The sequence below is a fragment of the Sus scrofa genome, chromosome 1, assembly GCF_054392235.1.
Source record: "Sus scrofa isolate SSC_HxYL_T2T_F1_AM1 chromosome 1, Sscrofa_HxYL_maternal_Yorkshire_Landrace_v2.0, whole genome shotgun sequence".
In the NCBI taxonomy this organism is placed as follows: domain Eukaryota; kingdom Metazoa; phylum Chordata; class Mammalia; order Artiodactyla; family Suidae; genus Sus; species Sus scrofa.
Genome location: NC_139383.1, coordinates 129970099 through 130042187, shown reverse-complemented (window position 1 = coordinate 130042187; position 72089 = coordinate 129970099). Strand labels below are relative to the sequence as shown.

Below are 72089 nucleotides of genomic sequence, written 5' to 3'. Positions count from 1 at the left end.
CTGATGCACCAAGTTCAAGGAGCCTGGGTTGAAGGCTGCTCCCTGGGGGTGTTAATTTCCAGAACTTCTGGGGCTTCCTTGCATGTGAGCGAGGGTCTTTCCACAGTTCTAGAAAAAAGGCCCAGGCATAGGTAGATACAGACTGGCAGTTCGAAGTTAGCTGGAATGAACTAATAGATCTGAGGTGTGTCTGGGGCTCTGACATTGTCTGCTCCCATCCCACACATGGCTTAAGGTCAGCAACTCCTTCAGAGTCAGTTATAGAGCCACATCTGAAAGTTTTTCTTCCCTTCATTGTATTTTTTGTTTATCACCAGCGAGTCACCTCACATCAGAATTACTCTCCTTTTGAAGTTCTCTTGTGGTGCAGTGGGCTAAGGATCTGGCATTGTCACTGCAGCAGCTCCAGTTGCTGCTGTGACTCAGGTTCAGTCCTTAGCCCAGGAACTTCCACATGCTGCAGGTGTGACAAAAAAAAAAAAAAAAAAAAAAAAAAAAAAGGAAAACAAACAAAGCAAATAAAAAGGACTATTCCCCTTTTCCAAAGAAGGTTGTACCTTCTTGATAACAGCAAAGAATGAATTCCTTACCTGTCTGGATGAAGGTGTCAAGCATTGTGGCTCGAAGGCTCCTGGCAGAAACGACCACACTTTCCTGGGTCCTAGCTGCTTTGAGAGAAGCAGCTGTTTGCTGATAGCAGGACCTCAGTTGTCAGTGGTGGTAACTTAAACCCTTGCTTCCTCCCCAGGATTATGCAGCCCACCAGAGAAGTGGCAGATTGAGGGCCTGTATCTGTTACACTGCCTTTAGCAGCACTAACATGAAACTCTAGTTCATATTGCTTCAAACAAACAGAAAATTTGTTTTATTTCACTGAACAGGAAGTTTGAGGTAGAGTGTGCCAAGTTAAATTCATCGGTTCCTGTTCTTTCTATTTCCCTGCTCTGCCATCTTCAGTGTGCTGATCTTGTTTTGGGGTATTTCCCCTTCTTATAAGTTGGCTGCTGCAGGTCTAGTTACTATGCACAAACATACATGCCATTGTAACCTGGCACCAAGATGTTCAAGTCGAAACCATGCCACACAGACACACGGCAGGGAGAGGCCCTGTATAGATGTTTTGGACAGCAGCCAGCTGAAGTACCAGCCATCAACCAGCACCATCAGTCAGAGTGTGAGTGAAGACATCCCTAGGTGAGTCCAGGCCCCCTTGTCGTTGAGTTTTGCCACCTGAGGTCCTAGACACAATGGGGCAGAAAGAGGCCATCTCCATGTTATCCTGTCTGAATTATTGACCCACAGAATCCAAGAGCGTAATACTGTTTTATGTCACTATGTTTTGTGGCGGTTTTCAGTGCAGCATAGGAACTGGAACTTCATTCCTGGTGGCATTGGCATCAATCACAAGAGACATCTGAGGGGAATTAAAGGGGCTTGTGCTGCTCATAATCTGTTGCCCTCCAAATCTCAGAGAAGGGCCAAGGATCCACAGGGGAGGGGAAAAGTTGGCACAGTGTCCTGGCATTTGGCAATATCCTGGAAAGTTTCTTTCCGGGAGACACTAAGAGAGGGTTTTCCAAGAAAGTTTTGTGGAATTGAAGCTCATTAGAAGATCCTTAAAAGATGAACTCAGAGGTTTCTGAAGACTTGCAGATCCCGCTGGCTTTACCCTCAAAATGTATCCAGAGTCTGACCACCTTTCACCATGTCCAGTGACCACTCTATTCCTGTCATTTCTTGTCTGAACTACTGCAGTTGGCTCCTAAAGGACTTCTCTGCTCCTCACCTGTCTCACTCTATTTCATTATCAATGAAGTGGCCAGAGTGGTTCTTTTCAAATATGTCATGCAGCTGGTCTGCTCAGAACCTCCCCCATCTCCTTTAGCATAAAAGGCTCTATTTATTTATTGTTATTTTAAAAAATCCATTTAATTACAGTATGGTTGATTTACAATGTTGTGCCAATTTCTGCTGTACAGAAAATGACTCAGTTACACATACAGACGTGTGTTAATGTATTCTTTTTAAAAATTATTCTTTTTCATTATGGTTTATCCCAAGAGGGAGATTGGATATAGTTCCCTCTGCTGTACAGCAGGACCTCATTGCTTATCGATTCTAAATGTAATAGTTTGCATTTACTAATGCACAAACTTCCAGTCCATCCTTCTCCCTTCCGCTTGCCCCTGGGCAACCATGAGTCTGTTCTCTATGTCTGTGAGTCTGTTTCTGTTTTGTAGAGAGGTTCACTCGTGCCATATTTTAGATTCCATATGTAAATATCATATAGTATTTGTCTTTCTTTTTCACTTCACTTAGTTTGGTAATATCTAGTTGCATCCTGGTTGCTGCAAATGGCCTTATTTCATTCTTTTTTAATGGCTGAGGTCTGAGGCAGTTATGCATCCTGCTTCACCCACCCCTGTCAAGATTGCTTTGACAGTTGCTCCTGACAAGTCTGTGTCTTTTATGGTGTTGCTTAATTTTTTTGAATTATTTCTTCCAGTTCTGTAAAAAATGTCATAGGATAGCATTAAATCTGTAGATTACTTTGGGTAGTATGGCCATTTTTACCATATTAATTATTCCAATCCAAGAGCATGGAATATCTTTCTATTTCTTTGAATCATCTTCCATTTCCTTTATTAACATCTTATAGTTCTCATCATATAAGTCTTCACCTCCTTGGGCAGATTTATTTCTAGGTTTTTTGGAGGCATCTTTGATGCAATTTTAAAAGGTTTTAGTTTTTAGGTTTTTTTTTTTTTTTAACATTCCTTTTCTGATATTTCATTGTTTGTATGCAGAAATGCAATCGATTTCTGAATGTTAATCTTGTATCCTGCTACTTTGCTGGACTGTTTATGAGATCTAACAATTTTTTTTTTAAAGACTCTATTTAATTGCACCTCCTGTCACTCTCCAGCTTTGCCTTTGGCATGCTTGTCCCTGTGACATGCAGCCGCGGGGGCCTCTTGTTGTTCCTCAAATATGTCAAGTACCCTCTTACCACAGGGCCTTTGCATCCCTCTTCCCTTCATTCAAAATGTTCCTTCCCCAGATAGCTCACATAACTTCAGGTTTTATACAGATGCCCTCTGCTGAGGCCTTCCCTGACCACACTAAGTATACTTGTATCGCCCCCTGCCCTAGTTCCCCAAATCCTTTTTCTCATCTTTGACTTACTCTGTAAAACTTATTTCAGTCTAACATTACTATGTATTACACACACACACACACACATTTGGCCATGCCTGCCACCCATGGCATGTGGAAGTTCCTGTGCCAGGGATCAAACCTGTGCGCAGCAGTGACCCAAGCTTCTGCAGTGACAAAGCTGGATTCTTAACCTGTAGGAGAAAATGTCCCGATAAAAATGTAGAAAGGAGAGACCCTGGCCATAATAACTAAGCAAAGTCCAGCCAACTGCCCCAACCATCCCTCCCCCACACATCTGCTTCCGTAAACTCCCCCCCCCCCACATCTACTACCTTGCCTGACCTCACTCTGGTCTGACCAGCCAAGCATGGACCCGGAAGAACTAGCCCATAAAAGCCTTATTTCTAGCCCACAAAAGCCTTGTGAAACCCCTCTTCGGGGCTCAGACTCTGGAGAGCAATCTCCTCTGAGCCAGCCGGTGTAATAAACCTGAGTTCTCCAATTCTCCGAGTGCACACTTGGTTTCTCGCCAGGTAAAAGAGCTGATACACTGCAGCCACAGAGCTGCTGGAGCTGGTACATTATAGCCACAGGGCTGTTGCCAGAGCTGATACACTGCGGCGCAGGGCTGCTGGGCAGCTGCCGCAACAAACCTAGTGTACCGCAAGAGAACTCCTATTTCACTTGTATTTAGTATCTAACTGCCCCTATTGAAATTTTAGCTGTATGAGAATAGACATTTTTGCCTGTTTTATTTAGCCTGAAACAGCACCTGACTCATAATAAATCCACACTAAATATTTGTTGAATGGATAAATTATCTGACCTCTCAGCATCAGTCCTACATTTTCAACTGATGGCTGTACAGCACCACCTGGAGGTCCCGCTAGCATCTCAGACCCACCATTCTACATGCACATTTCTCGAAGCCTAGGTCTAAGATCAGGCCCTCCCAGGGTGCTCTGTGTACGTACGGTAGGGGTGATTATTGTAGCACAGGTTTAAATCTCAACTTCAATTCCCAACAGAAAGGGAAGATAACCCTTGCTAACCTATGAGATTTTTTTGTGAAGGGGAAAATGCTAAGTCCTAGGGCTTATGTCTGGCAGAGAGCAAATGCTCAATAAATGCCAGCCATTATTATTTCCACTCTGAAATACTTTTTTCCTCTTAAAATAATACCTTTGTGCATGTGGTTAAGAATTTTAAAATATTTACTTTTGCTTTGATAAATTATCAAAAACACGACTTATTTTTAGATTGGGTTATAATTCACCTGGTGCAGGTTATAATGTCTCTTATGTCAAGGGAAAGCAATAGTGGGAGTTTCCTTGTGGTGCAGTGGGTGAACAATCCTGAGTTGTCACTGCAGCAGTTTGGGTTCAGTCCCTGCTCAAAAATATCCAGTCCAGCTCAGCAGGTGAGGGCTAAAGAACAGGTGCTGTGAAAGTTAAGAAAAAGTTAACATAAAACAAGACACAGAAACATTTATCTTAATTAAAGGTGGGAACCAGGGGACTCAAGGTCTCAGGGACCAAGAGCACCACCTCAAGAAACCACACTGCTTTTATTGTGCTCTTTAGGATTAAGTCAAGTGAGAAGGGGGTTGTAGGTGCGGGATATAGTTTTTTATTATTTTAAAAGTCACATAGCTGGTAGCTGGTTAAGCTTTTATTCTGACCTTTAGGCATTTAACAGTCATTAGCATTGAGGAAGCCTGGCGTTAGCTGTCTATGCACAGGACCTAGAGAATCATCATTGCGCTTCCACAGACTGCGTGCCAATCTGTGGCAACTCAACGAGCCTAGGTTTGCACCTTCTTTTCCTTGCTGATGCTAACGACCACTCATAAACCACTTGGGGCCATGAGGCTTATCTTCCTCTTATTCTTAAGAGGACATATCATGCTATGAGAACGATGTGCCTATCTGCACAGCTTAGGCATGCCTAGACCAACGCATTGTGTCCTCATTCAGCTGACCACATGAATAACTTAGGCCTTTTGGTCTTTGTTCTTAAGCTTAAGTTATTTACCAGCACTGCGACTGTTTTTCAAGCAGGAATATGGGGTAAAGTAAAGCAGGACAAGATGGAGTTTTCAGCATAGAAAATAGAAACAGGCTAAGAAAAGATTGTAGAAACAGGTCTCCTGACCAAAAACTTTTGTATTTCATGGGTATGACCAAAGGGAAAAAAAAAAAAAGGAAAACAGTAGTAATAAGAAGTGCTCTGTTGATTAAAAATCCCGAGTCACAAGTATTTTCTCACTGCATCCTCCACTGGGAGCTGCAGGGTGTCTAACAGTAACAATGAAATAGCTGCCATTTGTCACATGCTAAGGGCCAAGATGATGCTAAGAGTTGAACATATATCACCTTGCTAAATTTTCACATCCATTTCCCAACCAGAAAGGTTCTGTGATATTATCCACATTTTATTTTATTTTATTTTTTGGGTCTTTTTAGTTTAGGGCCTCACCTGTTGCATGTGGATGTTCCCAGGCTAGGGGTTGAATAGAGCTGTAGACCCTGGCCTATGCCACAGCTACAACAACACCAGATTCGAGCTGCATCTGCGACCTACACCACAGCTCAAGGCAATGCGGGATCCTTAAACCACTGAGCAAGGCCAGTGATCAAACCTGCATCCTCATGGATACCAGTCAGATTCATTTCCGCTGAGCCATAACAGGAACTCCTTATCCACATTTTAAAGAGGAAGAAATGAAACTTGGGGAATTAAAACTCATCAGAAGAAATTGGCAGAGAAAGAATTTTAACTCCAATTCCTAGTGTTAATGTCTCTGGCTTAGATTTTTTTTTTCTTTTCCTTTCTTGCTGGCCTCTGAGCCCCTCACTAGGCAGCCTGAGAGGGTGCCTGCAGCCCTGGTATTGCTAGACTCCCTCTCTACTCATTGTTAATTGCTTTCAGGTTGGCCAGGGTTCCTACTGAGGTCCAGCAAGCATTTGCTGTCCTTGCTAAGCCTGCGCAGGAGGCAGAGCACAGGCCAAGCTTGTAGCTCTGGCCTCACTCCTGCAGCATGAGGGGCACCTGATCTCCTGTCAGATTTCAGTAGAGCCAAGACTAGACCTTCCTCTGGAAATCCCATGGCTGCAAATCTGAACCTGTCTTCTTCCCCTGTGTTAGAGGATTAAAACAATAAATAAAAAATCATGACTCCCTTGCAAACATAAAATGAACACCTATCAAAGATTTTAGGCGTTCCCATAGTGGCTCGACGGAAGCAAATCTGACTAGCAACCATGAGGACACAGGTTTGATTCCTGGCCTCCATCAATGTGTTAAGGATCCAGCATTGCCGCCGTGAGCTGTAGTGCAGGTTGCAGATGCAGCTTAGATCTGACGTCACTGTGGCTGTGGCATAGGCCCATGGCTATAGCTCTGATTTGACCTCTAGCCTGGGAAACCTCTATATGCCGTGAGTGCAGCCCTAAAAAGACAAATATCTATATTTCTCTCTATATATATTTTCTCTTTTTTTAAAAAAGATTTTATCCAACTTACTGATTGAATGAGGGCACTGATAGGATGCTGTAGCTGGTTCAAAGGAGAAGTCAAAAGACCACAAGTTTGTATGGGGTAAAGGATTGTTGAAGTATCTTTGCATATTGGTTTGAAACTTGGTTTTTATTCTTTTTATAGAGTTGCAGAATTTATTTGCATGTCTTTAGACAAGAATTGTTTGCATTGCTATCCCTTATTAACAGTTTTCAGAGTTGTAAAATAACTCAACGGCAATGAAAAGCACAGAGACCCCACAGAATCAGATAATTTGAGAAGACTCCAGCATCCCATTGAAAGACTATCCAGTAATCTCCTTTGATTATTTCAAAGTCTTATATTTTTCCTCTCACTTGAATGATTTTTCTTGGGTCATCTTTTCCATTTCCTGGTTTCTAGGAGAGAATTTTCCCTCTCTTTGCCAGGAAGCCTTAGATTGTGGGTTTTGGAACCAGACAAATCTGAGCTTAGGATCTCCATTCTGCTTTTACTAGGTGTGTGGTATCATTGAAATGACTTCTTCCCTGAGTCCACCTCTTATAATGGGTGTGAGGATTAAAGTATAGCCTGGTATAGATAAAACAGAACAACCCTTACTTAACTACTTACTCTGTGCCAGACAGGGATCCAAATTTAATGCAGTTGGTCGTATTACCACTCGTGTTTTACAGATATGGAAACTGAGGCATCGGTGTTTAAGTCACTGACCCAGGGTCATGCTTCTGAGTCCTGCAGTGGAGTTGAAATTCAGACCTGGGGAATCTGGCTCTGCTGCTACACTAAGCCAGCATTCATGAAACGAAGGTATCATGGCACTACTTAGTTTCTTTGCTTAGTTTCTTTGATCCAACCAAGTCATGATACAGGTTAAGTTGGCTGACACTGTTAGAAGCCAGCTATGGAGTTGGTGGACATGCCTCACTCCCCGGTCACTTTCTACCTTGTTTGGCATTGGGGTGGGTGCAGTATGGCCCCCTACTCTCTCTGGGACCCACTGTGTCAAGAACCCTGGATCTGCTTGTGTTATTTTTACTTTTTATTGAAATCCAATATAAATTTTTTGTAGAAAAATGCACAGCTCAAAAAATTTCACAGAGTGAATGTATAGGCATGTATGTAAGCAACAGATTAAGAAACATGGTATGGGAAGTTCCTGTTGTGGCTCAGCGGTAATGAGCCTGACTAGTATCCATGAGAATGTGGGTTCAATCCCTGGCCTCACTCAGTGGGTTAAAGATCCACCATTGCTGTGGGCTATGGTGTTGGTTTCAGACATGGCTCAGATCTGGCATTGCTGTGGCTATGGTGTAGGCTGGCAGCTGCAGCTCCAATTCAACCCTAGCCTGGCAACTTTCATATGCTATAGGTGTGGCCCTAAAAAAAAAGTTACTGCGGTGTAGTTGATTTACAATGTTATGTTAATTTCTGTTACACAGCAAAGTGATTCAGTGATCTATATAATGTTTTTTTTTTTTTTCTTTTTTGCCTGCTCCATGACATATGGAGTTCCCAGGCCAGGGATCAGATCCGAGCCACAGTTGCAACCTATGCTATAGCTGCAGCAGTGCTGGATCCCTAACCCACAGTGTCAGACTGGATATCAAACCTGTATCCCAGTGTTCCAGAGATGCCATCAATCCCATTGTGCCATAGTGGGAACTCCTCCATTATGGTTTATTGTAGGATATTGGGTCTAGTTCCCTGTGTTATACAGTAAGACCTCGCTGATTATCCATTCTATGTATAATAGTTTGCATTTGCCAGCCTCAGTCTTTCACTCCCTCTCTCTCCATCCCTCACCCCTGTGGCCTTGGCAACCATAAGTCTATTCTTTATGTCCCTGAATCTCTTTCTGTTTCATAGATAGGTTCATTTGTGTCATATTTTAGATCCCACATATATTTTGTGGTATTTGTCTTTCTCTTTCTGACTTAACTTCAGTTAGTGTGATAATCTCTAGGTCTATCCACGTTGCTGCAAATGGCATTATTTCATTCTTTATAGGGCTGATTAGTATTCTATTGTGTATGTATATATATATATGTACACCACATTTTCTTTTTTTAAATTTAATTTTATTGGAATATAGTTGGCTTACAGTGTTGTATTAGTTTCAGGTGTACAACAAAGTGAATCAGTTATACATGTAAATATATCCATTCTTCTTTTTCCCATATAGGTTATTACAAGCTATTGAGTAGATTTTCCTGTGCCATACAGTAGGTTCTTGTTAATCACCTCTCAATTCTTCCCTCCCCTGAATAGTTACACCTGTGGTAACCTTAAGATTAGTTTTGAAATCTGTTTTTTTCTGTTTGTTAAATAAGTTCTTTTGTATCATTTTTTGATTCTACATATAAGTGATATCATATGATATTTAACTTTGACTTATTGCACTTAGCATGATAATCTCAGGTCCATTCATGTTGCTGCAAATGGCACTATTTCATTTTTTATGGCTGAATAATATTCTATTGCATACACGCATCACATCTTCTTTATCCATTCCTCCATCAGTGGACATTTTGGTTGCTTCCATGTCCTGGCTATTGTTAAGTAGCTATTGCAGTGAATATCAGGGTGCATGTATCTTTTCAAATTATGGTTTTCTGTGGATATATGCCCAGGAGTGGGATTGGTGGATCATATGGTAGTTCTATATTTAGGGCTTTTTATTTTTGTCTTTTTAAGAGCTGCATCCACAGCATATGGAGGTTCCCAGGCTAGGGATTGAATAGGAGCTATATCTGCTGGCCTACACCACAGCCACAGCAACACCGGATCCTAACCCACTGAGCAAGCCCAGGAATCTAACCTGTATCCTCATCGATACTAGTCAGATTTGTTTCTGCTGAGCCACGATAAGAACTCCCTTTCTCCATACCCTCTCCAGCATTTATTATTTGTAGACTTTTTGATGATGCCCATTCTAACTGGTATGAGGTGATACCTCATTGTAGTTTTGATTTGCATTTCTCTAATAATTAGTGATGTTGAGCATCTTTTCATGTACTTTTTGACCATCTGTCTTGTCTTCTTTGGAGAAATGTCTGTTTAGATCTTCTGCCCATATTTTGATTTTTGTTGTTGTTGTTGTTGATATAAAACTCCATGAGATATTTGTATATTTTGGAGATGAATCCCTTGTCGATTGCCTTTGCAAAGATTTTCTCCCCTTCTCTGGGTTGTCTTTTCATTTTTTTTTTTTTTATGGTTTCCTTTGCTGTGCAAAAGCTTTTAACTTTAATTAAGTCCCATTTGTTTATTTTTGTTTTTATTGTCATTATCTTAGGAGGTGGATCAACAAGATAATCCTGTGATTTATGTCAAAAAGTGTTCTGAGTACCACATCTTATTTATCCATTCTGAAGTGAAATACATAGTAATGTTAGATTGGGATAAGTTTTACAGAGTAAATCAAAGAAGAGAAAAAGGTTTTGGAGAACTAGGAAAGGAGGTGATGCAAGTTACTTTGTGTGGTCAGGGAAGGCCTCAGGCAAAGGACATTTGTGTAAAACCTGAAGTTAGGTGAGCTGTCTGGGGAAAGAACATTCTGAATGAAGGGAAGAGAGGTGCTTGAGAGGGAGCTCTTATCCTGTGGTAAGAGGGTACTTGGCATTTTTGAGGAACAACAGGAGGCCCTCTGGCTGGACCAGAGTGCACAGAGACAAACATGTCAAAGACACAGCTGGAAAGAGTTCCCGTTGTGGAACAGTGGAAACGAATCTGACTGGTATCCATGAAAATGTGAGTTCCATACCAGGCCTTGCTCATTGGACTGGGGATCTGGCGTTGCTGTGAGCTGTGGTGTAGGTCACAGATGTGGCTCAGATCCCACATTGCTATGGGTGTGGTATAGGCTGGCAGCTGTAGCTCTGATTTCACCCTTAGCCTGGGAACATCCATATGCCATGACTGTGGCCCTAAGCAGCAAAAAAAGAAAAGAAGCTGGAGAGGGGCAGAAGGTGCAGATTAAATAGAGCTGTTTACAAAAAAACAAAAACCAGAACCACTAGATCTCATAAACAATCGAGCAAAGTAGCAGCATACAAGATTAACATTCAGAAATTGATTGCATTTCTATATACTAATAATGAAATATCAGAAAGTGAATGTTAAAAATAACAAACAAACTAGGAGTTCCTGTCATGGCACAGTGGTTAACAAATCTGACTAGGAACCATGAGGTTGCAGGTTCAATCCCTGGCCCTGCTCAGTGGGTTAAGGATCTGGCATTGCCATGAGCTGTGGTGTAGGTTGCAGACTTGGCTCAGATCCTGCGTTGCTGTGGCTCTGGCATAGGCCAGTGGCTACAGCTCCGACTAGACTCCTAACCTGGGAACTTCCATATGCTGCAGGAAGTGGCCCCAGAAAAGGAAAAAAAAAAAATAATAATACTTTTTAAATTGACATCAAAGGTCCCTCCAAAAAACCTAAGAAGAAACCTGCCCAAGTAGGTGAAGACTTACATGATGAGAACTATAAAACATTAATAAAAGAAATTGAAGATGACTCAAAGAAATGCAATGATATCCCATGCTCTTGGATTAGAAGAATTGATGTTATTAAAATGGCCGTACTACCCAAAGTAATCTACAGATTTAATGCTATACTGTCAAATTACCTGCGACATTTTTCACAGAATTAGAACAAATAACTCTAAAATTTATATGGACCCATAAAAGACTCAGAATTGCCAAAGCAATTCTGAAGAAAAAAAGTAAAACAGGGGGCATAACTCTCCCAGACTTCAGACAATACCACAAAGCTACAGTAATCAAAATGGTCTGGTATTGTCACAAAAACAGACATATAGGTCAATGAAACAGAGTAGAGAGCACAGAAATAAATGCAGACACCTATGGTCAGTTAATCTCTGACCAAGGAACACTGCTGTACTTTTAGCACATGTAGTGACCATCACCTTTTTCCCCTCCTGGTTCAGGGAGATGTGTGCATATCAGCACTGAGGCCAGCTGACAATCAAAGGGAGACCTGAGACCAGCTGAATGAACAGTGACCCCAAGAACTTCTCCCATCAGTGCTTCGTTAAGTTTCTCCACTCCTGGGCAGTGATATCTGCTCCCTGCTCTTCTTTATTCTTTGAAGGGAAAACTATTGCTAGTTATCTAACCCCTGCACCCTAGAAATAGATAGAAAGCATTTCTCTTCTAACGTGTGCTTTTTAAAGTTCACCTCCACCACCCCCCCTTTTATCTTCTCTGCTCCCACTGGGAGGTGCCCTGGGCAGGGACTTTATTTTTACACACATTTCTTTTTCTCCCATGGAGCACCAATCCTGTCTTTTCTCAGAGCTGTTTTGACTCTTGGTGTTTCTGCTCCCTCCCCCTTCCCCTCAGGCCCCATTAGTCATTTCCTTACCTGTAATTTTTTTTTTCTTTTGGGCTAATGTGCTTCTTTCCCCAAAGTGCTCTAATCTCTGATCTGTGCTTCCTGTCAGTAAGGCAATAGCCCATAGCTGTGGAGGGACACGAGAGGTCAAAGATTTATACAATGACTTATTAAACTATGAGTAGAATATAAAAACCAACCAAAAAGAACAAAAATCTGTCGGCCATAAGGGACAAAAGAGCAACCAATCTGGACCTTCAAATTTGGTGCTGAGCTTCCTCATAACAAGGACAACAACAAAAAAAAATGGAGACTATAAAGTTACTGTTATTAAGATAATAGATAGGGAGTTCCTGTTGCAGCACAGTGGAAACGAATCCGACTAAGAACCATGAGGTTGCAGGTTCAATCCCTGGCCTCCTTCAGTGGGTTAAGGATTTGGTGTTGCCAGGAGCTGTGGTGTAGGTTGCAGACATGGCTTGGACCTGGTGTTACTGTGGGCTATGGCATAGGCTGGCAGCTGTAGCTCCGATTCGACCCCTAGCCTGGGAACTTCCATATGCCATGGGTACAGCCCTAAAAAGCAACATAAATAAATAGATAAATAAAAATAAAAAGTAATAGATAAAATACAAAAGACATAAAAAATAATAATTGTGATATTTATGAAGAACTGTTTGTTCATTATTTTATTTGCCGAGCCCCTGGTTCAGGGCCTTATGCCTAGTAGGTGCTCAATAAATATTTACCAAAGGGCTACATTATTCAAGTAAAATCACTATTAATTGCTGGCTAATACACAGTGAATACGTAACCATGTGACAAGCAAATGATAATCTATGCCCTTCAACAACCCCACAGGGGGCACAGAGGCTCCCTTCACTTTCAGATGTGGAAACCAAATATCCGAATAACTTCCCCAGTGTTACATGTCTTGTACTGCCTGGTGATGATTTAAATTCAAGTGCCCTGTCTGGAGCCAGCCAGCTTCCTCACTAAGGAATCTGAAATGGTAGAGCAAATGAAATCTGTGAGTATTTTCATTTTACTAGACAGTAAAAGCAGTCAGACTGGCTTTTTCCTGCTGGTCCCTGGCTGGAAACCAAGGTGGGCTGCCCTCCCCTCTGCTGGCAGCTGCCAGACTTTATAGCTGATAAACTTCCTCCATGTGTGTCCCCTACTGGCAGAAGTGAGGATAGCAGGGTCTTCTCCCAACTTGTTGCAAGAGCATCTTCAAGGAGCATGGATGAGACCTGGGCTCACTGCTTGGCTCTTCTCCTGATTGAGAGTGTAGTGTATTACCTGAACCTTAGACTGGGACCTGTGCTCTGACAAATAGAAATATCTCAGAGACTGTTTAAATTGGTTGCTGTCCTGGAAAATCTTGACACAGGCTGGAGGCAGTGTAGAGGAGCTAAAGACCAATTTTAAAAAGCATTGAAACAGAAATCAGGAGACCTGGGTTCTAGTCCTAGGAGGGCCACCTACCAGAACAGCAGATACCCTCTGTGGATCTGTTTTACCTTTTGTTTGCAAAATGAGACACTAGATTATATGACTTTAATGGCCCTTCAGTCCTAAACTTCCACCTGGAAGCCCTTTAGAGACTTACCCTCATTAGGTCTCCTTCTCGGACCTCAGGTTCTCAGTCCCTCATCCATAGCCCCAATTCACTCTCTGAGCTTCTGACATGCATCCTCCCGTAGCTGGACGACTTGTTCTGTACCAGGCCTGAACACAGCCTCAAAACTTTTGTATGAGTTCTCCAGGCTTACAAGAACCAAGACTGGGCATCTTGTGGTTCATAAAATAAACTGGGCTGCACTTCTTGGGATTTAGGCCTGCTTGCCTTCAATCCCCTGGGAGACCAAACTCAGGATGTAGAAAGAGGGAAGCAGCAGAAACCAACAGTTTATATGAGGTTTTGTTGGACACTGGAGATGGAGTGTGAGGTAATAACAAATCTTTGCATGATGTGGTAGTTTACCAAATATTCTGTGAGTCATGGAAAAACTCTGCAAGGAAGGCATTTTTCTCACCCACATTTGTTTAAGGGAATTGAGATTGAGAGAGCTACAAAGTCTCCAGTCATACAGCCAACAACAACAACAACAAAAATACTTTGAAGCAAGTGTTTTAAAACCAGTCAGCTGGATGAGGACCCAGGGCCAGGTCATCCACGCCAAGCCAAGCCCAGGGCTTGCCCTATCAAAAATGTGCAAGGTTTGGAGTTCATGTTGTGGCCCAGTGGGCTAAGAACCTGCCATGTTGTCTGTGAGGATGTGGGTTGGATCCCTTGCCTTGCTCAGTGGGTTAAGGATCCAACATTACTGCAAGCTGTGGCATAGGTCATGGATCCAGCTTGGATCTTGTGTTGCTATGACTGAGGTGTAGGCCAGCAGCTGCAGCTCCAATTTGACCCCCAGACAGAAAACTTCCATGTGCCACGTGTGCCATAAAAAGAAAAGAAAAAAATGTGCAAGGCTTGAAGAGTACCACACATTGGTAATTAATCCCGGAGGAAGATGATCTCAGTGAAGATGGGCCTACTCACACCTTTTCATTATATAAACACCTTCTTCTGGAATTATTTCACACCTGAATTTATTATGTATGCCTGGATGTCCCTTACTGAGGCCTCCTGGTGCAGATCCTAGATTCATTTGGGCCTGACCTGTCCTGATGGACTGACTACTCATTACCTGTATGTAACAAATTTTGATTCAGGCTTAGGATGAATATCATCTTCCCTGAACTTCAGTTTACTCATTTATAAGATGGGGATGGTAATACTTATCACACAGGTATAGTGAAGAATAAAAATAAGGTGTGTGGGAAAATCTTTTGACAACACCCTGCCACGTATCAGGACTTTGTAGGGAAGGAGGTAGAGGAACTTGCTTGCCAGCCCCATCTTGTCTCCTGTCTCACCCCTCTACTTCTGGTTTGGTCACTGATCCCCTCCAGCCCCTTCTTGTTTGTGGGAAGCCAGGCTCCAAACCCTAAGCTTGGTGCTTCAGGGAATTCAGAAGCAGTGAGAAGGGCCAGAGCCCTGTGGGTTGGGTTGGGTGGGACCAAGGTGCAGAGCTGTCAAGACTCCAGGATTGTCAGGCATGATGGAGAAGGAGCTAGCAGCAGGCCCTCGACCTCCAGGGAGCTGAGGCAGCCAGAGGTATTAAGAAATGAGGGGATGGCTGGCTGCAAGCACTTTCCATTTGAGCAAATAGTCGAGGTTCCCAGGAAAAGCTGGGGCCAAGGAATCTGATGAAGCACATGAAGGTATGATCCAGTGATGGATCCCTGGGCAGCTGAGAGGTCCCTGAGAGAAATGTGGGGCTGAATTTCCTGTGCCTGCAAGGGTGGGAGTCAGAACTGGCTGGCTATGGCTACTTCTGTGAACATGACCTCATGTTTATGAGGTTATCCGGGGCAACAGGAGTGTCCAACGAATTTTTATTTTTGTTTTACTGAGTACACACACAGCTTCACATTTATTCAGATCCCAGGTAGAGCCTAAAGTAGGGTTTCTGTGCTAAAGGAAAAATTATTTTTCTTGGGAGTTCCCATTGTGACTCAGTGGATTAAGAACATGACATAGTCTCTGTGAGGATGCAGGTTCAATCCCTGGCCTCGCTCAGTGGGTTAAGGATCTGGCGTTGCCGCAAGGTGTGGTGTAGGTTGCAGATGTGGGTTGGATCCAGCATTGCTGTAGCTGTGGGGCAGGCCAGAGCCTATAGCTGCAATTCAACCCCTAGCCGGGGAACTTTCATGTGCTGCAGGTGTGGCCTTAAAAAAATTTTTTTTTCTCTTAATTTTCAACCCCTCATGGACTGATATTTTAAATAATATAATAAAAATAAAATATTAGAAAGTGAAATGAAAAAGTTCAAACCAGTCTCTACTCTCTTCAATGAGACAAGTTTCATCAGCAACCCTGTTTGTAAATTCTTACTTTTAGATTCTCCGGAGATGAAACTAATGTTCATAATTACAATAGAGATTGTACTTTTAAAGGAATTTCCACAAGGAGCAAAACAAGAAATTTCATAGCACTTTATTTGTCAACACCACATTTAGTTTCATTAAAGATGTTTGTGTATGCTGACATCCATGGTGCTCAAAAGGAATTGTACTTAATTTCTCAGCATCACAGAAGTATTATTTTTCTACTTTAAACTCAAATGTATTCTTGATACTACATAATAAAAAGCAGAGGGACTTTGTTATATTTTTGTAAAACTCTACTATTCTTACTGTAAAACTGAATCCATATTGTAGCTGTCTACAAAAATTCAATTAACTATCAAGAAGAAACAAAGCAAATTTTATTTGAGCCAAATTGAGGATTATAACCTGGAAAGTAGATTCTCTGAAAGCTCTGAGAACTGTTCCACCTGTTCGAAGTCGAAGGTACAGTCATATACATTTTTGAGAGAAAAGATTGTACATCAAAATGACATACCGATATTTTATGTAAAGTTCACCAAGGATACACAGGACAGGTAAGCACATACAAAGGAAGCAGGGAGTCATGACCTACTACAAAGCTGGGAAAGAAGAGCGTTCTTTTTTATTTTTTATTTTTGGCTGTGCCTGCAGCATGTGGCAGTTCCTGGGCCAGGGATGGAACTGGTGCCACAGCTGTGACTTGAACCACATCAGTGACAATGCTGGATCCTTAACCTGCTGCACCACCAGGGAACTCCAAGAACACTATTCTTCAAGAAGTTACATTGCTAACACCGGAAGAAAGAAAAATATTGATCTTTACGGTCTAGTAGGCACTCCCATCTTTGAGGAGCTCTGGTTAATGTGTAATGCAGAGGCCCACTACTGCACACGAGGGAGGGAGGAAGCCCAAATAAACACACCAAGAGAATTTCATGATTTATTTTTCTTGTCCTGCCTTAAAATACAAATTTTATTTCATCACAGTAGTGAGAAAAACATGCAGAAATGGTAGAGAATAGGAACTGGCTCTTGGGGGACAGGGCTGGACTTGACAGTGGCCAACTTAGCCCCTATCCTCCTAGTCTTATGGTTCTTTTCAGCTTTGAATCCTATTAACTGAATGTTATCATTTTTGTTTTGGTTTCTGTTACACAGCTAATGACATCTTACTCGATTGAAAAGTAAAAGTTAGGTACATTAGTAATCTGACCTCATAATTATTCTCTTGTTAGGAAAAATCCTGACGACATCAAGGAATAGGTAGTACGAAGTTCCTCCTTCAGGGGAAAAAGGTGTGATTTAAAAGATTGAGACCATTTTTTCAATACACCCAGAATCTCTATAATGAGCTTAGGATTGCATTGTCCTAATGATGCCTTCACTTTTCTAAACATTTTTCAAATTGTATTCAGAGAACAATTTTGAAGAGATCTGAAAATAAATGTGTTGGTCTATGATTGACAAATACCACTGCTATTAGGTTCCATCGGAGCCAATGATCCTCCAAATTTTGTGTTCATGGCACACTTTGAACCACCATTGCTTTCAGTGGCCCATCTAAAATAAAGACTCAAATGCCATTAAAGATTTAAACATGGTTGAAGCCCATGTTAAAATAAAATTACAAGGTACAGTAGTGCCTATTGTCAGAGGTTGCACATTCCTCAGTTTCAGTTTGACCCTCCAGTCAACTGCACTCTGAAAATATTAGATGAATAGTTCCAGAAGCAAATAATTCATAGGTTTAAAATTGTGCATCATTCTAACTGTTTGATGAGACCTTACATTGTCTTGCTCGGCCCTGCCCAGGACGTGAAACACTCCTTTGTCCAGCTGGTTCCAATGGTTAGTCACTTAGTAGCTGCCTCAGGTATCAGATCCACTGTTAAGGTATCCTGGTGCTGTGTTCAAGTCACCCTTATTTGGCTTAATTATGGTCCCAAAGTGCAAGAGTAGTGATGCTGGCTCTTTTTTTTTAATATGTATACATATATTTATTCTTTTTCAGATTCTTTTCCAATATAGGTCATTATATATTACTAAGTAGATTTCCCAGTGCTGTACAATAGGTCCTTGTTACCTATTGATTTTATTTTTTTATTTTTAATTTTATAATGATTTCCATTTTTTTCCATTATAGCTATTTACAGTGTTCTGTCAATTTTCTGCTGCATAGCAAGGTGACCCAGTCACACATACATGTATACATTCTTTTTTCTCACATTATCATGCTCCATCATAAGTGACTAGATATAGTTCCCAGTGCTATGCAGCAGGATTTCATTGCTAATCCACTCCAAAGGCAATAAGTTATATTTATTAACCCCAAATTCCCAGTCCATCCCACTCCCTTCCCCTCCCCCTCCGACTACAAGTCTGTTCTCTGTGTCCATGATTTTCTTTTCCGTGGAAAGGTTCATCTGTGCCATGTATTAGATTCCAGATATAAATGATATCATATATTTCTTTCTCTTTCTGACTTACTTCACTTAGTATGAGAGTCTCTAGTTCCATCCATGTTGCTGCAAATGGCATTATTTTATTCTTTTTACGGCTGAGTAGTATCCCACTGTGTATATACACCACATCTTCCTAATCCATTCATCTGTTGATGGACATTTGGGTTGTTTCCATGTCTTGGATATTCTCAATAGTGCTACAGTGAACATATGGGTGCTGTGTCTTTTTCAAGGAAAGTTTTGTCCGGATATATGCCCATGAGTGGGATTGCTGTGTCATGTGGTAGTTCTATATTTGGTTTTCTTAGGTACCTCCATACTGTTTTCCATAGTGGTTGTACCAATTTACATTCCCACCAACAGTGCAGGAGGGTTCCCTTTTTCCACACCCTCTCCATCATTTGTTATTTGTGGACTTATTAATGATGGCCATTCTGACTAGTGTGAGGTGGTACCTCAATTGTAGTTTTGATTTGCATTTCTCTAATAATCAGTGATGTTGAGCATTTTTTCATGTGCTTGTTGGCCATCTATGTATTTTCTTTGGAGAAATGTCTATTCAGGTCTTTTGCCCATTTTTCACTTGGGTTGTTGGCTTTTTTGCTTTTGAGTTGTATAAATTGTTTGTATATTTTAGAGATTAAGCTCTTGTCAGTTGCAAGAAATTATTTTCTCCCTTTCCAGAGGTTGTCTTTTTTTTTTTTTAATGGTTTCTGTTGCTGCACAAAAGCTAGTCAATTTGATTAGGTCCCATTGGTTTGTTTTTGTTTTTATTTCTGTTGCCTTGCGAGACTGACCTAAGAAAACATTTATAAGGTTGATGTCTGAGAATGTTTTGCCTATATTCCTTTCTAGGAGTTTGATGGTATCTCGTCTTACATTTAAGTCTTTAAGCCATTTTGGGTTTATTTTTGTGTATGGTGTGAGGGTGTGTTCCAGTTTCATTGATTTGCATGTGGCTGTCCAGTTTTCCCAGCACCACTTTCTGAAAAGACTGTCTTCTTCTCATTTTATATTCTTTCCCCCTTTGTCTAAGACTAATTACTGTAGTTGTGTGGGTTTATTTCTGGGTTCTCTGTTCTGTTCCATTGATTGGTATGTCTATTTTTGTACCAGTACCACACTGTCTTGATTACTGTGGCTTTGTATTATTGCCTGAAGTCTGGGAGATTTATGCTTCCTGCTTGGTTTTTGTTTCTCAGGATTGCTTTGGCAATTTTGGGTCTTTTGTGGTTCCATATAAATTTTTGGATTGCGGAGTTCCCGTCTTGGTGCAGTGGAAACTAATCCGACAAGGAACCATGAGGTTGCGGGTTCAATCCCTGGCCTCACTCAGTGGGTTAAGGATCTGGCATTGCTGTGAGCTGTGGTGTAAGTTGTAGACATGGCTTGGATCTGGTGCTGCTGTGGCTCTGGCATAGGCTGGCAGCAACAGCTTCTATTCGACCCCTAGCCTGGGAACCTCCATATGCTGTGAGTGTGGCCCTAAAAAGACAAAAAAATTTTTTGGCTTGTTTGTTCTACTTCTGTGAAAAATGCCATGGGTAATTTGATAGGGATTACATTGAATCTGTAGATTGCTTTGGGAATACACAACCAAAATATAAAATATAAAACTAGTGGTATAAAAACATGGTATTTCATTTCCAGTGCATGACAAATGGTTAACATTGGCTCATTTTTTTAGTTAAAATTTTCTTTAAAGTTGAGGTATAGTTGATTTATAATGTGTTAATTTCTGCTGTATAGTAAATTAACTTAGTTATATATATTCTTTTCCATTATGGTTCGCCATAGGATATTGAATGTAGTTACTTGAGTTATATAGTAGGACTTTGTTGTTTATCTATATATAATTTGCTTCCTGTGGTGAAGCAATGAGATCTTGCTGTATAGCCCAGGGAACTATACATAGTCACTTGTGGTGAAACATGATGGAGAATAATATGAGAAAAAGAATATATAAGTGTATGACTGGGTCATTTTGCTGAACAGTAGAAATTGACAGAACACCATAAATCAACTATAATGGAAAAAATAAAAGTCTTATAAAAAATAATTTGCCTCTGCTAATCCCAAACTCCCAATCCTTCCTCCCTTACCCTTTTCCCCCTTGGCAACCACAAGTGTGTTCTCTATATCTGTGAGTCTGTTTTTGTCTTGTAGATAGGTTCATTTGTGTTGTGTTTTAGATTCCATTTGTAAGCGGTATCATATGGAATTTGTTTTTCTCTCTTTGGCTTACTTAGTATGATAATCTCTAGTTGCAACCATGTTGCTATGAGTAGCATTGTTTCATTCTTTTTAAAATGGCTGAGTTTTCCATTGTATATGTGTACCACATCTTCTTAGTTGGTTCATCTGTCAATGGACATTTAGGTTCTTTCCAAGTTGTGGCTATTGTGAATTGTGCTGCTGTGAACATAGGGGTGCGTGTATCTTTTTGAATTATAGTTTTGTCTGGACATATGCCCAGAAGTGGTATATCTAGATTATATAGTAGTTCTATATTGAATTTTCTGGGGAACCTCCATACTGTTTTCCATATTGGTTGTACCAGTTTATGTTCCCAGCAGCAGAGTAGGCCATTCCAATCTGTGTGAGGTAGTAGTACTTCATTGTAGTTTTGATTTGCATTTCTCTAATACTTTGTGGTATTGAATGTCTTTTCATGTGCCTATTGGCCATCTGTATGTCTTTAGAGAAATGTCTACTTAGGTCTTCTGCCCATTTTTTGATTGGGTTGTTTGTTTTTTGTGTTGTTGAGTTGTATGAGGTATTTTGGCAATTAAACCTTTTTGGTTGCATCATTTGCAAATATTTGCTCTGTATAGGTGGTCTTTTGTTTTGTTTATGGTTCCCTTTGCTGTGGAAAAAGTTGTAAATTTGATTAGGTCCCAGTTATTTATTTTTGTTTTTATTTCTCTTGCCTTGGGGAGACTGACCTGGAAAACATTTGGGAGTTCCCGTTGTGGTGCAGCAGAAACAAATCTGACTAGTAACCATGAGGTTACAGGTTCAATCCCTGGCCTTGCTCCATGGGTTAAGGATCTGGTGTTGCTGTGAGCTGTGGTGTAGGCATAGGTTGCAGATGTGGCTCAGATCCTTTGTTGCTCTGGCTGTGCAACCAATTCAGCCCCTAGCCTGGGAACCTCCTGATGTCACAGGTGCAGCCCTAAAAAGCAAAAGAAAAAAAAAAAGAAAAGAAAAAAGAAAACATTTGTACAATTTATGTCAGAGAATATTTTGCCTATGTTCTCGTCTAGGAGATTTATAGTGTCATGATGTATTAACTCTTTAAGCCACTTTGAGTGTATTTCTGTGTATGATGTGAGAGTGTGTTCTAAATTTATTGATTTACATGTGGCTGTCCAATGTTCCCAACCACTTGCTGAGGAGACTGTCTTTTTCCTATTTTATATTCTTGCCTCTTTTGTTGAAGATTTATTGACTATAGGTGTGTGGGTTTACACTCATTTTGCACTCAGCTGTTGTCCTATTGTCAAATAGTAGGATGAGAAGAATATTCAAGTTGACATAATGGCAAACATTATGGTTTTTTTGTTTGTTTGTTTGTTTTTGTTTTTGTCTTTTCTAGGCTGCATCTGTGGCATATGGAGGTTCCGAGGCTAGAGGTCTAATTGGAGCTGTAGCTGGTGGCCTACACCACAGCCACAGCAATGCAGGGTCCAAGCCGCATCTGTGACCTCTGCCACAGCTCACAGTAATGCCGGATCCTTAACCCACTGAGCGAAGCCAGGGATCGAACCCGAAACCTCATGGTTCCTAGTCAGATTCATTAACCACTGAGCCACAAGAGGAACTTGTACATGTTTTTAATAGAGTTTAATTCTTCAGTTTTTAAGTGGCTTTTAGTAGACACATTCCCAAGGAAAGTAGATTTTGGAATGTTCAGTTGTCTATTTGATTCCCTCTCTAGATCTAATTCCAAGGTATAAATTTTATCCATGGCTACATGTAGTGATCAGATAAACTAGAAAACTATCAAATCTCTCAGGTAAGTGTTAAATCTGCAATAGAATAAAAAAGTGATTGCAGGGGTCCACCCTGGCCATGTTCCCTACTGATCTGTTGTTCTTGAGGTCATGGAAAGTGAAGGGGGAGTGTTGATGGAGAAGGATAATGGCATATGAGGAGCACTCCTTAGAATTTTGAGCTCACTGGGTTGTAGAATTAGATAAAGATTCTGAGATTTCCCTCCTCCAAATCATTGGAGCTGTGGTAAGAGTTCACAGATGCTTTTACCTAAAGTATTCTCTTGGCTAGTGCATTCCTGGAGCAAAGCAACAATTGCAGACATAAGAAAGAATTTTATTTAAATTTGAAACACATTGTGTGAATTTTTTTTCCTACAGCAAATACATGGTCTGGCTGAGGCATAAATTGAGAGACTGGGAAAGGATAGTCTTTCATTTAACTTCTGCTGCAGAGAAATCACATGTGAATAAAGAAGAATTAATTTAATATAATTCAAAGGGAAAATCAGATGCTGAATTTGTAAGCAATTCTTCAAGGGTATGAGTGCTGCATCCCTAAGCCCACTAAACACCAAATCAAAACTCTTTTATTCACACGAGTGGGTTTGTTTAGCTTAGGTACTCAGATGTTGCTATGACCTTTGTAACTGACTTGAGTGCTTCTGCCCCAGACATTAAAAAACTCCCATTAGAGTGGCCTATTGGTTAAGGATCCAGTATTGTCACTGCTGTGGTGTGGGTTTGATTCTCGGCCTGGGAATTTTCATGACATGGCAAAAAACAACAAAAAAACAACAACAACAACAAAAAAAAACACTTAGGGAAGGACAGTATGGAGTTGGGCATGAGATTTGCTGGTGGCTTGTCTTTTCCAAAACATGTTTTATGTAATTGGAACTTTAGGGCTTCAGTTTCCTGCACAAACTTTTGGCCTCTGTATTTTGTCTTGAAGTTTGGTTTCTGGTTTGGATAAGCTCAGATGACCAGTGTCTCCCACCTTGCTGACAACCCTTGGGAGGTAAGCTGATAAAACACCACAGGCCACAGAATGTTCATGTGAGGAGGACTAGCTAGCAAAGATGGGTGGTTTCCATGTGAAATATTGTTGAGAACTGGTCCAGGGCAGGGACTGACCAAACCTCTTTAGTGCTCGAGGCTCTTGTCTGAATTTCTTGGGATGAAAATCATTTCCAGCAGGCCGCTGGTCTCATCCGGGTGCAAGGATAAATCATTTTTCTTCTGCATCTTTTCAACACACCGGTCTTGCGGTGTCTGCACTTGGAAGCGTCTCAGAAGTATGACCAGAGTGACCTTCATCATGACCATGGCGATATACTTTCCCGCACAGGCCCGGGGCCCAAAGCCAAATGGCTGGAAGTACCTGTAAGGAACCTAGGAAAATAGTCAGACAATTAGCCATAGTAGTAAAGGCTGTTTGATTCACCCTGAAAACAGTGTCAGATGGAATGGTTGGTTTCAACAACTTGGCCATATTGCTCCTTCATGAAGAAGCATGGCTGTTAACTCAGGTAAGTCTCTTTCTCCATCCAGTGTGATTCACCCTTTGTGATATAGACAGAACCTCAAAAAGTCCCCAGTTTTGTTTTTCATGTAAAATACTCAGCTGGCTCTGTGTGGGATGGCCATGGCTTTTTCTTCTTCTTCTTCTTCTTCTTTTTTTTTTTTTTATTTTTCGGCTAATTGCCCTCATGGCATGGGTTGCTTATATAGAAACAGAATGAGAGAACTGATTTAATTAAGATCACGTCTCTTCCCCATATGCAACTCAAAAAATGGGCGCAGAAGGGACTATCTAGATACTCAGGTGAAAAAGATCATTGCTTAAAATTTGACATAATGGAGACAATCTCCAGTACAGTTCAGTTAAGAAAAAGAATAAGCTGAGCCTCTTCCAGTAACCGAGTCCTGTTAGACTGAGGCTCAGTGCTTGTGGGGCCACTTGGGGAACCAAAGGCAGACGTCAACAACCAAAGCTTTTTGCCTCATTTGATTTCTGTCTGAAGCAGAAGTGGATTTCCTTGGCCTAGATGATGCTGCAAGTGAATCTGCATGTGACAGACTCCTAAGTTGAAATGGAAAAAGGGGGTTGGTTGGTTGGTTGGTTAAACAAAATTTGCCTCATTTTAGACAAATTAAGGGCCTGGATTTTTCACATTTTGACCTATTGTGTGGTCTCCATGAGGACATTTCCCAGAGCTGGGGATCCAGCCTCCTTGGCTTGAGGACAGCCATGGTGGCCACGTTCCAGTCTAGGGGACCTGTGTTCTCCTGGTGAGGTGGGAAGGGAAGGAGTAAACAGAATGAAATGTGCATGGGGCAGACACAGAAACAGAAAGGATCTAACAGTTGACATTTTCAAGAGTGGCACATGGTTTTAAGGAAGGGCTCTTACATTCTTGGCAAAGTTCTCAAGAGTAAATTCATTGGGCTTGGGGAAAAACTCGAGTCTATGCATTCTTCCAATATTCAGGATAATGTTGGTTCCCTTTTTCACCGGGTAGCCATCGATGACATCATCCTCTAAGGCTTTTCGCATGACGAGGTCCACGACAGGCTGGTACCTCATGCTCTCATAAATAAAGTTTTCCACCACTTTGAGTTTTTGCATGTCATCATTCCTTATGTCTCTTTCACCTGTCAGAGCAGATGAAAAGGGGGGCATGTTATTTTCTATATGTGATGGGCATAAAAGTCCTAGTTTCAGATCAGTATAGGTAAAGGTTAGTTCAGTCTTGGTTTGAAAAAACTTATTTCTGTAATTCTAATGTAAACCAGTACCTGGGCCAAATATGCTATGTTCAGTGCACAGAGTGTCTTATAAATATTCAGATTTGAAGGTAATTATCTTAACATCTGGGGGGATATCCTAAAAATGTTGGGATTTCTAGAAAAATCCAAGAAACCAGGTAACACTGGACCCACACCCCCATGTGGCAACAGTGGGCAGAAGTTGAGTGGCTGATGAGCCCTTTAGAGGGATATCTTCTCTGCAGCAGCAAGTAGACCTACCCAGTCTGCTTCACACTTTGATCTGCCTGGCCTCTGTGCTGCTTGAGTTTTGTCCCCTGCTCTACATTCTAGAAGACATTCATTCCTTCTTTAGTCAGGGTGAGATGGTGAGTTTAACCAAGTTCAAAGAATCCTTCTCTTCTGGTAGCCTGTGTAGTCATCTGTCAGAAAATTTCACTGTTGATCCCTCTTCCCCATCTCATCAAAAACAGCCTGATATGGTGGAATGGCAAGAACCCTTCTTCCCACCACAGCAAAAGGGCCACCTCTGATCAGCTCAGGGTGAGCAGGGGATTGACAGGCATTCCCACTGTCTCAGCTTGGCCTGACCAAAGGCATTCCCTAGGAAGGACTTACCAGGCATGCGAATCTAGATGGAACAGGTACACATGTACCAGTTTTATCTTTGGAGTGGTCTGTTGAAGCGTCAAGGGGACATCATGGGTACAAGCACTTTCGATTTCTCAAGGAAAATGTATTAAAAGCTGTGGTCTCGAGCAATTTCCCCCTTGTTGCCTGTTCTGCAACATCTTATAACTCTCTTTCTCAGTCCAGTGAGCTTGTACGTTGAGTTCTCTTTTCCTCACAAGACTGAAAGCCCTGGCAGTGCAGGGCTGACACTGGCTTGTATGCTGTGGTGTCCTTCTCCTGGCCCAGAACCCTTCTTGTGCAGTCTTGGCCGCTGCTTGAAACCCAGACATACCGTCATAAATGATAGTCATTTCCCTGGATGGACCTGTAGCTATGTCTCCATACCCCTTCCTTCACATATTTAACCCTTAAATGAAATTTCCCCTTATTGTCAACTATTTTAAGCAGCACTCAAATGGTTTCTAAAAGATGGTGCCTTTCTACAGCAAAATAGGTTGTTTCACAGGGATTCTGTATAGTCAAGAAATAAGTCTGTATCGTTACTGATATCTCTTCACAAGTGTCTGAAATGTGACCCTAAAAAGATGACTTATGTGAAGCACATTGCAAATAAGGCATTCTGTTTACTCCCAGGAGGCAGTTCTGACTTTGGAATGTGGCAGTGTGTCCCTGGAAGGGTGGAGATCTCAGAAGCAGAGGGCAGAATGATGCTGAAGCAGAGGCAGAGCAGGGAAGAGGTGGAGCTGGGAAGAGCTGAGCAGGGCCTTGGGGCTCCCCTGCCAAGGAGGGGGAGTGGGGAGCATGAGGCCAGCACCCGTGAACTGGGCAGGGGGAGAGGGAGACGCTGTTCTGCTGTCTTTTCCCTTTTCCCCTCCCTCTGCTGCCAGCTGGAAGTTCACTTAGAACGGGCGGCTTGAAACCCAGAAACCCTGCAGTAAAGGATAAACATTCCCCTGGGTGGACCCTCAAAAACCTTTTGTCACTGATCAAGTAGCAAAGTCTTGTGAAAGATCCCATGTTTTTAAAACACACACAAATAAAACCATATATACATGTTAAAGGTCTTAAATACATGGCAGAGTATTAATGGTGATTCCCCCTGGGGAATGGGATGAGGCTCAGGAGGAGAGTGAAAGGGATCAGGTGATACTATTTTCTGCTTTATACATCTCTGTGTTGTTTGGATTTTTTTACTGAGTATGTATTATTGTACAATTAGGAAAACCCAGAAAGATGGAGTTCCTGTCATTGGCTTAGTGGTTAACGAACTCAACTAGCATCCATGAGGATGCGGTTTCAATCCCTGACCTCACTCAGTGGGTTAAGTTCCTGGCATTGGCGTGAGCTCTGGTGTAGGTTGCAGACGTGGCTCAGATCCTGCCTGGCTGTGGCTGTGGCTGTGGCCGGCAGCTGTAGCTCCAATTCAACCCCTAGCCTGGGAACCTCCATATGCCGCGGGTGAGGACCTAAAAGACAAAAAAGGACATAAATAAATAAGTTTTAAAAAAAAATCCCAGAAAGAATTATCTTTTTAACCTGTCTGGCATAATGAAAGTGTGACACAGTGACTTGTTTTATTGTTCTCTGGGCAGATTATAATGAAGATTTTGACATAAAATTCTTAGGACACAGAAGTTGATATTTAGAAGAAATTGTTTTCTAAGCTCTATTATTTGTTTGATAAATTCTTACCAATAACAGTCTGGATTTCCTTCACTATTGCCTCTTCAACCTGGGGGTGCTTTGCAATGAGAAACAGCATGAAAAACACAGTGACAGACAGGGTGTCTGGTGCTGCAATCAGCATTTCCAATATGCACTGGTTCACATTCTCCTTTGTTAATTCGCCACGTTTCTGAACAATTGAAAGGGGGGAGAAATATTTGAAAAGTGAATGAGAGTTTCAGAATGAGAGATCATGTGGCACTCAAGGATCAACAAGGTCATCAAAATGAAATCATAGAAATTATTTTTCCCTGGGATTAACGATGGACTTATTCATTAACAATCCTTACCTCAAAGCTAAACAATTTAACCAAATATTTGTTTGTTTAGTGTCTTTGGAGTCCACGTTTTCATATTTTGTACTGAGCAGACCCAGAGAAATTTCATTGTTAAAGGTCAGTCCTACCAGGGTGTCTAATAGTGGGCTGTTTCATTGGACCTTGTAGAAATAACAGAGCAGATACTTAAAAGCAGAGACATGCAGCCATTAACAGAATGGAATTGTTAGACACCTATAAACAGTCATACACTATGTTGTGTTGGAATTATGGATACCTCGGCCAAAATCAACTCAGTGGCGAAATCCATGCAGTCTTCCAGTTTCTCTGCTGTGATAATGCTGCATCTTTTTTTCTCTATCAGAATTTCCATGTTCTCTTTCAAATCCTTCCTGCAAAAGGCAGTGATAATATAATCTATCTGTACACAGATACGACATCTAGATAGATGACTACATTTGCCATTTGTTGACATAAAATGACTTGCTTTAGTTGAAGCCACTAGTGTGCGTGAATATCTAAATTTATACTTAATTCTTTGCAAACATTCTTAAATTATGTATATATTACATCATAAGTTAAGGAAACAGTTAGCTAAGTTATCTAGGTACTGATAGCAAAATCGAGGCTGTAACCTCTAGTTAAAGAACTGGTACCAAAAGGCTAAATCTGATCAGGTTTTCTGAAATTTGACTGGGCCAGCAGGATGTTTAAATTAAACATCAAAAACCAGAGCCAGTGAATGCCTTTAGTGGGTGCATGCCCTCTTCAGTGTGCCATCAGCCCTGCTCTTGCCTTTGTCTTATATCCACTCTGCCCACTTTCTACCTTGCCCTGAAGACTATTGACTTTGGGTTCCTCTTCTACACAGGAAATATTCTTCCTGATAGTTACCTCATGCTTTGAAGTTTCTGCCTCATAGTAAACAATAAGTAAATATTTGTTGATGGAATGACTGGCTACATAAATATGCATGTGCATTTTGACAGTGCAGTATAAGGAAAAGCACCTTGGACACAGGGCCAGGATTTGGTCCAGGATGTTCTCATTCCATATAACTACTTTAAGCTTCTGAGCCTTAAGTTTATTTTAACCTAAAGAGATCAGACTAGATGAACAGTAAGGCTACTTTGAGATCTACATGCTGTTATTCTTGTTTTTAAGGTTATGGGTTCACGAGTAAGTATATTTTTCCCCAATCTTGGGGAACACTATCCTTTATTATGTTAAGTGTACAATAAATCTTTCTTTCAAATTCTCGTTAACATGGTTGCCTATGCACGTAAATACTCTATTGTTGCTGGTCACCTAAATAGTTTTTATATTTATTCCAGTTCAGCAGGAAAAGTAAGGGGAGATTCAATTTTTTAAGATTACTCAGATTTCTAAAAAAATGATTTGGTTATCATACAAGATGTTTAAGCATTTTGAGAGATATTTTTCAGGGTAGTATTTTAATTATGTCATTCAAAATTAGGATGCCAACTATCATGTATCTCTGTGAATTTGTCACACACACACACACACACACACACACACACACACACTCACTCCAGATATACAGCAGGAATATATTCACATTGATTTATTCTTTTGCTCATCCATTTGGTCAGCAAATATTTGTTGAGCATCACCTACATACAAGGAACAGATACTCACTCAGTGGTGGGCTACAGTGCTCATAGCATTCCTACCTGAGAACTGGCCCCCAAATTGTCTTGGATGTACTGAGATGCCCTTGGGCTTTGAATTCATAGAGAATTTCTTGATGTAGCTGCAGCTAATTTTGAGTATTTACTTCCTCCCTGGGCCAGAATCAGGGGCCTGTGAATACCCATTGGGATTCTTCTTACTGAGGTTAAAAGTTGCTCCTACTTAAATATATGTATTTCAATTTGTATGCCATTAAAAGCTAGGAGAATAGAGATCAATGATTGTTTCCAGGAAATAGGAAGTCTCTGACTTACAAACATGTATTATAAGAATGCATCTGTGAGCCTGTTGATTGGATTCTGAATGTATTTTGTGTGAAAACACTGGTGACTAGATTAGTAATCCAGGCCACAAGCTCCTATGTAATGTATTTTGAGGCTGAAAATACTTACACTTGACAAAATATAAAGTATATTTAAAATAAATATAAAAATAGTGCTGCTATAATATTGGGAATTCTAAGAGGCAAAAATATACAATTGAATTGGAGATGGAAGTTGATGTCACAGAATCTTTTCCATAAATACATTTTAAAAAGAGTTGGTATAATAAAGACAAATACTGTATGAACTCACTTATATGTGGAATCTTAAAAAAAAAAAACGCAATAGCAGAAACAAATGTAAAAATCCCACACTGTTACAGGGAGCAAATTGATGTTTGCCAAGGGGATGGGGAAAGAGTGAAGTGGAAGTGAGTACATGTGGAAAGAGTGAAGGGGATCAAAAGGTGCAAACTTCCTTTCAGTTATATGACCAGTAAATCATAGGTATGTAATGTATGGCATGGTGGTGAATACAGTTGATAATACTGTATTGCATATTTAAAGTTGCTAAGGGAGTAGCTCTTAAAAGTTCTCATCAAATGGAAAAGTTTATAATTATGTAAATTTATTGTAATAATCATTTCTCAGACTTTTACTGTTGAATTATTATAGTGTTATATGTCAAATACGTATTAATTAAAAAAGTATTGGCAGGAGATGGGATTAAGACAGCAGAGGAGAAGCACTGGAGCTCAACTTCTCTCCTAAAATCAACAAAATTCACAACTAAAGCCTGAGCAATCTTCAACCAAATGGACTTGGAAACCTTCAAAAAGATATCCTACTCCAGAAGACAAAGAGGAGGCCACATCAAGAGGTAGGAGGGGCGATCATGCGATATAAGCAACCCTACACCTCTCAGGTGGGAAGCCCCACAGACTGGAAAGTAACTGGTTCACAGAGATTCACCTACAGGAGTGAGAGTTCTGAGCCCAAGGTCAAACTCCCACATGTGGGGATCTGGCACTGGGAGAAAGAGCCCCTGGAGCATCTGGCATTGAAGGCCAGTGGGGCTTGTGCGCAGGAGCTACATGAGACTGGGGAAAACGGAGACCCCATTCTTAAAAGGCGCACACAGACTTTCATGTGCACTGGGTTCCAGAGCAAAGCAGAGTCTCCAAAGGACTCTGGGTCAAACCTGACTGCAGTTCTTGGAGGAGCTCCTGGGAAAACAGGGGTGAATGTGTCTTGTTGTGAGGGAAGGACATTGGAAGCAAAGCTCTCAGGAATATTCAGCAGTGTGCCTTTCTCTGGAGGTGGCCATTTTGGGAAAATATGACCCCACGCATCAGTGAGTGCTGAGAAGCCCCAGGCCAAACAACAATCCAGGTGGATCACAGCTCTGCCCCTCAGTAAACAGGCTACCTAAAGACCCCTCAGGCACACAGCCACCTCTAATCCCATCCAGAGACTAAGCCCCACCCCCCAGAGGGATAAGAATCAGCTCTACCTACCAGTGGGCAGGCATCAGTCCCTCCCATCAGGAAGCCTACAGCAAGCCACCCATACCAACTTCAGCCACAAGGGGGGCAGACATCAGAAGTAAGAGAGGCTACAACTCTATTACCTGTAAAAAGGTCACCACACCAAAAACCTATAAAAATGAAAAGACAGAGAACTGTAACTCAGATGAGGGAGAAAGGAAAAACCTCAGAAAATCAGTTAAGTGATAAGGAGATTCTCAGCCTCCAGGAAAAAGACTTTAGATTGTTGATGCTGAAGATGATGCAAGACATTGGAAATAAACTGGAGGCAAAGATGGATAACTTACAGGAAACCCTGACCAAAGAGACACAAGATATAAAACTTAAACAAGAAGAGATGCAACATACAATAACTGAAAGAAAAATACTCACTAGAAGCAGCTAACAGCAGGATAGAGGAGGCAGAAGAATGAATTAGTGAGGTGGAGGACAGATTAGTAGAAATTAAGGATGCAGAACAGAAAAGAAAAAAAAGATTGAAAACAAATGAAGAGAGTCTCAGAGAACTCTGGGACAATGTTAAACACACCAACATCCGTATCATAGGGGTGCCAGAAGGAGAACAGAAAGAGAAGGGGACAGAAAAAAATATTCCAAGAGATAACAGCCAAAAACTTCCCTAACCTGGGAGAGGAACCACTTCCTCAAATCCAGGAAGCACAACGAGTACCATATAAAATAAACCCAAGGAGGAATATACTGAGACACATACTAATCAAACTGACCCAAATGAAAGACAAAGAGAAAATCTTGAAAGCAGCTAGGGAAAAGAAACAAATAACATACAAGGGAACCCCGATAAGGTTATTGGAAGATTTTTCAGCAGAAACTCTGCAGGCCAGAAGGGAGTGGCATGATATACTTAACGAGATGAAAGGAAAAAACCTCCAACAAAGATTACATTATCCAGCAAGGCTGTCATTCAGATTGGAAGGAGAAATCAAAAGCTTCACAGATAAGCAAAAGCTGAGAGAATTCAGCAACACTAAACCAGCCTTACAACAAGTACTAAAGGAACTTTTCTGGGCAGAAAAGAAAAGACAGCAACAGGAAACAAAAATACCACAAATGACAAGGCTCACCAGTAAAGGTATATATACAGTAAAGATACGAAATCATCCATGCACGGTTATGCCACCAAAATCAGAAATCATGAGAAGAGGTGGGTACAGATGCAGGACACTGGAGGTGAACTTGCAATTAAGAGAACAACAACTTAATCTCACATACATATAGACTCATATCTAAACTTCCGAATAACTGCAAGCCAAAAACCTACAATTGATACACAAACAAATAAGAAAAACCAACTCAAATACAACACTAAAGAGAGTCATCAAAGCAGGAGAGGCGAGAACAAGAGAAGAGGGGAAGAAAAAAGAGCAACAAAACCAAATCCAAAGCAATTAATAAAATGGCAATAAGAACATACATATCAATAATTACCGTAAATGCTAATGGACGAAACGCCCCAACCAAAAGGCATAGACTGGCTAAATGGATACAAAAACAAGATCCATATATATGCTGTCTTCAAGAGTCCCACTTCACTTCTAGGGACACATACAAATTGAATGTGAGAGGATGGAAGAATATATTTCATGCAAACGGGGATCGAAAGAAAGCTGGAGTAGCAATACTCCTATCAGACAAAGTAGACTTTAAAATGAAGAACATTTTAAGGGACAAGGAAGGTCACTACAGAATGATCAAAGGATCAATCCAAGAAGAAGATTGAACAATTTTAAATATGTGCACACCCAACATAGATTCACCACAATACATAAGGCAACTGCTAACAACCTTAAAAAGACAAATCGACAATAACACAATCATAGTGGGGGACGTTAGCACCCCACTTACAGCAATGGACAGATCATCCAGACAGAAAATCGATAAGGAAACACAGGCCCTGAATGAAGCATTAAACCAGATGGACTTAATAGGTATTTGTAGGACATTCCATCCAAAAGCAACAGAATCCACATTCTTCTCAAGTGCACATGGAACATTCTCTAAGATTGATCACATCCTGGGCTACAAATCCAACCTTGGTAACTTTAAGAAAATTGAATTCATATCAAGCATCTTTTCCGACCACAATGTTATACGACTGGAAATCAACGACAAGAAAAAACTGCCAAAACCACAATCACGTGGAGACTCAACAACATGCTACTAAACAACCAGTGGATCACTGAAGAAATCAAAGAGGAAATTAAAAATTACCTAGAAGCAAACAACAACAAAGATACAACACTCCAAAACCTATGGGATGCAGCAAAAGCCGTTCTAAGAGGAAAGTTTATAGCAATACAAGCCCACCTCAGGAAACAAGAGAAAGCTGAAATAAACAAGCTCACTTTACATCTAAGGCAGCTCGAGAGGGAAGAACAGACAAGACCTAGAGTTAGTAGAAGGAGAGAAATCATAAAGATGAGAGCAGAAATCAATGAAATAGAAATGAAGAAAACCCTAGAAAAGATCAATGAAACAAAAAGCTGGTTCTTTGAAAAGAGCAACAAAATTGATGAACCCTTAGACAGACTTATCAAGCAAAAAAGAGAGAGGACTCAAATGAATAAAACTAGAAGTGAAAAAGGAGAAGTAACAACGGACATCACAGAAATACAAAGGATCAACTATATGCCCATAAAATGGAAAACCTAGAAGAAATGGACAAAGTCCTAGAAAAGAACAATCTTCCAAGACTAAACCAAGATGAAATAGAAAAGATGAATGGACCCATCACAAGAACTGAAATGGAAACTGTGTTGGAAGTTTTTTAATCAAACAAAAGTCCAGGACCAGATGGTTTCACAGGTGAATTCTCAAACATTTAGAAAAGAGCTAACACCTCTCCTTCTGAAACTATTTCAAAAAATTGCAGAGGAATACTCCCAAATTCATTTTATGAGGCCACCATCACCCTGATACCAAAACCAGACAAAGATACCACAAAAAAAGAAAACTACAGGCCAATATCACCGATGAACATCAATGCACAAATCCTCAACAAAATACTAGCAAACCGCATCCAACAATACATGAAAAGGATTGTACATCATGATCAAGTGGGATTTATCCCAGGGAAGCAAGGGTTCTTCAGTATCCACAAATCAATCAGTGTGATACACCACATCAACCAACTGAAGCATAAAAAGCATATGATCCTCTCAATAGATGCAGAAAAAGCCTGTGACACAATCCAACACCCATTTCTGATAAAAATCCTTCAGAAAGTGGGCATAGAGGGAGCCTACCTCAACATAATAGTGGCCATATATAACAAACCCACAGCTAACATCCTTCTCAATGGTGAGAAGCTGAAGGAATTCCCGCTGAGATCAGGAAGAAGACAAGGATGTCTGCTCTCGCAACTACTCTTCAATATGGTTTTGGAAGTCCTAGCCTCAGCAATCAGCGAAGTAAAAGAGATAAAAGGCATCCAAATTGGAAAGGAAGAAGTAAGACTATCACTATTTGCAGATGACATGATACTATACCTAGAGACTCCTAAAGACTCTACCAGAAAACTGTGAGAGCTCATCAATGAGGTTAGTGAAGTCGCAGGATACAAAATTAATACACAGAAATTGACGACATTTCTAGTCACTAACAATGAAAGATCAGAAGGAGAAATTAGGGAAGCAATCCCATTTGCCATCGCATCAAAAAGAATTAATTAATTAGGAAGAAACCTACCTAAAGAGAGAAAAGACCTGTCCTCTGAAAATGGTAAGATGCTGATGCAAGAAATAAAGACAATACAAATAGGTGGAAAAACATACCATGCTCTTGGATTGGAAGAGTCAATATTCTCAAAATGACTATACTACCCAAGGCAATCTACAGATTCCATGCAATCCCTATCAAATTAGGAAGGACATTTTTCATAGAACTTGAACAAAATATTTTAAAGTTTGTTTGGAAGCACGAAAGACCCAGAATAGCCAAAGACGTCCTGAGAAAGAAAAATGGAGCTGGAGGAATCAGGCTCCCAGACTTCCGACTATACCACAAAGCAACAATCATCAAAAGCATACGGTACTGGCACAAAGACAGACATAGAGATCAGTGGAACAGGATAGAAAGCCCAGAATTAAACCCACGCACCTACAGTCAATTAATCTCTTGACAAAGGAGGCAAGAATATACAATGGAGAAAAGACCGTCCCTTCAAGAAGTGGTGCTGGGAGAACAGGACAGTCACATGGAAAGGAGTGAAATTAGAATACTTCCTAACACAATACACAAAAATAAACTCAAAATGGATTAAAGACCTAGATACAAGGCCAGACACTGTAAAACTCTTAGAGGAAAACATAGGCCAAACACTCTCCGACATAAACGAGTACAACATCTTCTCAGATCCACCTCTTAGACTAATGACAGTGAAAACAAAACATAAACAAAGGGGACCTAATCAAACTTCAAAGTTTCTGCACAGCAAAGGAAACCCAAAACAAAACGAAAAGACAACCCACAGAATGGGGGAAAATCTTTGCAAATGAAGCGACAGACAAGGGGTTAATCTCCAAAATTAATAAACACCTTCTGCAGCTCCATATCAAAAAAAAAAAAACAAAAACAAACAACCCCATCAAAAAATGGGCAGAAGATCTAAACAGACAGTTCTCCAAAGAAGACAAACAGATGGCCAAAACACACATGAAAAGATGTGCAACATCACTCGTTATTAGAGAAATGCAAATCAAAACTACAATTGAGGTACCACTGTACACCAGCCAGAATGGCCGTCATCCAAAAGTCTACAAACAATAAGTGCTGGAGAGGCTGTGGAGAGAAGGGAACCCTAGTACACTGTTGGTGGGATTGTAAACTGGTGCAACCACTGTGGAGAACAGTATGGAGATTCCTCAGAAAACTCAAAATAGAACTCCCGTTTGACCCAGCAGTCCCAGTGCTGGGCATCTATCCAGAGGAAACCATGACTCGCGAAGACACATGTGCTCTGATGTTCACTGCAGCACTATTTTCAATAGCCAAGACGTGGAAACAACCTAAATGTCCACTGAGAGAGGAGTGGATCAAGAAGAGGTGGTACATATACACAATGGAATATTACTCAGCCATTAAAAGGAGTGAAATACCAGCATTTTTAGCAACATGGATGGACGTAGAAATTATCATGCTAAGTGAAGTCAGCCATACTATGAGACACCAACATCAAATGCTTTCACTGACATGTGGAATCTGAACAAAGGACAGACTGAACTTTGCAGAACAGATGCTGACTCACAGGCATTGAAAAACGTATGGTCTCTGGAGGAGACAGTTTGGGGGTTGGGGGGATGTGCTTGGGTTGTGGAATGGAAATCCTGTAAAATTGGATTGTGATGATCTTTGTACAACTACAGATGTTATAAATTCATTGAGTAATAAAAAATAAACTATTGGCATTATTGCAAGGACACGGGGGAGGAGAATGAAAAGATTTCTCTAGGTCTTTACAGCTCTAGGACATAGAAGGTATAAACTGGTTTACTAACCATTGGTAAATATTACATCGAGAGGGATTGCTGCTCAGCTAAATTTAAAGAAGTCAAAGAGAAACTGTCATACAGTTTCACATGATAAGTTTCTATGGGCCTGCTAACCATAACAGAGTCAAAATAATGACCAACAACTGCAATGAGACTATTCAGACTAGCCCCAAATCACTGCAGTGAAGGGATGAATCCTTTATCTTACTGATTCAAATCACAGTAAATTCTGGTGGAAATTAAATGAAATGTAAGGAGGGCCAAGGGTCCAAATCATCCAGCTAATATACATCAACTACTTGAGAATAAATAAAGCATCATCAAGTTAACTTACTTCCTGGAGACTAGTATTAGTGAATTTCAAAATATACAAACAGGATAAAGTTGGGACTTCAAACAGGTTTGGGAAATTTTATTTTATATTATTTCACTTTACTTATTTTATTTTGATAGTCTTTTTGCCTTTTCTAGGGCAGCTCCTGCGGCATACGGAGGTTCCCAAGCTAGGGGTCTAATCGGAGCTGTAGCCACCGGCCTACACCATAGCCACAGCAACGTGGGATCGAGCCGCTTCTGCAACCTACACCACATCTCACGGCAACGCCGGATCCTTTACCCCACTGAGCAAGGCCAGGGATCGAACCTGCAACCTCATGGTTCCTAGTCGGATTCGTTAACCACTGCGCCACGATGGGAATTCCAGGTTTGGGAAATTTTAGAGGAGAATTTAAGATAGTCATGACATCTGGGAAGATAATAACAGAGAGATGGTAAAACTAACATATTTAGTACCTGATACGTGTCATGCTCTGTGCTAATTGTCCCACATATAGGATCTCATTAACCCATATCTCCACCCTGGAAGGTAGGTTGTATTTTACTTTAAATAATGTTCCAAGGCCAGTTGGTTACTAAGTGGTAGAAACTGGATACAAACTAATAGGGATGGAGTATCTGATGTGGTACAATGGAAATAAATCCGATTAGGAACCATGAGCTTGTGGGTTCGATCCCTGACCTCACTCAGTGGGTTAAGGATCTGGTGTCGCTAGGAACTGTGGTGTAGGTTGCAGACCCAGCTCAGATCTGGCATTGCTGTGGCTGTGGTGTAGGCTGGCAGTTGTGGCTCCGATTTGACCCCTATCCTGGGAACTTCCATATACCATGAGTACAGCCCTAAAAAGCAAAAAAGCAAAAAACAAACAAAAAAAACCCAAACTGATAGGGATGGAGTAGGCACAGGTGCTTGGAGAAGTCCCAGTAAGGGACCATAGATAGTGAAATCTAGGGGACTTTGAGAAATCACTGTAAGTTAATAACTGGTCAAGAGGACCATCAGAATGAGGCAGGCTTGCTTGACTAGTGGAGGTGCAAGATATGGGTGGGGAATGGGGTGAGGCCTGCATTCAGATTCAGACCATGGGCGGGAGTTTGAGGACCACCCTTCTGCTGATTTGAATATACACCTTACCAGATACTAAGGAGGAGCTACTAGAAAGAAGAATAGGTGATCTTTTCTGACCCCTACTCCCCTTGGATGATAAAACTGTAGCCCACTGGATCCTGAGGGCAGAGTCTCCTTGCCTGTCTGCTTGTGTCTCTCACAAGCATCCTATCTTAATAAATCTGTATTTTTGCCTATCACTCCGTATTTCACTGAATTCCTTCTGTGTGGAGGCATAAAGAACCTGAACTTCAGTAAGTCCAGACACAGGGTAGGTGATTCTAGTTTAGAATTGTGGTTTTAAGTCCCAGTCTGGGTTTAGGCTGGGTTTGAGCCCTGGGACATGGATTCACGTCCCAGTCTGGGTTTAGGCTGGGTTTGAGTCCTGGCATGCAGGTTCACATCCAAGTCTAGGTTCTGGCTAGGTTCAGGCCATTAGTGCTGTCTGTTTTGAAACTAGGTCTGTCTACCTCTAGATTCCCTGGGCTTTTTACTGGTGGTTAGAGGTGGCATGCTTAGTGGTTGGCTATGTACACTATAGGCCATTGGATATCTATCCATTCTTTTGCTAGAATAGTCTGAGACCAAAGCAAACCCATTTAACGACAACTTTAGGACCCTTAAGATACAAAATACATAACTTAAAAAGCCCCACATTTTGTCGAAGTTCATCATGAATAAATTATTTTTCAACTACTGCCACTTCCTGAAAGTTGAATTTAGTTAATTTTGTTTACAAGCAACAAAATAACATGACATGTTGTTTCCATTTTTTCAGACATGCAAAGAGAATTTTGACAAGTGTGGATAGGTTCAGCCAACCCTTCTCTTCAATTAAAATTACACTGCCTAGTTATCCTAATTCCAGAGATGGAACACTCAGCCTCTATGGTCTGGACACATGCACCCAAATTGCTATAAGAAGTATTTCATCACCAACTTAATCAACGGCTCTCTTGTAGCTCTAAAGAGGAGAAACTTTGTTGAAGAGGCCAACAATATCTAAGACAATACAAATAAATCCAGTTTGACTGATATATTTTTTAAAATGTGTTACTTACACAGACTCTTTATGCTTTTTGTACAGCCATGAAAACTTAAAAAAGAATTCTGGTTTGAGAAGGAGAGCTTGCCATGCATCAAAATAACCCTGGATTTTACACACAATGGCCTTTTCTGGAAAAAAAAAAAAAAAGAAACAGAGCAGACCAGTTGAGCAAAACATGGGAGCCCAAGAAAGATACACTGATCAGAGAAGATCCCCTGTAGATTCTCCTGCCATTTGGGACTCTAAGCAGGGCAAGTTTCCACCTTCAGTAGGTGTTTCAGCCACATGATGCCACTAAACAAACCAACACTAATTTATTCTTCTTGGATCTAAATTTGCCATTTTTCAAGTTTATGTTAGAGACACAGCCTAGCATCTCACATGCTCCCTTTTGGCTGAGCTTCCAAATCCCTCCTGTTTTCCTAACTGTAGGACAGAAGAAGGCACTAGTAACTATGGCTGTTATGGTCTCAGTTCTAGCACATGGGAAGGTAAAAGCCTCATCACTTTCCTGTTTGTATTTAGGTCCAGAGTGTGGAATTCATCTTGGACTCTTCTCCCTTGTCTAAGTCTTGGGGCAATCAGCTTTTAATGGATGTTCATGAATTAAATTGAATACTAGAGAAAAGAAAACCCTACTTTTCTCAAATTATGTACAAAGGAATGGAATAGACATTTATTTTCAAGTGCTAAATACCAGGCACAGGGCAAGGTGCTTGTCACAAGAGATTCATTTAATGTTTACAGTCTTTCTGGGGGAGTGAGTGTCACCATTGCGCAGATGCAGAACCTGAACTTGATAGAGATGAAGAAGCTCACCCAACCCCAACCAGCCAGGGTGCCAAGCAGGCCCTAGGCTGGCCCAGTTCTTTCTGACCTCAGAGTCCAGTCCTTTCATCGTAGTTGCCCTGGGTCCCTGAGGCAAACTGAGAGTTCAACAAGTGCCTGGTGAGCAGAAGGAGAATACACATAACTGCATGTGGGTCGTGCAGGTCCTTAGCACCACAGGCTGCATCTGTGAGTTAAGAGCTGTCGAAGTCCCTGGATCTCTCCTAGGAGTCAAGGCTAGCGGGGAACCAAGGAGCAGGGGCTTATAAGCCTGTAAACCTCAGGAGCGATGTGTGTCGAGCAGGCAGTCAGGACTTTGGGAGTGCCTGTCCGAAGGGGATCAGGCAAGAGGCAGTGACTGAAGTGCTCAGAGTGAATGGGGCTCCCCTCCTAATGTCAATCAGATGCGGGTGCTATGACTCTTGTAAGGAATCACGAAGGAGCAGGGGGATGAGGCAGGGAGAGTGGAGAAGAGGAAGGAGGGCTTCCCGCTTGTCTGCTTGACCAAATGGGGTCAAACAGGGAGCAGACGTGCTAGCTCAGGTGGTTTGGGCAAGTGTGAAACCCATGCGTTGTTCTCATGCCTGTGGTGTTCTTCCCGCAGGACTGCATCTGGCTCGTGGCTTGTTCGTTTGGGGCTATGTTCAGATGTCCTCTCCACAGAGGCCTTCCTGACCACCCTCTCCACAACAGCCTTGGCCTCCCACTGACCCCCCCCTTCACTTTCTGGCTCTTTTCTCTGTGGTGGTGTGTTTTTTTTTATCCCAGACACTTATTATTGCCTAATATATTACTAGTTTCCTGTCTGTCTCCCTACTTTTTGAAGGCAAGGACTTTGTCTTGTCCACTGCTCCATCCCCCAAAATGGGCATAAATAGGCATATAGTAGGCAATGGATACATATCAGCTGAATGAATGTATGAATGGATGGACACTGCTAGAAATCAAGTGAGGAGAAATTACATTAGGCTGATAACAGCCAGATGGAACGAACTCCCCTGATTAATGTTTCTTCTTTGTAGATGGTAGAGTTGCATGTATGTGTTTTAATACTTAGTGCTGTAAAATAGTGAGGAAAGCAGCTTTTTGAATGGGATGTCTTGCCAGGGTTGTTATAAATGCTATGTGACAAACTGTAGGAAACAACTTTTTAAAGTGCTTGGCACAGGAGTTCCTGTGATGGCGCAGTAGTTAACGAATCCAACTAGGAACCATGAGGTTGCGAGTTTGATCCCTGGCCATGCTCAGTGGGTTAAGGATCCGGCGTTGTCATGAGCTATGGTGTAGGTTGCAGACGTGGCTCGGATCCCGCGTTGCTGCGGCTCTGGCGTAGGCCGGTGGCTACAGCTCCGATTGGACCCCTAGCCTGGGAACCTCCATATGCTGTGGGTAGTGACCCTAGAAAAGGCAAAAAAAGGCAAATAAATAAACAAATAAATAAAGTGCTTGGCACAGAATAGATACTAAATCCGTGGTAGTTATCAGCATCATTTCTGCAGCATCAGCTCCCAATGATATTACAGAATCAAAGTTTTCATACTTATGTGGGTTTGAGAGAGAGGAGTGTTATTGTATGTATAATATATTGTATGTGTATGTTTAGATAGGCATAGATAATGCCTAAAATAAGGATTGGAAATGATTAAATATATAGGTTTGGTGGTAGGATGTATTTATGAACAAATACAATGATCACATTTGTTAGGTTTCCACTGTGGACAGTATCCTATTTGCTAGAGCAATAAGGAGAAACACAAGAAATAGAAGAGGGCCCCTGCAATGGATATACAAGATCCTGTTCGTGAACAAGGCAGACCTACCTGGAAGACATTTTAGGAAGACATTTTAGGGCTCCTTAGAAATGTTTAAAGAAGAGCAGTGTGCAAAAGAGCCTATCTTTACTTGAGTCCATTACCCTTCTTGTGTCCTGCTCAAGGAAGGGCAGAACGTCAAGTCAGGAGATGAAAGTTTCCATACCATCCAACGGGATCCCCAGGAAGAGGTTGTTAGAGGTGTCCAGCATGATGCGCCGCATGAGGGTCAACACGTCCACGTAGCCCAAGTCATTGCGGACCTCCTCCAGCTTGTCCAGGTGCTTGGTGATGGAATCGGCACAGACGGTCACCATGCGCACCAGGCCAGGGCCGGACAGAGCTGAAGGGTGCACATCAATCAGAGAGTGAGCTTCCTCCAGCTCCAGGGCACACAAGCACCATCAGAGGACTTTGGCTCTTTCTGTTTGGAGCTTAATTGGCCACACATTTTCGTTCGATAAGTGGGTGGAAAGTTTCATATTCTTCTTTCTACCTTTTCTACACTCTTCTAATTTCCTACTAGAATGTCTCCTATTTATGATTAAAAATGAATGGGAGTTCCTGTCCTGGCACAATGGTTAACGAATCCGACTAAGAACCATGAGGTTGCGGGTACAATCCCTGGCCTTGCTCAATGGGTTAAGGATCTGGCATTGCCGTGAGCTGTGGTGTAGGTTGCAGACACGGCTTGGATCCCGTGGTGCTGTGGCTCTGGTGTAGGTCGGCGGCTACAGCTCCAATTAGACCCCTACCCTGGGAACCTCCATGTGCCGTGGGAACAGCCCAAGAAATGGCAAAAAGACCAAAAAAAAAAAAAAAAAAAAGAATGGATTTAAAAAATAAAACTATTCAAAATTAAACAATTCTTCATTTGCTAATAAATCACTTATGGAAGTGCAAATAAGACATTTAGTAATTGTGGCCATAAATCACGAAACATTGATTTCCATGTTATTGTATACATTTCACTCTAAATAAAGTTTGGATTTGGCCAGGGAGATATTTATTTCATGTTTCATTGAGTGGCAGAATATTACTATAGAACTATTCAATTGGATCTTAGCTTTTTGATGTAAAGTGCTTCCGGTTTAATTGGAGGTTGTATGTGTAAAATGCTAGTCTTATAAATTACAAAATGTACCCTTAATTTCCATTTATCTTCAAACTATTTGCAGATTTATTGTTCATAATCAGTGCTGTAATACCTTTTTTTTTTTTTTTTTTTTTTTTTTTTTTTTGCTGTTGTTGGCTCAGCAGTCTTTCTCACAGAACTGTGAACTCGTTAGGGCTGTGATAACCTATTAGCTTTGTGTTTCAAATCCATAGTACATGGTGGTCTTTGATATATATTTGTTAAATAGAGGAACGAATGAAAGAGTGAATGAATAGATGAATAATGACTGAAACTAGGTAGAGTGAACTGGCTCTGAGCTCTCCTTTTGCTTGAATATTGACCATTGAGCAGCAATGGGTCCCTCTGGTATGTGGTCTGACATGAGAGTTTAACTCTCTTTAAGTCCTTTCTTTCCTTGTTCTAAGTTTCTTCAAGCTTTTAAAAGGAGTAATCTCTTTTTTAGGTCTTTCTCATTCAGACTTGCTGCTAAAGTCAGAGCCCTTCTTTAACTCAATTATCTAAAGTCAAGAGTCATTAAATAACACAGATCAGCTGTACTGTGGCAGGCCTGAAAGAAGACTTTGCCAATAAGAAAGGAGGTGTGGTGAGTGGTCCTAGACTCTAACCATTTCCATACATGTGTAAAACAGAGGTTGGGTTGGTAGCATACTTTGAGACTCTAGGAGGAGCTTGGCATATAGGAAAGGCCAGGATGCTGTTTCCTGGGTAACTATTACATCCACAACTGGGACAGATGTCTCCTGATGACTCAGCCCTTTGCATGGAAGGGTTGGCTTTGCTTACTAGCTGATGTATGATTTGTCTCTATGTCCAAGAGCTTGAAGCCACATCTTTTTTTTTTTTTTTTTTTTTTTTTTTTTTTGTCTTTTTGCTATTTCTTGGGCCACTCCTGCGGCATGTGGAGGTTCCCAGGCTAGGGGTCGAATTGGAGCTGTAGCCACCGGCCTATGCCAGAGCCACAGCAACACGAGTCTGAGCCGTGTCTGCAACCTACACCACAGCTCACGGCAACGCCGGATCCTTAACCCACTGAGCAAGGGCAGGGACCGAACCCGCAACCTCATGGTTCCTAGTCGGATTCGTTAACCACTGCGCCACGATGGGAACTCCCATTGAAGCCACATCTTAAACATATGTGCAGAATGCAGTATCATTGAAAGGACCACAGGCCAAGGTGTGGGTGGCCTCTAGACGCTGGAAAAAGCAAGGAAACACCTTCTTCCCTAGAGCCTCCAGAAAGGAACACAGCATTGCCAGTGCCTTGATTTTGGCCCCTTGAGACGCATGTCAGACTTTTGACCCACAAGCGTATAAGATCCTCAATGTGTGGTTTGAAGTCCCTAAGTCTGTGTCAGTTTGTGAGACAGCAGTAGGAAACTAGGACAGAGGAGGCTGTGATAGAGTTGTGCTGAGTCCTGGTGATGGGCAGCTCTGTGGAGGGGCCTCACCACTTGGCTGGGACAGGCATAGGTGTTCCCTTCTCATCAGCCACGCAGCAGCATCTAGGTTCCGTACAGAGGCTGGCTGGAGGAAAGACTATGCATGGAGTGTGGGCAGACCTGCAACCCATCTAGCAGCAGATTCCATCACTGACAAGATTTTCAGGCCATGACCATCTTCTTTGATGGTCATGTCAAAGATTGGTCACATTTATTCCCCAAAGGTTTCAGTTCTAGCAGCACATAGTAAAGAGGGAAATCACTAGATAAAGAGGCTTAGGATTTTGTCCCTGCTCATCCATTCTTCACTGTGTTGCCTGGGGGGAAAATCACAAGCTCCCTAGAAATGAATTTCCATAAGTATAAAACTCAGAGGCTGGACAAGATATAGCCTTTCTTAGTACTAAAATTCTCTAATATATTTGCAAATTGCTTTCTGTTACAACATCTGGGATGTCAGCCCATGATTCAACAAACATGTTTGCTATGTTAAATCAACTGTATGGCTGATACACTAAATTCTTAACTGAAGTGACCTTAAATGTATAGAGTGCCTGTATCTTCTTTCCATTCACTAAATTGTTTGTATACCAAGAGGAAGAAAATACTTTGAGGTAGTTAAGTATGTAGGGTCTGGGATTGTCTCCTGTGCTGCCATTTACTATTAGCGGAAACTTACTATTTCAAAACTGAGAAGCAGCAGGAACTAAAAATCATTTTTTTAAAATTACATCGAAATGTAAAAAGCAGAATGTGTCCAGACACTTGAATACCTTTCATAAAGTAAGTTCTAACGGCTTTCCAGAGGGCTGGATCATTATTAAATATGATGCCTTTCTCATACATGCCGATGCACTCCAACCCAGGTTTGCTGCCGAATCGGGATGTGTAGTGACTGTGCTTCATTACATGGAACACACTTGAGGACCTGCAGAGAAAACAAATCTTGGGGTTGATTTTTGGGGTCAGGAGAATTCAGCGTGATGAATTTGACTAGCAGGTGGTTCTTGTAGCAACTGCATGTTGATCTAAATATAATGCATACTCTCTAGTATTCAGATTAAACAAGCATTTGTGTTAGCAAAAGAGCCTCCCTCTACATTTCAAACATTTCTATCTTCTAGCTCTCTGTTTGATCATCACTTAAGCTAAAACACACACACACTCACTCACTTACTCTCACACACACACGTTATTTGTTACTTCCCCTTCTTCTTTAACTCCAGTTATCTAAAATATTACCTACCACAGTGGTCAGAGCTGCAAGGTTTCACAAAACTGAACCCTCCACACCATCTTAATTCTAAGAGCCTCTATTCCCCAAGCAGCCCTGCTCCAGATAGTGCCTCCCTGCACATCACCCTCAGAATTGGGAGATGCTGGTTAACCGAAGTCTTACCTCTTTACTTGGAAGCAGCAGTTCTACCCTGCACCTTCCACGCCCCCGAGTCTCTAATTGGCCCTGGCCCCTCGAGTGGGGTACCATTCAGGGACTGAAGGACATCTCCTGGACACCTGTGGCCCTGGGCTTGGTGGCAAGGCTGGGCCTGGAAGGGTCTCTGTGATGGCAGCAGTGGCTCCCTTGGGCTCTGCATCCAACATGATTCATCAGAGTCTGCAGGTTCACAGAATTCTCCAAGGACATAGGATGTGCAGAGCCTTTCGATAGGCCTTGACTTGGCAACCCTGGGAGTCTGGCAAAACCCAGGCTTCCTTGAACTCCTCTGTTCCTCTTCCACTGCTGTGCCCTCTCTCCCCACCCCCAGGCCCAGCCTTTAAGGGCTGGGATGGGCTTTGAGAGCAGCTAGGAAAGAGGAGACAGCCCCTCCCCACCCCTCTCCCCCTCTAGGACTTGCTTCCTGCCCCCAATCCTAGTGTGATTTGGGCCCGATAATGCAAAGCCTGTTAGAAAATAGTGTACAATCTAGCTGAAGAAGTTATGGGGCCTCCATATGTGAGGAAAATACTGTTTTTGTGGGACAGTGATACAGAATCTTCTGCAGAGAGACTCACTTTGTTGAGCAGATGTTTTACTATAATGCTTAGATGTTAGGCTATGGCATTGAAGGATATACAGATTATTTAAATAATTTGATAATTGAGAGGATAAATGGATGGTTATTCTCTTCAGGTTAAAAGGCAAATGGGTTTATTGGATGGTGACTTCAAAGAGCAGAAAGAAGAGATGAAAGAGCTGGGATGAGTGCATATTTATGAGGTTTTATGGAAGAGGGGACTCCAGGTTCATTGTTCAATAAAAGAGGGACTTTTTTGTCTGTGGGGAATTTAGGGAAGTTGAGAAGCAGGGCGGGAGGTATAAACTCCTCTTCATCTACCAACAGAAAGGTTAGGAACTGCTGCAGGTGACTGCATTTCTGTGGAAAGGGGCTGAGGTTCGTGCAGGGCCCAGATGGAAGAGGGCTCCCTGGGTGAAGGCTCAGTGGTGTCTGTGACCATGATGAGCACGGTCAGGAAACCACAAGTCCAGAAGGTCCTGAGTTAATAAGCCATGTGGTTAACTCTGCGTGGGAGTCAGAGGAGGGGGTGGGTATGAACACAGACGGGATGGGGTTTATCAGAACATAGAGAAGATAATAAGCAGGATGTGTGGTGTTTGTAGGTCCGTCGTTTTCATAAGTGCCAATATTTATACTGCAGAGGGAGATTGTCACAAACCCCACTTGCAGAAGTCAAACCAGATTATGTAAATGATACAGAGGAAAGTCAGTGCAGCGAGGAAACAAGGCAGACAGACCAGGGCAGAAGGAGGGGCAGGGGGTCACCTCGAATTCCTTACCCACAGTGTTGTCTGGTTATGGTGAGTGAGGGAGGGAAGAAGGGTCACGTCTCTGACACCTCCCTCCGAGGCGCAGGCTTTTTATCCATAACCTGGCAACGTCAGGTCTGGGACATGGAGCCCTGACCTGTCCCTGTGCTGCTGAGTAGACAGTAGGACCACAGAGTTTTTGCTCAGGCACAGACAAGGTCTCATGTGTCCTCCTCCCCCTTCCTGTGCTAACAAAGCTGTTCCAAGCACGTTACCAGACCTCCTCTGTGGGGCAGGATAACAGGCTCTTCAGATCACAGCGTTTATGTCACAGTATTTCTATGGGCTCCATATGGCCAAGTGCCAATTCCCCTTGAAGACACATAGGCATGGCAGAGTGACTTCCTCCCGTATGTGTATCTGCAACTCCCAAGAATTTCCACTCGAGTATATTCAAATTGAGAGCCATTTTTCTTGGCGATAATCAGCAAAAGGAAGCAGAGTTTGGGAATAAAAAGAGGGGCCGAGGGGTTGGCAGAGAAGGAATAGAGGTTTTCTGCAGTGCATCTGTGGGACTGGAGAAAGCCACCGCAGGGTGACCTCTCATGAGTCTGTGTTCCGGCCACGTGAACAGGGCAGGCCCCAGAACGTGGATAAAAGTTGCCCATCCTGTGTGGTCTGGTGAGGAGCTGCCATAGGCACGGCTGAAGTGATATAAGCCTTGACTTGGGGCTCGAGAGCCAAGCCAGTCAGGTCTGCTAGGGAAGTTAAAATAGGTATTCTAGAACCTTCCCACCTGAGGCTTGTTGATTATGCCATGTCTCCAAGACCAGAGTGGAGTTCAGAGACACAGATCATGACAATCCAAAGGGACCAAACATTTGAGCAGAGGAATAGGAAGACAACATGCTCATTCTTGCAGGAAAGGAAAATATATTCATAAATACGTCTTTGATTCTGCAAAGGAGGAAGAATCTGGACATTTTCCGTTGTGCAAGAGAGAGAAGATGGAAGGAATTGCACAGGGTTCCTTGTGCAATTCAATATGCATAATGTATTTCTGGTGCTAACTTTATTTTAGATGTTATTTTTTCTAATTTGGTGAACTTATTGTTTAAAATTTCATGTTTGACACAAGTGATTGGGTGTTTATTGTAGTGTTGGTTCTTTTTCTTCTCTTTCCAGTGAAATTTTATTTCTTAATTGCAAAGTCTCTTACTGTGGGGGTTTTCTGAACACTTAGCCCTCAGGATGGGAAGTGGCTGGTACAGTCTATGTAACTGGTTCCTACACTGGCCTAGAGTGGCCATCTTCTCACTTGATTCTCTCTCCATGTTGACACTTGGCTCCTAAAAGGATGACTTTGCCTTAATGAGATTGGTTAGCAATGCCTGTGAGAAACACATTCCTGTAGAAGACAGTGAGACAAAGAGTTCAGCTCTGGCTGCGTAGATTAGGCTTTGGGCTAAGAATTAGCCAAACCGTCACATTTGTGATGAATTCCAAAGTCCTATTTAAACTTTAAAAGAGAGCCCCTGAAATAATGTCAGTGCTGAGAAATGAAAATAGAATTATCATATGAATGAATGATTTACTTGATATCTGTTTCAGGAAGAAAAATCTATTTTCAAATCAAAATATTCTCTATTAAGTGAAATATACTCTTCATTTGATTCTAGATAATATTTATCAAACGATTCCAAGTTTCATCCAAGTTTTTCTCTTCCTAGCAACTATAAAATGAGAACAAAATTCCACATACTTCTGTGTACTCTTGGGAATTGATTTGACCGATATAAAGATACAATTTTGTCCTGTATAAAAACATCTTGCTTTAGAAAGAACTGAAATTATTATTAAATGGTTTCAGAACTCTAGATATTTTTACCTCCCCATTCCCCTCTCCCTAATCAAAGAAGAAAGTAATTTCTATACTCTTCATTCACAAACTTGTATCTACTAATTTTAAGTTATTAGAGGACAAGCAGAATACAATTTTCCTGCCCTGACCTTTAGAAGTTTTTCATATTTCATAAAATTCCTTGGCCTCTTTTCTTTTGAGGAATTACTCAAGAATTAAAAAACAAATCACAATCCAATAAAATGTTAAATAATGATTAAAACCAATGTGTCACTAGGGGGCGCCAAGATCTCAGTTATCCTGAATCAGAGACAGACTTGTCAGAGAACACAGCAGGAAATTCACAACTGATACAGGAAACAAAGTGTGACTGGCTGTGGAAGGCAGTTTAAAATGAGGTCCCTTATCAAAAGCAGACTGGCTTTATCTAACCAGAGTAAATCAGGAAAGTGAAGAAGGGAAAGTTGGTGAAGAACCAGGGACACCAGCCCAGAGCTCTCCTGATTTGCAGAGCAGCAGAGACCTTCTTCTCACAGCGAAGCAGGCCTATAACACCAGGTGAGGGAGAAGTTACACTGATTGATTGACTGGGAAAGGATTTTGCAGCATTGAGGAGAGACCAAGTGAGTCCCTAAGCTCAGAAAGGATGGTGGTGGTGTATGAGGTCTGATCCCTGGGGTCAGTATTCTTCTTTAAATGTGACTGAAATCAAAAGATATCTCCACACATAGCAAAGCTCTTGCCTCTTCAGAATGAAAAGGAGTCAGGAAATAAGTTCTTAGGTGGTTAGGAAGATGCCATCCTCCCATTCTGAGTTTAAAGAACTCCACACCTGAGGTCAGGTTCAAGAGTGATGAATACTAGAAATATGGGGGAGAGAATCAATGGAGTAATTGGTACCAAACATTTAAAAACACTTGCTTTGTGTAGACTTATCCTGTGCCTGTGATTTATACTCCATTGGTCCTACCACTTTTCCCTGTCCATTGCCCTCTAGTGTCCTCTCTTAACCAGCTTCTATACTGGGGTCACCGAAAGAGAGTAAGAAACTTGGTAACAGAGCTCTGACTGTAAACAACCTAACCTGATCAAATTTATCATCACTAATGTGGGACTGCCTTTCCTGGTCTCCTGCTGTGATGGAATATGAAGGTCCTACATCTAGGAGGAAAGTATTATTACATAATGTTAAAATGAATGTTAAAATGACATAATGTTAAAATGAATGGAATCAAACCTGTTGTTCAGTGTATAAGCAATACTGGGAATAGAAGAGTATGTTCAAAGACACTGTAATGAGACAATGAGAGAAATTTGGAATGTGGGACATGCTATAAGACACCTGACCTGGTCTTTTCAGAAGGTCAAGTTCATGAGAGCAAAATTGGGATGACTCCTCTTCTAACTTTCTTGTTCATTTGATCTTTTCTTACTAGAAAGCTGGCAAGATATTTTATTGTGAAACATTAAAATCACTCCCTTCAGTGTATCTTCAACTCCCTTACTTAGTCCTAGTTGGCTGGTAAAACCTCAACTGTTGCTCAGTCTAACTCTTACTCTGTCTTTGCACCTGGTAGCTGAATGGGGAAGGGCAAAAATCCATACATGCACACGTACACACACACACACACACACACACACACACACTCTCTCTCTCTCTCTCTCACACACACATACACTCACTGGCAGGTCTCAGTTAAATTACGTGGGCTCTCATTGTAGCTGGCAATTCTTCAGCATTTCTTGAGCCTACTCACTCTCACTTTTCTGGGTACTGTTATATCCTGCCTATTCTCTCTGCCACTGTTCCAATTCCTCACCTTTAATCTCAACCGAAAACTTTTTTTTCCTGCTTTACTGAGAAAACAAAAGCAACTAGAACCTCTGCAAGTCCAACCACCAGGATCTGTGCCCATCTTTCAACCTCCAACCCCCCCGTTCCTGTGGATGAACTTCTCTGTCCCTATTCAAGGCCAACTCCACTTGTCACCTGGGCCCCTGCACATCTCACCTGGCTTACCACTTCTTTCTCCTGCATCAACCGTTTTCATCTGTAATTCATCATTTCCCATCACACATGTTGTAATATCTCCTAACTTAAAAAACAAAACTCCTTGGACCAAACATCCCTTTCAGCTCTGTTCCATTTCTCTGCATCCTTTATAGCAAACTCCCTGGAAGAGTTGTCTATACCTGTTGCCTCTGATTCTTCTCCCTTTTTCTCTGCAGTGGTCAGACTTTGCTCCCACCACTCCACTGACACTGCTAAATGCAGTGTTCACATCTCTGTCCAGCAGGTGGCACTATCTGGGTGGTTGACAGTTCCATCCTCCCTGACATGCATTCCTCCCTGGCTTTCAGACCACCACACTCTCCTGGTTTTCCCTTTTCTGCATGAGCATCCTTCTCAGCCTCCTGTGCTAGTTTCTGACTGTAGTGGAAGTTCTGAAGGGTCAGACCTTCCTTCTCCACATCCCATTCAGTGGTAGTACGCAAGTCAAGTCAAAATATCTGACATGAGATCCTGGTTTCTCCCTATCCTAAAGTTGCTCCACCCATCTCCTCTTCTGTGCACAGCACATATTTACCTGATAATAGTGTGGACAACCACCCTAGTTTGCCTGGGACTGTCTCAGGTTTAATGTAAAAATCCACAATGTGGGAAACCCTCTAGTCCCAAGTAAACCAAGACTGTTGTTCTCTCTACCGATACCATATGTTTTACACTTTTATTGTTGGTATTTTAACACTGTAACAATGTATTTCTCTATAAGGGTAGGGATTTAGGATTGAGTTGTTATGATACCTGGTGTACGTAAGTTGTCAGTAAGTATTTGCTTACTTATGGAATGAAGAGCCAATAATGACTGACTATGTAGGTTAGGATCATCCGGTACTCAGTAGATAGTCAATTCTTAATTAATACATGCTTCAAAAATAAATGAATGAGTTTCCTATAAATTTATACCTGATTAAAACATGTACAAATACTATATCCCTTATTCGTAGGTAAACTGCTAACAGGTGCACCAATATGACCCTAATTAGTGTGTTAAGTGCTAATTCCCCTTCATGGATGCTACCCACATTCTTTTCTTGATAGTCATGCCAAACACTACGGTATACACATGACCTATAGTGTCATGCATAACGTCTATAGACCCTCATTACTTTGGAGCATCCCTCCCTGGGGGATCATGCCAACTTCATCTACAGATGACAGGCGGACCTTCCTCCAAAGCCCCCAGTTGCTCAGGCAGAGTCCCAGCAGCCCTCCTGCCTGACCTCCCTGCTGAAGTTCTGCAGCCTCCACCCCTCCAGGACTAAGCTGATTTGAAAAGTTGGGCCATAATCTCAGTGCAGTTGTAATGGCTACCGATGCCAAACTTTTCAAAAGAGAAACAACCTGGCAAAGTATTCAAAGAAAAAGAAAGAGCTCTCTGGGGTCCAGTGGGGTCTTCTCAAGAGGTACGGGTAGTTCTGGAAGGACTGAAGAGCAGGCAGGGGAAGGAGATGGGGACAAACACCTCCTATGCCTGGGGGAGTGCAGCCCTTAACAACAAAAGTGAGCAGCTCAGAGGCAATTAAAGGGAACACAGAGACTCCAACCAGAGAAAGCCAGCTGGGAGGACAGGGCAGGGAAGAGCTGGGGGAGCTGGGAGAGGGCACAGTGGGTTGTTGTCCACGTCCTCAGTGTGAATCAGTGCCGGACTCTGTCAGGGTCGCTAAGGTTGCTCTCCTGACTACAGTAGCAGTGTGGCCAGATGCCACCTGCGCTGTAATGCGGACCCTACTTCAGGAATTGCCTTTGGGGTTCCTGGGAATTTATCTGGTGATCTAAGCATCTGGTATCTAATAGCAGTTTCTGTTCTGTCCTCTGGTCCTTTGTCACGTGCTTCATTCTTCCCTCCAGGTCTAGGCTTGTGCTCCTACCACCTGAGCTGGATTTAGGGTATGAAAATAAGACAAAACCACCCCAACCTGCTCAGCTGTTTTCCCCAACCCCTGGGAAAGGCCCCCTGCCCTGGAAGCTTCTTCCCTTCTCTCCTCCCTCAAGCTCCTCAGCATGTGGGATTCACCTGGGGGGCTCTAAACACGGCTAATTCCTGGGTTCCGCCATGACTTTTTAAAAGGTGGGGTGTGGCCTGGGCAGGGGAATTTTGAACAGCTCCCTGGGTGACTTTAATGTGCAGCCAGGGTGAAAAGCACTGCTCTAGATCCTGAGCTTCAGGCATTAATCTTTTGGATAAATATCCTGTTGGTCCCCTTCACCTGTGTCTGAGGGCAGGAGGTGACAGAGGAGGCAGACCCTGACTTGAGGGTCTGGAGGGCAACTAGCTGTGCTGGTGATGAAAGAGCAGGTCTCACTCCCCAAGCCCAGTTATCATTGGTTCCACGACATTTTAAGAGTCTAGGCAGTTGTAAAAGTGAGGGAAGTAGTTCCTGTCGTGGCTCAGTGGTTAATGAATCTGACTAGGAACCATGAGGTTGCAGTTGCGGGTTTGATCCCTGGCCTCACTCAGTGGGTTAAGGATCCGGCGTTGTCATGAGCTATGGTGTAGGTTGCAGGCACTGCTCGGATCCCGAGCTGCTGTGGCTCTGGAGTAGGCCAGCGGCTACAGCTCCGATTGGACCCCTAGCCTAGGAACCTCCATATGCCGTGGGTGCAGCCCTAGAAAAAACAAAGACCAAAAAAAAAAAAAAAAAAAGTGAGTGACGTATTGATATTGAAAATAAGAATGTATCAAATGCACTTAAATTTGGCTGAGCCGAGCTCAGTAGACCAAGAGTAACTCTGGTCTCCTCATTAGAGCAGAGAATCTCAAAGTGGAGTGAGCCGCAATCACCTGGAGGGCTCGTGGAGACAGATCTCTGGGCCAGAACTTCTTCTTTAGGGGGTCAGAGTGCGACCTGAGGAAGGGCGTTTCTCACAAGGTCCCAGGTATGTGGATGCGGCTGGTCAGGGGACCACACTCTGAGAAGCCCTGTACTGGCGCGTTTTACTATGAATGCCAGTGACATGGCACTTCCACTGGAGCTATTTCTGCTTAGTTGTAGAAACATGGTCTGTCTTAGCTACTCTTCAAATTTTACAAATCCAAACTGAAAGAAATAGCGAAGAACCCAGGCAAAAGCTGAAGTGTGAGTTCGGTTCAAAAATAACATACTTGGATGGATAGAAACATTTGGAAGGATAACACATTGTCCTGCCCTGCTCCATCCTTTCATGGATTTCATTCAAAGAATTGGGCTTTGGGTTCACCATGTTTTTTTCAAAAACGACGTATATTATCATGGCCTGAAAAACTACTAGGTAGTTTCCAAATGCTTCACTTACTTCTGGGCAATGGTCTGTGTTATCAGAAGAAAAAAAAATTCTAAAATCAGTAGTATATCCCTACCTTTCTTAGTTTATAGGTAGTTTGTAGGTAAATCCTTGTCAGGGATTATACATATAAAAACATGTTAATGAGACACTTCGGCACATAACTTTGCTAAAAGTCTGGTAAAGATAGCTGAACGTCTATGATATATGAGCCCTTTTAAACTCCCCATTTTCTATGGTCATTCAGTAAGAAAACTAGTATTTCACAAAGTTAGTTATTCACAGTCAATGACTATTTGGTGAACCCCGGAGTGAATTCAGTTTGCCAAAGTTATCCAGAAAATGTAAGTGTAAGGGTGGCAGGAGAATACCTTTTCTTTTAATGGGCAGTATTGTTTCTGGTTTACCTAAAGTCCCTCAGCAAGGACATGGGCACACAGTCACCAGTAGGACAGCAGCATATGAGTGGCACCTTCTTCCACTGCCTACCCTCCTCGAGTTTCTCAGTAGCCTGTCATTAGAAAAATATCAGCCAACTGAGTCAGAATTTTTTTCCTCAGGTATTTGTTTTTGTTTTGTTTGCTTGTTTCAATGCTTACGTATACCGCTAAGACCAAAATTTTCGGGAAACATAAAAGATGATACCTGTCCTTCAAGTACATTTTGTCAAAACCAAATCATCCGTATTCTAAGTTTCCACATTCACTGCTCAGTGAGATCTTGAATGATTTCTCGTCTTTGCAGAGTTCTTTATATGTACCTATGGCTTCAAGCAAAACCCAGTTCTTCTATTTGTCTTAGTTTTTTACCTGGGAATCACTCATCTTTATTCAAGTAGTAAACACATAGCTTTGGAAACAAAGATGGCAAGCTATCAAAATAAGTTTGTTTTTTATTAGGCAATTTCCCAGCCTTGATTTTAAAAACGTGTCTCCAATTATTAACAGACTTACTTGCTAATAATGAGTGTTTCCTCTCCACCTATCCAGACCCTCATGAATTCTCCATACATTTTGTTGTAGTAGTTGCAGGCACTGCCAATCCCCATCCAGAGGAACCTGAAGTGGGAAATGAGGGGCCCAATTCCCAGAAAATAGCCAGGACCTAGGGAAGTCATTAGATCACAGTCAGTATTTCAGCAACATCAAGAAAAGCAATTGCTTTAAGTTATTGCTGTTCTTATTTTTTTAAAATCTGATTGTCCACTTATATCTTCTGATGTATATAGGTGAATCACACACATTCACAGTGATTAAAAGAACCACACAAGTTAACATGGGGCTCTTCACAGCTCCATGAGTAACGAGTACTTCAGAGTCTACACCACAGCAGTTCCATATGGTCTCAATCATTTCAGTCACATTGAACTGGAGTAGGGTCTACTCTATCCTTGCCATGTAAATGGTGTCCATAATTTTCAAATGCAAGTCAATCAGGTCTTCTGGTAACAAGGATGAAAACCAGGACAAGTGATGAGCTGACAGATCTGTCTGGCTCCCTAGTTTTGTCTGAAAACATTGCGTTTGAAAGTGCAAGCTAATGCATGGGGTGGGTTTGAATTCGTTTGTGGTTTTGGTGTTGTCTTTTTAGCTGTGAGAAACATGGTCTGCAAAGACAGTGTCCAACAAAGGGCATCCATTCCTTTTTTTTTTTTTTCATTCAAAAATGATTCAGTTTAAGAAGAGAATCTTAAACTAAATCTCGTTAGAATCAAAGAAAGTTAAGCATTGAGGAAGGAGGCACTGGCTGATCAGTGTCCAGCCCAGAGTCTGAGACTAATGAAGAGCAGTGGCCCTGACACCCTTGCTGATGTAGATCGTGACAGAAATGTGAGCCAAAACTCACACAGTTGGCTGAGACAGTACAGTGCTGTAATAATTTAGATAATCTGAGTTTTTGCATGAATCATCTAAATTGAAAGTTTAGTTCCAAATCTGGCAAACCAGGTTACTCCTTAATTTTGCAGTGGCGGGATTAATCTGGACAAGATGATCAGGTTTTTTTTTTTTTTTTTTTCGTCTTTATACTTCATTGTTAATGTCTATAGAACCAATACAAGGATTTGGGTTCTTTTGAGTTAAGGGTTCTTAATCTTAGGATTGTTCTAATAACACTATATTATAACTAGATGACTTAACATTAAAATAATTTCATTGAGCTCTCAAAAAGAATTAAGTTAAACAAGCTGATTTGATTATATACATATTTTCTTAAAATTTCACCAGATATGCTGACCTCTCGTCAGATGAAATATGCGTAATAACATAATATTTTGCTAAATATTTTAGCTTGAAACATTATAAATCCTCTATAAATGTTTCCTGGATGATTTTTTAAGTGATTAGATGTGTAAATGATGAAGTTTTAAATGTCATCATGATTTAGAATATTTTAGGTGTATTTACATTGATAAACATGGAAGTTTTAAATGTCATCATGATTTAGAATATTTTAGGTGTATTTACATTGATAAACATGGAAAAGATAAAATATCTCCTACACTTAGTCCCTGTGAAGTCAAACATCTGTCTTTTAGGGAATAAACTTACTCAACGAATATGCAAGGCCCATGAGGAACAAAGACATACAAGTAACAGCTTTACTTTTCATGTTTTAACTAAATATTTCGTGCCATGTAGAAAGTCTTACTATTTGGCAACCACCATTCAAATTTAACATATGACAGTGAAGAGCCATAGCTCCTGAAAAAAGAGAGATTGTGATGAATTCTGCTAAGGTTGAGAACCTGAGTGTTCTAACCGTAAGAGAAGCAGAATTTTTGATCCCTCTTATGCCAGCTTAATTCAGCCAGCAAACACTGAGACACTGCTACTTACAGGCACTAGCTCCAAATTAAGGACCCGAAAGGGTATGATAAGTATAATTCAGTCCCATCAGGTGCTGGGCAGGAAAAAAATGTGAAAAAACCCCACAAAATCAAGTAATTATCCCACAATGTGATCCTTTCCTTTGCGTGCATATCTTGTAGCGTAAAGTTGGAAAGAATAATGCTCTGTCTAGAAGGGGAGAAGTTTTGGTAGGATATTAGGGAAGCTCTGGTTGCATCCTCATTAAACTGCTCTCTGCTCTCAGATTTGGGAATGCCGATCTATACATTCAAAGACTGTGGGAGTCTCTTCACACCCAAAGAGGAGCAGGAAATGCTTCCCTGCATTTTTGTGCAGAGACAGCCTCCATCAGGCTGGCACCTGAGACCTCTTGCCCCCTGTCCTAATCAAGAAGCTGTTTCATTCCATGCTCGGTGTAAACCCTGGAGAAACCTGTGCACATGAATGTTCATAGCAGCACTGCTCACAATAGCCCCAAACTAGAGATATCCCAATTGTCCCCTAATGTCTGGAATAGAATGGGTGGATTAACCATGAGGTGTTCCTGTAACTTCGTATCAGATGAACTGCAGCTGCATGCTACAACCTAGATGAATCTTACAGGCATAAAAATGAACTACAAAGCAAGACAAAAGAATAAGCAATGTAGGATTCCGTTTTTAAAACCTGTAAAACCAGGCAAACTTAAAGTATATTGTTTGCAATATGAAAATAGGTGAAAATTTTATAAAATAGCAGGGGAGCGATTGTCACAAAAATAGAAGATTCTTTACTTCTGGGGGCGAGAGAGGGTATGATTAAAAGGCACAGGAGGAGTTTCTAACATCCCACTTCTTGTCCTAGACTGTGATGATCTGCTTATCCGTGCATTTTTTTTTTTTTTTTTTTTGTCAAACAGATTGTTTACGGACAATGAGACTGTATTGCCATGTCTATAACTAATGTGGTGCCCAGGGCAGAGGGAGGCTTTGAGGAGAGGATCCGTGTGCAAGGTTCCTGTGTCCTTGGGGAAGGGAGAACTGCCAGGTGTCAGGTAACTGTGAGTCCTGGGCAGAGATCAGTGAACTGGGCCAGTTTCCCCAAATTGAAGTCTACAAAGCCCTCACATAGAAGTGACTCCTTCCTCCCCCAGCCCTCATGGCCCTCCCTGGCACTAAGTCCTCTGCCTGTGTGTGTCATCTTTGCATATTCCTGCCCCCCACTCCCCCCAGCACTGATATGCAGGCCCTTTTAAGTAAATGGAGGTTGACAAAGCTGAGATCTGGGTCTCAGTCTCATCCCTTACTAGCTGTGGACACTTACCCGCTTTAAGTCTCGAAGTCTTCATCTGCAAAATAGGCATCACCACGCCCACCTCAACAGAGTGCCATGAGGTTCACAAGAGAAAATGAGCATGAAACTGCTTTGAAAATTGTAAGTTGCTTGAGAGCTTTGGCTCATTGAACCTTCTTAATACTTTGGCTTTCACTGACCCTGATATTCCCCACACCTATAAAACCAAGAACCCAGAGAGCCCAGAGGTCAAAGGTGGGATCTGGTCAAAGGTGCTCAGAAGTATTGGTCAGCAAGAACCACCCTGCAAGGCCAGTGTCCTCACCTTCCCTTCCCCAACCAGGAGTCATGGCATCTCAGCCTGGGCCACCGGAGGGCTCTGACCAGACCTCACATTTTCTCAGGGAAAACATGGAACTAGAAGCTCCTGGTAGCACAGTGGTTGTCCACCTGAGATGCAGGACTTCCTGGTGCGTCCCCTGGTCCCCTATTCCTATTTTCCTTCCAGCTGAGGTGCTGGCAAGCCTTTTCCCTTTTCTTTTTTTTCTTTTTTCTTTTTTTTTTTTTTTTTTTTTTTTTTGTCTTTTTGCTATTTCTTTGGGCCGCTCCCGCGGCATATGGAGGTTCCCAGGCCAAGGGTCGAATCGGAGCCTTAGCCACCGGCCTAAGCCAGAGCCACAGCAACGCGGGATCCGAGTCGCGTCTGCAACCTACACCACAGCTCACGGCAACGCAGGATCCTTAACCCACTGAGCAAGAGCAGGGACCGAACCCGCAATCTCATGGTTCCTAGTCAGATTCGTTAACCACTGCTCCACGATTGGAACTGCCCTTTTCCCTTTTCTTGGCTTAATCCCCACACCTGTGAAAAGACAAGTTTGAACGCCACAGTTTCTCATGCTTGTCTCAATGGTTTGCCTGTCAAGGCAGATCCTGTCTCTGGGGCTCAGTTTCCCCTTCCGTCAAACAAAGGGGCTAGGCTCCATTCCCTGGTGCTCAACCCTGACTGCTCAGGAAAATCATCTGGGGAGATTTTTTCTAAAAGAAATCCACATGGGAGTTCCCGTCATGGTTCAGTGGTTAATGAATCCGACTAGGAACCATGAGGTTGTGGGTTCGATCCCTGGCCTTGCTCAGTGGGTTAAGGATCCGGCATTGCCATGAGCTGTGGTGTAGGTTGCAGATGTGCTTGGGTCCCATGTTGCTGTGGCTCTGGCGTAGGCTGGTGGCTACAGCTCCAATTAGACCCCTAGCCTGGGAACCTCCATATGCTGCGGGAGCGGCCTGAGAAAAGACAAAAAAAAAAAAATCCACATGGTGGCACCTCTTCAGATAGGGCTGAGAATCACCTGTGAGTCCTCTACCTGTCATGGTCTGAGAGGGTGATGTTCCAGCCCAGGGTGGGGTGGACAGAGTGAGCTGCCAAAGCTGCAAGGATTCCATTTCCTATGCTTGTCCCCACCCACCCCGCCCTACAAAGGTCCAGGGGAGTTCTCCCTCCACCTGCAACATAAATATCTAGCCTCGCTCTGCCCTTCATCATTCATGGATCCTGACTTGGGTACCCACCGGAGGAGGAGAAATCTAGCGAGGAAGGGGAAGGGGTTCAGTTACAGACCATGGAACAGGCTTTCTTCCAACTCCCCCCATCAGGGAGTAGAGATCAAAACTACTAAACATTCCTTTCCATTGGGCATGAAAAAGTAACCTCAAATACCAGGCTGAATCAGACAGAGAGGCAGGCCGTTCTGTGGAAAGTGATAAAGAACCCAGACCCAGGGCGCTCTGCAGCAGCCCCACACTCCCACTCTTCATCACTCTGTGCGAGGCCCACCACACTTGGAAGCGTGTGATGGCTTGGCTCTTGAACTAGAGCCTTATCGGATATCTTATGGGACTGGGGACAGATGCCTGCCATGAGGGATTTTCCCTCAAGACTAAAAAGCAGTCTGATATTTCAGAGAATTCTGAGTTAATCTGATACTGTGTCATGGTGGAGTTTCTACTGGAATTATCTGGGTAATTATATTATACTCTACTTTTGCTTGATCTGCAGAGCTTGTTGAAGATTCTTTCAAGGAGTAATTTTCCAAGGGAACCATAGTGGTCCCAGTACTTTTTCCAGTGTCCAAGTCCCATCCAGCCCTTACGGTGGCATCAACCTCACCACCAGTTCCAAGAATAAAAGAAAAATGAAGAGTGGGATAGAGAGATGAGTAAATTCAAGAAAGGGAGAGGGCAGAGGATGTGGATGAAGCAAAGTGTGGGAGACACAGAACGGTGTACAGAAGGCATTCTCGAGATATTTTCACCTTCAGAGCAAAACTGGAATAAGTTTGAATTAAAAAACCCCCAAACCTGGAATTTTACATTGCTTCACTCCATCTTAAACTTCCTTTAAATGATACTTGTGCCAAGCCTGTTTTGCAGACTAAAAGGGATTATCTAAGGTATCTGTTAGTGCTTTCATTTCGCATATGCAGAAATTTGATAAAAAATTTTCACTTGGGTTCATTAGCTCATATGCTGTGGCCTTCCGCCATCTCCCCAGGTTTACTCTGTCCTTTTACAAAGTTGTCTTTACTTTCATGGACCAAAAGCCCAAGAAAACGAGGCAAACCATCTCCTTAGATCCAAAACTAAATGACTGACTTACTTGGTATTGAGGATGTATTCTCATAATTCCACAACAAGAGAAGAAAGCCGGTGAGCAGCAGGACTGCAATGCTGGCAAAAGGCACAACTTCAGACACCATGCTGGTGATTTTATAATACATTGGGTTCAGCATTTCCAAAACCATCTGTGTTGCTTGATCTCAGGGGAAGCAATTTAAAGTCCTGTGGAAATCAGACGAGCAGTAAAATTATAGAATCTCCCAAAGGTACATCCAGGACTTCTGTTGATTCAGAGGATGGTGCTTTGATTCAGATTGGTGCTTTGCTTGATAATATGATTACACATTTAGACAAGATGTATTTGAGGTACAATAAAAACAAGCCCCAGAAAGATCGTTTGACATGAAGTGCAGCATTTCTGACCTTGGTAGAATTTCAGGTTTGTTTAGACACTTGGCAGATTTTGTGTAGGCAATCTTTTTCCCTGGCAGCCAAATCAATTGGAAAAAAAAAAAAAAAAAAAAAAAAAAAAAAAAAAAAAAAAGCATCTCCCATCCCCTTTGTTTCCTGAAATTTACTTCCATCAAAGAGCAATAAGGTATTTTATGGGCATCATGGGCATCATTGAGGCATTCTCAGAGCTTTCCATGAAGTTGTCTGTTGAATTCAATGTGATTTACTCAGGACAGTCTTTTCCTATTGGCTTTGATGAGGTTTAAAATCTCTTGCACCGTGGGCTGGGTGAAGCAGTGCATTGGAGCCTACAACAGAGGTAGTAGGAAAGAATAGGAGAGGAAGAATAAAAGGAAAGGAGAAAGAGAAGAAATGGGGGAGGAGGAAGAAGAGAGGATAGGCATAGTAGATGCCACCTGAAGTAGGTTCAGGTGTTACCAGCAACCAAGCTCCCCCCAGCAGCTAATCTCTGCAGGAAAAATTTCAGTTTGATTTGCTGGTTTTGTCATGTTTTTCTTTTCTTTTTCTCTGAGAGCATTTTTTTCTGCTTTACTGAGATGTAATTGACATACAACAATGTGTAAGTGTAAGGTGTACAATGTAATGATTTGACTTATGTACATCCTGAAATGATTATCACAATAGGTTTAATGAGCATTCATCATCTCATACAGATACAACACTAAAGAAATAAGAAAAAAATTTTCCCTTTAGATGAAAACTCTTAGGATTTACTCTCTTAACGAATTTCATATATAACATACAGTAGTATTAATAATCTTTATCATGTTGTGTATCACATCCCCAGTCCTTATTTTTCTTATAACTAAAATTTGTGCCTGTTAACTACCTTCATCTAATTTACCCTCTCCAAACCCATCCCTACCTCTGGTAGGCACAAATTTGATATGTTTTCTATGAGTTTTTTTCTTTGTATTTGAAGTATAATTTACCTACAACACTATGTTGGTATCTAGACACAACATAGTCATTCAATATTTCTATACATTTAGAAATGATCATCATGATAAACCTAGCTGTCATCAATAATTACAAAGATATTAGGTAATTATTGACTGTATTCATCATAGTGTCATTTCATACTCATGACATGTATTTTAGTAACTGAAGGTTTTTGCCTTTTAATCTGCCTTACTCATTTCTCTCTTCTCCGCAACCTCCTCTCCTCTGACAACTATGTTTGTTCTCTGTATTTATGACTCTATTTCTGTTTGATTATGTTTGTTCATCTGTTTTTGTGTTTAGATTCCACATATAAGTGAAACCATACAGTATTTCTTCTACTCTCTCCAACTTATTTTCATTTAGCATGGGCCCTTGGGTTTTTTTTTTTTTTGAGTTATATGAATTCTTAGTATATTTTGGATGCTAAGCCCTTGTGAAATATGTCATTTGAAAATATTTTTTCATATTCAGTGTTCTTTTTGTTTTGTTGATAGTTTTCTTTGCTGTGCAAAAGATTTTGTTTGTTATGGTTCTGTTTGTTTATTTTGCCTTTATATCCCTTGCCTGAGGTGACATATTCCACCCCCACCAAAATATTGCTGATAGTGAATTCAGAGGGCATACTGCTTATCTTTTATTCTAGCTGTTTTAAGGTTTCAAATCTTAGATTTAAGGCTTTTATAAGTTTTGAGTTTATTTTTGTATATGGTGGTAGAAAGTAGTCTAGTTTAATTCTTTTGCATATTGTTGTTTGCATATAGTTATGCAGTTTTCCTCAATGCCGTTTATTGAAGAGGCTATTTTTCCCATCACATATTCTTGCATCTTCTATTGTAGATTCATTGCACTTTATTTCTGATAATATTTACTTTATATATTTAGGTCCTCCTTGTTGCATGCATACATATTTACAACTGTTATATCATGTTGTACTGATCCCTTTATTATCATGTAATATCCTTCTTTGTCTCTTGTTACAGTCTTTGTTTTAGAGTCCATTTTACCTGACATAAATATTGCTACCCCAGCTTTCTTTTCATTTCTATTTGCCTGAAATACCTTTGGTGCATTTTTTTTTCCTGTGCCAGATATTCCTGTGCTAGGGATTGAACTCGCACCACAGCAGTGACTTGAGCCATAGAAGCTACAACTCCAGATCCTTAACCCACTGAGCCACCAGGGAACTCTGAAGCTGTGTGTATCCTTAGAGCTGAAGTGAGTCTGTTGCAGGCAGCATGTATTTGGGTCTTTTTTTGGATCCATTCAAATAAATACTTTATATCTTTTGATTGCAGCATCTAGTCCATTTACTTTTAAGGTAATTATTGATAGGTATGTACTTGTTGCCATTTTACGCATTGTTTAGGGGTTGCTTTTGTAGCTCTCTTTGTTCCTCTCTTCTTCTTTTGCTCTCTTCCCTTGTGATCTAATGATTATCTGTAGTATTATATTTGGATTCCTATCTTTTTTTGTGTATCTATTATAGATTTTTGGCTGGGGGTTGAACCTGTGCCACAATAGCAACCTGAGCTACTGCTGTGAAAATGCCAGATCCTTATCTGTGCCACAGGAGAACTCCCTGCTTACTGCTTTTGACAGTATACTTACGATCCTTTTGATTTGCATATCCTTTAGCTACCTATTGGATATAGAGAAGATTTTTACTACTTTTATTTTTGAAACTTCTATTAGCTTTATAAGTCATTGGTCTATTACCTTTACTGTATATTTGCCTTTACTAATGAGATTTTTTCCTTTACTATCGAAATTTTCATATTTCTAGTTATTGGAAATATTTTCCACTTAGAGAAGTCTTTTTAACATCTCTTTTTTTAATTAATTTTTTTTTTTTTTGCATTTGAGGGCTGCACTCATGGCATATGGAAGTTTTCGGGCTAGGGGTCAAATGAGAGCTGTAGCTGCCAGCCTATGCCACAGCCATAGCAGTGTAGAATCTGAGCCACATCTGCAACCTACACCACAGCTCATGGCAACACTGGATCCTTGACCCACAGATGAAGGCCAGGGATCAAACTTGCATCCTCATGGATGCTAGTCAGGTTTGTTGCTGCTGAGCCACAACAGGAACTCTAGCATCTCTTTTAAATCTGGTTTTGTGGTCCCGAACACTTTAAGGTTTTTTGATCTCTATTTTTAATATGAAGGAAACTCTAGTTGAGTACGGTATTCTCAGTTGTAGGTTTTTCCCTTTTCAACACTTTAATATATCCTGCTGCTCCCTTCTGGAGTACTTCTGCTAATAAGTCAACTCATAGCCTTATGGGAGTTCTTTTATGTGTAATTTGTTTCTTTCCTTTCTGCTTTAAAATTTTTCTCTTTATCTTTAATTTTTTGCCATTTTAATTATTGTATGTCTTGATATGGTTCTTTTAGGGTTGGTGCTATTAAGGACTTTCTGTCACTCCCGGACCTGTATATCTCTTCCCTTTCTCAGGGCAGGGCATTTTTCAGTAATTATGTCTTTAAATGTGTTCTGTGCCCCTTTCTTCTTCTGAGACCCCTAATGTGAATGCTAAAATATGCTTCATGTTGTGCCAAATGTCTCTGAACTGGTAGGTTATTTTTGTATCCCAGTCTTGGAGAAGCAGCCCTAATGTAAGAAATACCCTATGGGGCCCAGAAGTGCACTCCCCTCTGGTCACCCCAGCACTGTGCTTTAGGGGTTTCCTTTTTGAGGGCTGTCTTATTCTGTTGTGGCAGGCTGACTACTGTGGGCATGGTTGATGTGGCTGTGCCCTGGTCAGGTTAGTTGCCAGGCTATGCTTTGTGCATAGGCTGCCACCTATAGGTGGACAGAGATGTGTCATGAAGTGGCTGGCTACTGAGTCACAGGAAAGGGGGTCTTTGGGCTAATGCTGCTCTGGTGGTGGGGAGAACTTGGTCCTAGGGTAGCTAGCAGTGGGTCCAGGGTTCCCAGAGTTAGGTCAGCCTGTTTATGGATAGGGCCATGGTTTGGGGCATTGGGCCTTGGCATCCTCCTACTGGTGGGCAGAGCCAATTCCTGACTTGGCTGTCTGTGGGGTCTGTCTGGGGTGACCCAGAGCTAGTGAGAGCCTGTTGGTTAGGGGCCAGATCCTGTCATGTCTGGCTGAGGGGCACAAGGTGTCCTGGGGCTGGTTCAGGCCTGCTGTTCAATAAAGCTGGAGCCCACGGCATCAGGGGTGGTGCTGGCCTGCTGGTGGATGAATTGGGTCTTTACACATTGGCTAAGGGCTGTGGTGGTTGGGGCTGCTGTCATCCCTCTGGTGGATGGGACTGGGACCCAGGGGTTTCTGGAGCTGGTTGCCACCCACAGGTGGGTGAGACCAAGATCTGGGGTGTGTGCTGGCAAACGAATGAGTGGTCTGGGTCCTGGCTTCCCTGGCTGTGGTGCTGGGTTTCCCAGACCTAGTATTGGCTTGCTGGTGGGTGGTGCAGGGCCCAGGGTGTTCTGAGGCTGGGGCTGGCCCACTGTTGAGTGCACCAGAGCCCTACACAGCTGGCTGCAGAATGTTGGTTTTCCCAGGGCTGGTGTCCAGCCATGGTGAGCGAAGCCAGGTTCACTGGAGGGTAGAGCTGTGTTCTGGGGTCTCTGGCTGAAAGGTCCGGAGGTTCTGGAGCAAATGTTGGCCTGCTTGGGTAGTGCCAGCACCAGGGTAGTCACAGGGCTGTTGCTGGTCCACTACTGGGCCAAGCTGGGTCCTAGGTCTCTGGCAGCCGGGCAGTGGGGGTGCTGAGAGTTAGTGTCTGCTGGCAGGAGCTGGAGGCTACCCCCTAGTGGGAAAGGCCAGGTTTAGGGCTAAGGCAGGCCTTCTGGTAGGCTGGTCTGGGTCTGATAGCTCACTTTCAGGTGCTAGAGGTCCTGGGGTTTGCTAGTTCCCTGATGGGTAGGGCCAGTCCTGAGGCTGCTGGGTGCTCAGGGTGTCCTTCAGCAGCAGGCCTTCTGGTGAGTGGGCATGATTCCCACCCAGGTAATGCCTGGGGCAGACTCCCAGTGGGCAAAGCCAGGTCCCTGCACTAATTCTCTAGACAGAGAGTTGCACGGTGGTGCTTACCAGCACCAGTGTTCTCTGGGTAGGATGGATTCTCATTGACGTCTGTTGCCAGCGTCTAAGTCCTAGGCTGAGTTTCAATTGCCTCCTGCTTCTGGGAGGCTCTTCAGCATCAACAAGTGGGTCTGACTCTGGCTCCTTTCAAATTACTGATTGTGTCCTTGGTTCTAGAGCATGTGAGAGTTTGGGTACGTCCTTTAGGAGTGGAGTCTCTATTTCCCGCAGCCCTCTGGCTCTCCCAAGTAGTGCTACTGGCCTTTAAGCCAAATATTCTGGGGGCTCATCTCCCTGGTTTAAAATGCCTGGCTGGGGATCCCCATGTGGGGCTCAGATGCCTGGCTCATTGGGGAGCACCACTGTAATTATAAGTATCCTCCCATTAGTGGATTGCCCACCCTGGTCTATGGATCTTGACTATACCGCGTCTCCGTGCCTCCTACCTGTTTGTTGTGGTCCTTCTTTATATCTTTAGCTGTAGAAGATCCTCTCTGCCCGTCTTCAGGTCTTTCTCATCAATAGCTGCTCTGTAAATTGTCCTTTTGTTGTGCCTGGAGGAGGAGGGAAGTTCAAGGTCTTCTTGGACACATCCTTCTTCCAATGAGATTGAAGGAATGTTTGCAGCTTCTGGAGGCGTTCCCTTATGCTACTTTGACTTTGTGTTCTGTGCTGGCAGCCCTAATGAGCCTGAGGGCCAATGGAAAGAAGGTAAGAATGTGTAGGATTTGGGGAGAGGTTGCAGGCTGCTTGGGCTAAGCGTGGTCTTGGGAGGAGAAATGATTGGGCTCCAGAAGGGAAGGGGTGCCAGCCACAGGCAGGAGGGAAGAAGAAACAGAGGCTCATGGTGGGCTGGGGAATAGGAGGGGAGGGAAGTCCCCAGAGGAGCTGATTTGTGGAAGAAATTGAGGCCAAAATTATCCCAAAACCCATGAATTAACTGAAAGTCCAGATAACTCCTACAACTGTCGTATGTTCCTCCGGTACGTTGTAATTCTGTCCCCAAGTGATTCTTGTTTTTAAAAATTTTTTAAATTATGAAAACACACACTTACACAGATGATATTTAGCCAAATATGGACACCCTTTCTATTTGCCACACTGGGTTTCGATGTTTCTTGTCCAAGAAGGCTCAGGGTCTCTGGATTCACAGGCCTGGATCCCAGCCACAGTGAGAGGCTGCTGTGGGGGAGAAATCCATTGTGAAGGACAACACAGGTGTCTGAGGTTCCTCCTGATGGAGTGAGAAGTGCTTCTCCAAGGAGAGGCACTGAGACAGGAGAAGACTTGTTTGGGTCCAAGGGGGCTTTTGAGCTGAGAGTCAACAGGAGAGAAGGCCGGGGGTGGGGTAAGGTGTGAAAGGCACATGGAGGAGGGGCCTGAGAGGTGAGGTGAGCTGGAAAGGAGCAGTTGGTGACAGCGCTGGCCAACGGGCTCTCCTTGGAGTCCCCACCTTAAGGGCTTCTGCAGGCCTTGTCATGTCAGCGTGGGAGGCAAATGCAGGCCTCAGCAGCATGAGTAACCAGGAAATGCCATTAATGGGAAGTCATGGATTTTACCACTTCGTAACCTCCCCTGTTGGCTCACAGGGCCTTAGCAGTTATTTCAAGGTTCTCTCTTCCCTCAGAGACCTCTGGGCATTCTGGGCCTGTCTGATGTGACCCCAGGCCTCTGCCGATCCTCCCACTTCTCTCCTTCCCCTCCCACTAAAGCCCAGGTTGCCTGTGAGTTAGAACCCCAGTTGTGTACATGGTTAAAGTCTGTTCTCACAAGGGCTTCAGGTCTGTGTCTCCTGGGAGATGCAGCTGGATGGTGGGAGGCTCCACCTCAGCCCACCCATGGGAGGTTTCCAGGTCTGCATGTGGCCCCAGCTGGAACTCCTGGTGCAGAGGAAGGAAGGGAGGGTGGGCAGGACACAACGTGGTTGAGCACCTGCTATAGTGGTAGGATATCAGAGCTTCCTAGGCCTCTCTATCTCATTTCATCCAACCTGTGGGGTATATCCTAGTCTCATTTTTTAGATGAAGCCTCAGAGACTCAGTATTCCCATAACAGCAAAATTTGCACAACCAGGAAGCAGCAGATCTGGCCAGGCCTGTCTGGCTCAGACGCCCCTTCCATCACACCTTCTTCTTCTCTTTGCTTTCCTCAAAGCAGTGTTGTAGAGCAGAAGAAAGTAAAGCTGTCACATGGCCACACACAGGTTCTGAGCCAAGAGTGGCATTTGGGGAGCTCTCTGCCAGGACACCTTGGTTCTTCTCCCCACACTCCTCATCCATTCTCTGAGCCTCAGGTCTCTCCTCTGTAGAATGGGGGAGTTGTTTTTGTCATCACTAAGGTCTTCCCATTGGTGACATGATGTGATTTGTGCTCTGCACTTCCTCCCCCTCATCAGGGATGGTCAGGAGTCCCTAGAAAGGTGCCACTCAAACGGTGGAGCATTGCGTGCCATACCTATGCAGCTGGACACTGGACAGACTTCCTGGGTGGACCTGAGTTGCTTCCCCAGAAAGAGGAGCCAGCAATGGCAGCTGTAGAGTCTGGGGGAAATAAGGGGTCTTTACTTTTTTGGCGACCTTGTTTTAAGTTCAAAGGAGGCATGTTTTCTTTTCTTTTCTTTTCTTTTCTTTTCTTTTCTTTTCTTTTCTTAAATCCTATACATAGCCATCTTTACAGTAGGAAGCAAAGAAGCAAATAGATACATCTGTATGAGGTAATTCTAATTGGCAAAAGTGGAGCATAGCTGTTCCCTAAGGAGGCTTGGCTGCCAGTGACCATCTGTGAGACCGTGGACAAGTCATTTTATCTCTTGGACCACAGCTTCCTTGTTTGCTCAGGAGTTGCATGGGTTAGGCACTGGGAGCACTGACGTTCCTTGGCTTTGTGAGTGAAGTGGTAAGTCTGAGTAGCAGCAGGGCTAGCTCCATGGGCATGTGGAATCTGCAGTCATAGGGGGTCCTGTTCTTAGGAAGAGTCCCTTGCCTGGTTTAATGCTCTTCTGTTAGTAACTTGATTTTGTTTTTTTTTGTTTTTTTTTGTTTTGTCTTTTTGCTATTTCTTGGGCCGCCCCTGCGGCATGTGGAGGTTTCCCAGCCTAGGGGTCGAATCAGAGCCATAGCCACCGGCCTACGCCGGAGCCACAGCAACGCAGGATCTGAGTCGCGTCTGCAATCTACACCACAGCTTACGGCAACGCCGGATCGTTAACCCACTGAGCAAGGGCAGGGACCGAACCCGCAACCTCATGGTTCCTAGTCAGATTCGTTAACCACTGCGCCACGACGGGAACTCCCGTAACTTGATTTTAATACATTTTTTTGAGCAAAGGGCTTCACATTCTAATTTGGGTCTGGGTTCCAGAGATGGTGAAGCCAGTCCTGGCTGTCAGTGCCTGCCCCTCCGATCCAAGGACTTGGAGGCTGGGTGAATGCAGTCCTTGGCCAAGTTTTGAGGTGGGGATGCTTCTCCTGGTCCTTCATATGATTTTTCTGACCCTCTCCCGTCATCTGCAAGCAAAAGCCTCCTGGAGTCACTGGGTGCTGCTCCAGGACCTACATTGTGTCTCCCTGCCTGTGCCTGTCTATGGTCCCCCCACCAGCACCAACACTTCTTCCCGCTCCTCTCAGTGACTCAGCTCTGTGCCTACCCAGAGTTGGAGCTTAGTGAGCCCTTGTGGACTAAGTGCTTGGCTACCTGTGTGATTGAGGAGTGTGTGAGTGAAACAGCTCAGTGAGGGTCCCAGGTGGAGGCATCTCTGGTCTAGGAATCACATCTGGGTTCTGCTCATAGTACTCCTGAGCCTCCTTTTCCTAAGGAGCAAGAGAGGGGCTTGAGGAGAGTTGGAGTCCCCACCAGCACTGCCGCCCTGACACAGGCCTTGTTGGTACCTCCACAGTAATGTCACCAGCACCAGCCGACATAGACAGTTGTCCTTGAGGAAGTCACCTTAGCTGACTGAGTGACCAGAGGCTGCACAGATTCTCCTGTGTAGACCTCTGGGGCCACACAGTCCATGGAGGAGCAGGGTTGAGGAGAGAGATTAGGAAGGAGGTGAAGGTGGTGTAGATATGAGAGCGACTTCTCAAATTTCATTTTGAAGTCCGGTTTCAAAAGCAGAGACTTGGAGAAATGTCCTGCCCCCAATGAAGCACTAGATTGTGAGAGACAGAAAGTGTCTACCAGAATTCCATTTTTCAAAGATGGGATCTGGAAGGTGATATCCCGTCCTCATGCTCTCAGGGACTGAAAGCTGAGTGAATGTTCTTCATGGCACCAAGCAGGCAGGGCAGGCATGATTTTGACTGGCTCTTTACTTATAATATCCCCAATAAAATGTTTAATCAAAAATCAATCTAAGAAAGAAGTGGAAAATTTTATTTGAGCAGACTGGGGATTATAATGCAGGAGACAGTCTCTCTGAAAACTGTCTCCAGGAGTCATGAGGGGCGGCCAGTGTATATGTAATTTGGGGTATGTGCAATGAAACACTCATCCCAGTAGAGGATTCCTACTATTCAGAGGAAGAAACAGTTCATGGTTTTACTGTTTTTTAACTATGGGAATGAAAAGAAAAAGTTCATAAAGAGTTACTTTAGAAAATATATAGGTAGTTCCTGGTGTGGTGCAGTGGGAACGAATCCAACTAGTATCCATGAGCATGTGGGTTGGAGCCAAGGCCTTGCTCAGTGGGTCCAGGATCTGGTGTTGTGGTGAGCTGTGTTGTAGGTCGCAGACACACTTGGATCCTGCATTCCTGTGGCTGTGGCATAGGGCAGTAGCTACAGCTCCAATTTGACCCCGAATGGGAACTTCCATATGCCACAGGGGTGGCCCTAAAAAAAAGAAAGAAAGAAAGAAAAAAAAGAAAATATCTACTATTGAAGGCCTGTGCCTGAATTCCTTTTAGTGGGTACTATAGATAGGTGAGTGCAGTGGCTAATGACCTGATTCTTAAAGAATTGTGTGGTGGGCAGCATTCTTTATTTTACAGTTCTTAAGCTTTTGGTCTTATTTTCAATGAAGGTTAGGGAGACATTTCATGACAGATTTGTTCCAAGGTGCCAGGAATGTTCATTCACACTTCAGGTGAGAATGTCGTTATTACTTATTACTGGGTGAGTCTCAATTGACGGTAGCCGAAAGTCTGGTCTGCTTGTCTTACTAGTGTGTTATGGTTCAGGAAATGGTCCCCTTTTGTTGCTTCTTCCCATATCTAGAGTTACACATTGATCCTATAGGACGCTATATTTGACTAGTAGTTTCAAGTTGCTTAATCATCATTAATATTATCTGAAGCTCAGTCACACATTTGGTAATGCAAGAGGCAATAATCTTGTAAACAGGTAGATAG

The 72089-nt window shown here is 42.4% G+C and overlaps 1 protein-coding gene across 2 annotated transcripts; it reads right to left on the bottom strand.

Annotated features, from left to right (window-relative positions):
* Window positions 1-22754: 22754 nt before the first annotated feature.
* Window positions 22755-68114, bottom strand: CYP19A2 (cytochrome P450 19A2). Of its 2 annotated transcripts, XM_021083457.2 has the most exons (11): window positions 67795-68114; window positions 67186-67429; window positions 61315-61496; window positions 55491-55641; window positions 45357-45511; window positions 42173-42349; window positions 39381-39495; window positions 28124-28238; window positions 27536-27698; window positions 24855-25096; window positions 22755-23833 (listed from the first exon to the last, which is right to left on the bottom strand). In XM_021083457.2, the coding sequence occupies exons 3-11, from the start codon at window positions 61457-61459 to the stop codon at window positions 23585-23587; spliced, it is 1512 nt and encodes a 503-aa protein (XP_020939116.1). In that variant the 5' UTR covers window positions 61460-61496; window positions 67186-67429; window positions 67795-68114; the 3' UTR covers window positions 22755-23584.
* Between the last annotated feature and the right edge of the window lie 3975 nt (window positions 68115-72089).

Excerpts from the sequence above, each read along its gene's own strand:
- CYP19A2 (XM_021083457.2), bottom strand. The coding sequence starts at position 61,459 with ATGGTTTTGGAAATGCTGAACCCAATGTATTATAAAATCACCAGCATG. Across the intron at positions 55,642-61,314 it reads GAATACATCCTCAATACCAA|GTCCTGGCTATTTTCTGGGA; the intron begins GTAAGTCAGTCA and ends TGACTTCCCTAG. Across the intron at positions 42,350-45,356 it reads TAGAACTTACTTTATGAAAG|CTCTGTCCGGCCCTGGCCTG; the intron begins GTATTCAAGTGT and ends TGCACCCTTCAG.